The sequence below is a fragment of the Chenopodium quinoa genome, unplaced genomic scaffold (genome assembly GCF_001683475.1).
Source record: "Chenopodium quinoa cultivar QQ74 unplaced genomic scaffold, ASM168347v1, whole genome shotgun sequence".
Taxonomy (NCBI): Eukaryota; Viridiplantae; Streptophyta; class Magnoliopsida; order Caryophyllales; family Amaranthaceae; genus Chenopodium; species Chenopodium quinoa.
In genome coordinates, this window is record NW_018745281.1 from 401796 (window position 1) to 462743 (window position 60948).

At 33.2% G+C, this 60948-nt stretch overlaps 3 protein-coding genes and 1 pseudogene across 3 annotated transcripts; 3 read left to right on the top strand and 1 right to left on the bottom strand.

The window, feature by feature from the left end:
• The first annotated feature begins 4597 nt into the window (after positions 1-4597).
• LOC110711763 (probable helicase DDB_G0274399) lies at positions 4598-14405 on the top strand. The gene is made up of 8 exons (XM_021890182.1): positions 4598-4752; positions 7113-8514; positions 9126-9314; positions 10355-10450; positions 10536-10698; positions 10815-10944; positions 11385-13151; positions 13264-14405. The coding sequence occupies exons 2-8, from the start codon at positions 7134-7136 to the stop codon at positions 13546-13548; spliced, it is 4011 nt and encodes a 1336-aa protein (XP_021745874.1). The 5' UTR covers positions 4598-4752; positions 7113-7133; the 3' UTR covers positions 13549-14405.
• A 2597-nt stretch (positions 14406-17002) lies between these two features.
• Positions 17003-21644, bottom strand: LOC110711538 (probable auxin efflux carrier component 1b). Its single transcript, XM_021889951.1, has 6 exons — positions 19519-21644; positions 18651-18927; positions 18468-18553; positions 17945-18102; positions 17762-17838; positions 17003-17516 (listed from the first exon to the last, which is right to left on the bottom strand). Exons 1-6 carry the CDS (start codon positions 20717-20719, stop codon positions 17444-17446), a joined length of 1872 nt encoding a protein of 623 aa, XP_021745643.1. The 5' UTR covers positions 20720-21644; the 3' UTR covers positions 17003-17443.
• Positions 21645-42112: 20468 nt separating this feature from the next.
• On the top strand, positions 42113-45775 carry LOC110711703 (transcription factor bHLH106-like). Its single transcript, XM_021890118.1, has 2 exons — positions 42113-42834; positions 44999-45775. Exons 1-2 carry the CDS (start codon positions 42511-42513, stop codon positions 45506-45508), a joined length of 834 nt encoding a protein of 277 aa, XP_021745810.1. The 5' UTR covers positions 42113-42510; the 3' UTR covers positions 45509-45775.
• A 7043-nt stretch (positions 45776-52818) lies between these two features.
• LOC110711736 lies at positions 52819-60465 on the top strand (annotated as a pseudogene).
• The last annotated feature ends 483 nt before the right edge of the window (positions 60466-60948 follow it).

Below are 60948 nucleotides of genomic sequence, written 5' to 3' on the forward strand. Positions count from 1 at the left end.
CTGGTTGCCGATGCTTTTTCTTGTATGTTATCAAAAGCAGCAGTAGAAGGCATTATCCATGGAGCGAAAATTTGTAATGGTGCTCCTAGTATCTCTCATTTATTTTTTGCAGACGACAGCATCTTATTTACCAGGGCCAATGTTGCGGAATGTTCAGAAATTGCTCGAATATTACAGATTTATGAACGTGCTTCTGGACAAATAATCAATTTTCATAAATCGGAAGCAGTCTTTAGCAGAAATGTTTCTGGTAGCAGGAGACAGGAAATATGTAATCTGCTCGGAGTAAGAGAAGTGGATAAGCATGAGAGGTATCTTGGCATTCCAACAGTGATAGGGAAATCCAAAAAAGGCATCTTTGTAGGTTTAAAAGATCGTATCTGGAAGAAAATGCAGGGGTGGAAAGAAAAGCTTATGTCAAGAGCAGGGAAAGAAATCCTCGTCAAAGCTGTAGCACAAGAAAATTCTGGACGGACTCATTGATGAAATTCACACTATCTTGGCTCGCTTTTGGTGGGGAAATGGTACGGGGAAGAAGATGCATTGGAAGAAGTGGGAAGATTTATGCCTCCCGAAAGCTAAAGGTGGCATGGGCTTCAGGGACCTCAAAATATTCAATCAAGCTCTGTTGGCGAAACAAGGCTGGAGGCTTATTCAAGGGAAGGAAACACTGCTCTATCGAGTCTTAAAAGCCCGGTACTTCAAAAATTCGGAGTTCTTGGAGGCTCACCGTGGGTACTGCCCCAGCTACACATGGAAGAGCATTTGGGGGCCTAGAGCTTTGCTAAAAGAAGGATTGGGCTGGAGGGTGGGGGATGGCAAGAGCATTCAGGCTTGGCAGGATTGCTGGCTGCCGAGGAGTTGTGTGAAGAGATCTCTTGATTCCCCTCCAAATGGCCTCCATGATGCAGACCTGTATGTCTCTGAGCTGATTGATTTGAGTACGGGTAGTTGGGATGAGGCATCCTTGGAATTACACATGACAAAGGATGATATTGCAATTGTCAAGGAGATCCCCCTGGTTGATGTTGCTGAACCTGACTCATTGTTCTGGACGTTGACTTCTTCGGGGTGTTTCTCTGTAAAATCGGCTTATTGGATGGGGTTGTTAGGGAAAAGTAATGTGAGCAGTATGATCAATGAAAGAGTGTGGAGAGGCGTGTGGAACCTAGCTGGTCCTCTGAAATTAAAACACTTCCTCTGGCGCGCATGTACTAATACTCTGGCTGTTGGTACTGAACTTCACCGAAGGCACATCAGAGATACAAAAATCTGCCAACGCTGTAACAATGCTGATGAGTCCATAGCCCATGCATTGTTTAAATGCGAAAAAGTGAGGGAGATATGGGTTCATTCCCATATATGGGAGGAGATTTAGAGCAAGTTGAGTGAAGTGTTCCCTGAAACCTTAGCCAATATGATGGATGGCCTGTCCAGAGCTGATTTTTTCCTATTCGCTACCCTTGCGTGGGCTGCTTGGACTAGCAGAAACAAATCGCTATTTGAGGAGGAAACTCACGTACCACAACAGTTGGCTACCAGATTCATGAAGTACGTTCAAGATTACCAGGCTTACTCATTCAGAGTAACGACCTTTGGCTGTCAGAATAGAGTTGGTAGCAGCAAGTCATGGTAAAAACCAGGCGAAAGGGGTAATCAAAATCAACGTGGAAGCAGCGATAATGAATGAGGCAGAGGTGAGACTTGGGGTTGTTGCTAGAAACAATGAAGGCAGTGTCATTTTCACAGGTGTCCGGAAGTTCAGGGGAAAATGGGATGTTTTACTAGCAGAGGCAGCCGCAATGAAGTATGGTCTTGAGCTTGCAATCCGATTTGGCTATGGAAATGTCTTGGTCGAAAGCGATTCTCTTGGTCTGGTACAACGTGTAAAACAGAAGAAGCAAGGTTTCAATTGTCTTCATCTATTCATTGATCGTATTTTACGTTAGAGCTCTTTGTTACACTATTTTGTTTGTAGCCATGTAAAGAGGTGTGGGAATACCGTTGCCCATTTAGTGGCTAGATCAAATTTGCTTAACTCTATGGAAAGTGTATGCTTTGAACCATTCCCGGAAGGCATTTTATGGCTTGCGAAAATGGATGTTTCTTAATGAAGAGCTCAGTGTTTTCTTTAAAAAAAAAAAAAAAAGTTTCAGACGAGTTGGAGTTTGCAAGGAGTAAATCAAACAATCGGATTTTAAATGTACAAAAACCAATAAAGTTGACTAATAATATAAGCCTCAAAATAGTCCAGAGCTTTTGACAAACCGACTGAGTAACAAGAAATAAAGCACAATCAGTTGTTTCAGAACCAATAAAGCTCTTTATTTGCGGTGAATAACCAATTTAAATCACCAATGCATTTGCACATCATGTCAACGTGAAAGAACTTATGTAACTTTTAGCCGAAGAACACTACTAAAAATGTTATAAAAGCAATGTTTCCATTCTATCTAGCAAAGAAAACAAGAAATAAACATGATTTATCTCAGTAGAATTAAAAGCAAATAATCAAATACCTAATCATAGAGATATTCTTCCTTATTTATTTATAGCTTGAAAAATGCAAAAACTACTTTCATTCAAGATAATATACAACAAAAATAGAAAAACAATGGAATTGTTAACAAATCACCGTAGATTTTCAAAAGTATTAGGTTTATTAGCATTCACCTTGTACCAAAGATATAAAACATATATCAACAATTTCTCATAACGTTCCTAAACTAGTGATCAACAAGAACCACCATTAATTTTGAGTTTCAACACTCTACATTAAGCTAAGGGAACCAAAATATTCCAAAGGATATAACATTGATAACCAAGAAAAAAAGCTATGTGCAACTTTTGAGAGATAAAAATTGAATGTGTTTATTAGTCATTTGAAGTTTGAGACGAGTTGGAGTTTGCAAGAAGTAAATCAAACAACCGGATTTTAAATGTACAAAAACCAATGAAGTTGACTAATAATATAAGCCTCTAAAAAGTCTAGAGCTTTTGACAAACCGACTGGGTAACAAAAAAGCACAATCAGTTGTTTCGGAACCAATAAAGCTCTTAATTATTTGTGGTGAATAATCCGTTTAAATCACCAATGCATTTGCATATCATGTCAACATGAAAGAACTGATGTAACTTTCAGCCGAAGAACACTACAAATATTACAGAAGGATGTTTCCATTCTTTCCAGCAAAGAAAGCAAGAAACAAAAGTGTTTTATCTCAATAGAGTTAAAAGCAAATAATTAAATACCTAATGATAGAGATATTCTTCCTTATTTATTTATGGCTAGAAAAATGCAAAACTTACTTTTATTCAAGATAATATGCAACAAAAATTTGTAGAAAAACAATGGAATTGTTAACAAATCACCGTAGATTTCGATAGTATTAGGTTTATTAGCATTCACCTTGTACCAAAGATAAATATAAAACATGTATAAACAATTTCTCATAACGTTCCTAATCTAGTGATTAACAAGAACCTCCATTAACTTTGAGTTTTAACACTTTACATTAAGCAAAGGGGAGCAAAATATTCCAAAGGATATAACATTGATAATCAAGAAGAAAAAAAAAAAAAAAAAAAAAACTATGTGCAACTTTTGAGAGATAAAAATGAATGTGTTTATTAGTTTGTTGAAGTTTCAGAGGAGTTGGAGTTTGCAAGGAGTAAATCCTTGGACTTTAAATGTAAAAAAACCAATGAAGTTGACTTATAATATAAGCCTCTAAAAAGTCCAAAGCTTTTGCCAAAACCAACTGAGTAACAAGAGAGGACAATAAGTTGTTTCGGAACCAATAAAACTCTTAATTTGCGGTGAATAATCAGTTTAAATCATTAATGCATTTGCACATCATGTCAACATGAAATAGCTGATGTAACTTTCAGCCGAAGAACACTACAAATGTTACAGAAGCAATGCTCCATTTGGACCATTCTATCCAGCCAAGAAAGCAGGAAACAAACGTGATTTATCACAATAGAGTTAAAAGCAAATAATCAAATACGACTTACTGATAGAGATATTCTTCCTTATTTATTTATAACTAGAAAACTGCAAAAGATACTTCTACTCAAGATAATATGCAACAAAAATTTATAGAAAAACAGTAAAATTGTTAACAAATCACCGTAGATTCTCGAAAGTATTAGGTTTATTAGCATTTCACTTTTTACCAAAGATTTAAACTCAACAATTTCTCATAACGTTTCTGAACTAGTCATTAACAAGAAGCACCATCAATTTCGAGTTACAACACTTTACATCATCAACAAATTCTAACACATACTCTGTGGGTTGACACTTTGACATATATCAGCAAAAACAGAAGAGCTTAACAAAACATGAAAATACCAATACGTAGCATAATTTTATCTTAATGTATATTATTAAAGTATTAAAAAAAATTACTTTTACTAACACATCTAAGATTTTAATAGTCAAAGTTACGATAAAAGCCAAATCGTGTCAGATATTCAGGTACGGAAAGAGTATTATATTTGGTACGAGAATGAATGTTAACCGTTGAAATTATCCAGATCTGATGGATGACATTATATTCGTTTGATTAATCCCCAATTTCTTTCTTCCTTATAATTTCAATTTAATTTTTCTTCCAATTGGAGCTTTTCACTTTTACGCTGCAACTTCTCTCTCTTTCTCTCTCCTCCATTGAAGCATACTCTTCAGTTCTCCATTGAAGCGCACTTCCAAGCTTTCTCTCTCCTCCATTGAAGCCACCTTCTAAGGTAATAATACACCTTTTATTTTCTCATCTTAATTCCAATCATCGAATATTAATTTCACAATCTAGGGTTTAACTTTCACACTATCGTTAATTTAATTGTTAGTTTTAGGGTAAGGTTGATCCTCAGATCCGAAGTCAACAAGAGAATCGCTTCAGAACTAACTTTATACCTGAAGTTAGCTTTTTTCCGGGTTATCGGACTCCTCAGATCCAATTTCAGTGATAGCCGGGTTCTTTTAAGATGGATTATTGAACTATTTGGTTGTGATTATTCAAGTTATGATTGCTTATTATGAGTGATTTTGTTGCTGCAATTTTGCTATCTGCAATTTGTTTTTATGTGATTTTCTTGGAGCCTAATTTGATGATTGAGTGGTCAAATTTGGTTGTTAATGTGTTGCATAATCGAACTGAGTTTATTATATGGTATTCGAGTTGAGTTAGGCTCTAATGAACCTATGTTAAAGTTTAGTTTGCGCAGGTTGAAGTATTTGGGGTGTTATATGACATTGTCTTAAATGTGCACTATATTTTTGGTATGGTGTTGCCATTGTGCCCTGAGTTTGCTCGATGTAGTAGTTGGAGACTGATTTTGTACTTGATCAGTGTTATTTGCCAGTCCGAGCGTGTATTTTTAATCACTTCCTTGTTTTTGATGCTTTGTTGACTGTTGATTGATCATTCAGTGATATAAGATGTTCGATGATTTGGGCCTGTAGAGAGCAATATTTGATAATGAAGGTTATGTTAGACAAAACATTTAACTTGTTTATGCGGTGCGACAATGAGAACAACCTAATATCCCTTATGTCTTACCATTACTCCCTGCCCCTATCGTCGTGGTAGTGATGGATGAAACTTCTTTGCAGTTTTTATTTATTTGCTGAAACAATTATCGTGAGTTTCTTCTTGTTGTAGAAATCTGAAACACCCTTCTCTAGTAACATGAATTGTCTTTTTATCAATATACCTTACCTTGCTAAAATTTGATTAGAAGTAATGAATTATGAGGAGGTGGGTGCTCACACCTGCGGGTTTCGAGATGTAGGTTGGTGTAGTGGACAGTGTAGTAGTGAGTTGTAAAAGATTGGGAGTGAGAAACCAACCATGTATTGACCCAAATACCCCAAGCAGTTGGTCATCCTAAATTAGACCACTGTAAACAAAACTTGAGAGTTGAAATCCAAACCTGAAGTTTGCCCAGTGCTAGAGAATACGAAAACCCAATTGAAGTCAATGTGTTGTTTACTAAATTTGATTAAAACCTTAAACTCAATTGAACCCATTGAAACTGACTGTTATTATTATTGGAAGTGTTAAATCCCGGCCTAGAAATTAGTTATAGACTTATACTCATTACTTTTTCCAACTCACTTTGTTCAACTCAACTTGTTGTCAACTTGGCTTGATCTTTATTGACATGATAATGTTAGTAATAATTTGATCAAATTTCACCCGTGTGACCACATTGGCTTGACAATTGCTGTTAGTCAATAAAGCTTGAAAGTGCGATATTCGCCCTAATTATCGGAATCTGAATGAACTCAAATGGTTAAAACTGACCCAGAATAACACAAACATGACATGATCTGATGGCTATGGTTGATCACGTGGTGGCTGATTGATTTCTGTGTAGCAAGTTCTAGGTCTAAGTCTGTGATGGGATTGTGAAGATTTCTCTACTCTCTTTTTTTTATTCCCCCACTATCAAACTATAACATTTGGGGGGGGGGGGGGGCTCAGGGTCGTTGGGCTTCCTTACCTTTGCTAACTTTTTTTGCCCATTTAGATGGGGATTGGGAAGAAATGATCAAATCACATTATGTAGGATAACTTATAACTTATTTAAATGAATGTGGTATCTCCTTTTGGAGTTGGTAGTCTTTGAAAATGAGAAAGTAAAGGGCTCTTTTAGAAGTAATGTTTGTTTAAAGATGAAGTACCTGAAAGATGGAAATTAAATATTTGAACGTTTTTGAGCTATTGAAGGTAGTAAGTGTTTGGGAAACTTGCTGTTGAAATAGCTAAATTACAAATTGACAGAAAAGTAATTTATATCTATGTCTACATTTTTACCAGTCCTTTTGGCAGTAAGAGTTTGGGAAACTTGCTGTTGAAATAGCTAAATTACAAATTGACAGAAAAGTAATTTATATCTATGTCTACATTTTTACCAGTCCTTTTCTATAGTTCTTGCTAAAAATTGTGCATAAATGAAGTGTTTGTATCATCTGGGCTGTTACAGAATTCTATAACTTTTATGTCAATATGAATTGCTTCAAATCATTTCCGCCAGTTTAAGCATATTTGACAAGTTATAGTTGGAAAGAAATTGAATCTTTTCTTAAATTAATGTCACAGGTTTATGAATGTATGTGAGAAATGGGATCCCGTGGGAGGCCATTATTTGATCTTAATGAAACCCCCGCGGAAGTTGATGAAGAGATTGCTGTTTCACCTGGTGTCCAGCCTCAGAAAGTTCTCCCCTCTTTAAATTCCTGCACTTCTGATCTTCTTGTGTCATCAGTTGCCCCACCCAGCATTGTAAATAACAATGCCTTTTCTCATGCTTCTTCTGCTTCTGGTTTTCAACCTTTTGTTAGAATAAAAGAGTCCAGATTAGATAGAATTGATGATCAGAAAAGGGCTGGAGATATGGATTTTAACGCAGCCTCATTGCCCGAAGTAGGTGAAAATAGTGATAGGAAAGAGGTGACAATGGTAAATTTAGGCAATAAAAATTCTCAAGCTATCGAAAAAGAAGAAGGAGAATGGTCTGATGGGGAATTTACTGAGCCCCTTTTAAGCCAAAGTGTGGAAGAAAAGTCATCTCCCAGCAGCAACAAAGACTTAAATGAGCAAGGAGTTGCTGGTGTAGCAGTAAATAAATCTTCTTCTGGGAAGTCCTTGAAGAGAAATTCCCGTGATTCTAGTCCTGCAGATCCCAGGAAAATTCATCATGATTATTCTTCAGCTAGATCGGATGCTTTAGCAAATGATATCGCAGGTGGCACCAACCAGAATTTGAATGGAAATGTTGAACTTAATTCTTCCGTGGATAATCAGGGAGATTTAGTGCCTGTCCCTAAACAAAAGGAAGTAAAAGGAGTTGAAGCGATCCATGCTTTGAAGTGTGCTAATAGTCTAGGTAAACACAAGCTTGATGAGCATAAAGAAGCAATGCTGGGCAAAAAGCGGAGCCGGAAAACAATGTTTCTAAATATAGAAGATGCTAAGCAAGCTGGTGCAGTAAAGTCTTCAACTCCTAAAAGGCAGACTGTTCCAATACCTATCGGCACTCGTCCGGTCAAGGGAACCCGAAGTTTACGGTTATCTGCAGAGCGTAATGGAGAAAAGCAGAATGAGCAAGCGACTAAGGATCAAAATCAGGTTGATTTGCCGTGCAATGAAGAACGTAGTTCCATGGAACCTATTGATCGTAAATCTGAATCCAATAGTGATTTGAATGCAGGGCTTCTAGCTAGGCCTAGAAGATTAAATAGTTCTAATGATCTCTCGGCAGAGGGAAACATTAAGCCTAATTTGTGGAAACAACCTACTGATTCAAGGCAGTCTAAGGATCCGCAGACCCAATCAAGGAAGCTAGCTTCAAGTAGCCATGGCTCAAGCTCAGTTGATGTAAAACTGTTAAACAAAAAAAATCCTCCTAAGAGGCAACTTGTGACTAATAACCAATATCAAGATACTTCAGTGGAGCGTCTCTTGCGAGAAGTGACTAGTGAAAAGTTTTGGCATAATCCAGGTACACATTTTTAAGTATTTTGTTTATATGCACGCGTAAGAATCTGGCTGAAATCTTTTTTTTTTTTTTTTTTTTTTGTTGTTGTTGTTTATTTTACTCTATTTATCATCTTAGACACATTTTTTTGTTGTCTTAAACTTGTGGTTGTACAATTTTATTTTGCTATTCAATTTCATTTTCTAAACATTAGAGGTGATTCAATGAAGAACTTGGTATTAAATGATTTAAAATTGGTTATGCGTTCCATTATCCTTTGACAAATGGAGAAAATTATTACAATAGTTATTGCCTTGTCATTTTTTTTTGAAAAAAGGTTTATTTTCAATATCAACTTTTAGATATTTTAGAATCCCAATTCCCAAACTATCAACTGATAGTTCTTCCTAGGCCATTATATACTAGGAGTAGTTGATTGAACATGGAAAATGGAAGTGCATTCTGTAAAACTAAAAGCATGTTTGTGCACTTTTATGAAGTGACTCCGAGACAAGTTTATAATAGATATCCTTGATTCGTTTTGCAGAACAAAGCCTTTTTTTTGTTCTATGTTTAATTTATTGCTTCAATTCCTGACTCTTGATCTTTTTTTTTTTTTTTTGAACTTTTGGCAGAGGAATCTGAGCTTCAATGTGTCCCTGGTCGGTTTGAATCAGTAGAAGATTATATTAGAGTTTTTGAGCCTTTGCTTTTTGAGGAGTGTCGAGCGCAGCTATACAGCACATGGGAGGAGTTAACTGAAACATCTTCAAGAGATGCGCATGTGATGGTCCGTGTGAAATCTATCGAAAGGCGTGAAAGAGGTAACATGGATATTTCTTTTGCTATATGTGGTTTAGTAAGAGCAGCAAGTTTATACTTCTTAATGTAAAAGCAAATGTTTAAGCTGCTGGGTTGATTCTCCATTCTTTAGTGAATTAGTCAAGGATCTTAGTGCAATCTAACCAGAATAGCTACATCAGCAGTTATTGCCCAAACTTTGGCTCCTACATCATGTGTTGACATGAATCAACGCACAGCCAGGTATAAAGTATGGCTTAGACATTGGAAGCTGCACTTTGGCATGATTATTTTAGAGAAGAAAAAAACCAGGGAGAGGGAGAGTAATATGTGTAGAAATTCTACCTTGATCGTTTCTGTGTTGCCTTTTGGCTATGAGTTGTAGCAATGTTACTTGGACTCAGGTATTTGTGATGTCTGTCTAAGTGTCTGTCCGACTGCTAATTGGTGAAACTTTACTTGATTCTGGCCCAAAATGAAATGTCAAAGTGTCCTTACTCATGCTGGAGTGTTGAGGTTCCGACACGGGTACATGAAGTGAAGTGAAAAGTATGAGTAACATAGAGTGCTGGTGTCGTACTCTAGTTGATGGTAGTGGATATTTTAAAGTTTTAGAAGAAAACTTGGACCTTTATTTTAAACAGAGTATCTTATGAAGCAGTTGTTATGATATCTTTATTACATGTAGTTTGTAAATGTGGCACTTTGTATATAAATTTAGTTCTCCATAAGATTGTCTTTTTACCTGTGTTCCAAATTATGGATGGCATCCTTATATCCATTATTTCCAAAATTAATGCGTCAAACACCCAAATCTGTATCTGATACCGAATTAGCAATACTTGATTCCATGATATGTTGGTCACTTTGGTTTTTTTTTTTTTCCTTCTCTCTAGTTCTTTCTGGAGAAAATGTGTCTTTTCTCTGAAGTATAAATAATATGCTGTCGAACTGTGACGAAAAAAAAATAAAAAAATAATAATAATAATAATAATGAGGTTACTATTAGATTTCTCTGTTTATACTTAGCTCCTTACCTGTTTTTTTTTTTTTTTGGAGCTAGGATGGTATGATGTGGTGGTTCTACCTGCAAATGAGATCAAATGGAATTTTAAGGAGGGTGATGTTGCAGTTCTTTCTTCTCCAAGGCCTGGTTCAGGTTTGTCCTTATCTTATTTGCGGGTTTTTGCTTCATCTGTACATACAATATATATTTATAATTTTTTTTTTGGTGTTTGGAGCAGCCAGATCTAGGAGAAACGGTAATTCATCTGCTGAAGAACACGAAGAACCTGAAGGGAGTGCGCGTACTGTGGGTACAGTCAGAAGACACATTCCTCTTGACATTCGTGATCCTCAGGGTGCAATACTTCATTTTTTTGTTGGGGATTCTTATGATCCGAATAGGTCAGTTAAAAGACGTCAGATTTGTCTCAAGTTTATTATGCTCTGCATATTATACCATTGTATTCCATTGACCACTATTCATACACAGTCTAAAATAATCTATACTTTCTGTACAGTACTGATAATGATCATGTAGTGAAAAAGCTTCAGCCTAGAAGCATCTGGTTCTTAAGTGTACTTGGCTCCCTTGCAACAACACAACGGGAGTATGTTGCACTGCATGCCTTTCGTCGCCTAAACGTTCAGGTGAAATTTATTTTATTTTGTGTTTGGATTAGAAAGCTTTAAGGGAAAGGGAGGACAGTGAGAGTGAGATATCTATTTTTTATTTTTTGGAAATAGTAAGGGCAGAGAATAGGGAAAGGAATTGGAGGGATCCGTCCTTTCCCTTTTTATAAACCAAAGCTTTCATCTGTTTTCCTCTGATTTGGAAGGAATATAGAAGCATACTTCTTCCCTTGCTTTCTCATTTTCTCTTTCACTGTCCTGCCCTTTATCCCTTGTCCTCCTTCCTCTCCCTTTTCACTTCTCCTTCCCTTACCTCCCCTTCCCTTCCCTTCCCTTCCCTTCCTTTCATAAAATCTTAACTGAACACATTGTTATTGTTTTTGATGTGTTAAATGAAATGTGTGCTGAATGAATTCTTCAATGTTATCATAAACCAAATTTTAACTCAAATATTACAGATGCAAAATGCAATACTAAAGCCAAGTGCTGAACAATTCCCCAAATACGAAGAACAAACTCCCGCTATTCCTGAATGCTTCACTCCAAATTTTGTTGATCATCTTCATAGGACTTTTAATGGTCCTCAGCTATCAGCAATTCAGTGGGCTGCAATGCACACAGCGGCTGGTACTAGTAATGGGTTGACGAAAAGACAAGAGCCATGGCCGTTTACTTTAGTTCAAGGTCCTCCTGGAACTGGAAAGACACATACTGTGTGGGGAATGCTGAATGTGATTCATCTGGTTCAATATCAACATTATTATACAGCATTGCTGAAAAAATTGGCACCTGAAAGCTATAAGCAAAATAATGACAGAAATGCTGACAATAGTTCTTCGGGATCTATTGATGAAGTTCTCCGAAGCATGGATGAGAACCTTTTTCGCACTCTACCAAAACTTTGTCCAAAACCTAGAATGCTGGTATGTGCTCCATCTAATGCTGCTACAGATGAATTGCTTGCACGTGTTCTTGATCGTGGATTCATAGACGGAGAGATGAAGGTTTATAGACCAGATGTAGCACGTGTTGGTGTTGATACACAGTCACGAGCAGCTCAAGCTGTCTCTGTTGAGCGTAGAACTGAGCAGCTTTTGATCAAAACGCGTGATGAAATCTTTGGATGGTTACAGCAGCTGAGAGGCCGTGAAGCTCATTTGTCTCGACAGATGACTACTCTTCAGTTGCAACTGAATTCAGCTGCAGCTGCTGGCCGTTCCCAAGGTTCTGTTGGAGTAGATCCTGATGTTCTTATGGCTCGGGACCAGAATCGTGATGCTTTATTGCAAAATCTTGCTGCAGTAGTTGAAGAAAGAGATAAAGTCCTGGTTGAAATGTCTCGTCTTCTCATTTTAGAAGGAAAATTTCGTCCCGGCAGCGGTTTTAATTTGGAGGAAGCTCGTGCCAGTCTAGAAACAAGTTTTGCTAATGAGGCTGAGGTTGTGTTCACTACACTCTCAAGTAGTGGTCGCAAGTTATTTTCACGTCTTACTCATGGCTTTGATATGGTTGTGATTGATGAGGCAGCACAGGCCAGTGAAGTGGGTATCCTTCCTCCTCTCGCTCTTGGAGCAGCCCGCTGTGTTCTTGTAGGTGATCCTCAGCAGCTTCCTGCTACGGTCATTAGCAAGGCAGCTGGAACTTTACTGTATAGCAGAAGTCTTTTTGAGAGATTTCAGCAGGCTGGCTGTCCAACGATGCTATTATCTGTGCAGTATAGAATGCATCCTCAAATCAGGGACTTTCCTTCAAGGTACTTTTATCAGGGACGGCTTACAGACAGTGAAAGTGTTGCTAGCCTGCCTGATGAGAAATACTACCAAGATCCTTTACTTAGGCCATACGTGTTTTTTGATATTACTCATGGTCGTGAGTCACACAGAGGTGGATCGGTTTCGTATCAGAATGTACATGAAGCTCAATTCTGTCTTCGTATGTATGAGCATCTTCATAAAACAGCAAAATCATTGGGATTGGGTAAAGTCACCGTGGGTATAATAACACCTTATAAGCTGCAGTTAAAATGTCTGCAACGTGAGTTTGAGGATGTCCTCAATTCCGAGGAAGGAAGAGATCTGTACATAAATACTGTGGATGCTTTTCAGGGGCAGGAACGTGATGTTATTATTATGTCTTGTGTTCGTGCCTCTAATCACGGAGTTGGTTTTGTTGCTGATATACGTCGAATGAATGTTGCACTTACTCGAGCACGAAGAGCTCTTTGGGTATTGTAATAACTTTCTTTTTTAGTATTGATTTATACCGAGTCATGTATAATGGGGGTAGGATTGTTTATTCATGTTAGTATGCGCTGATGTTGTAATTCATTTTTGACAGGTCATGGGGAATGCTAATGCTCTGATGCAATCTGACGACTGGGGAGCCTTGATTACAGATGCAAAAGCTCGGAATTGTTACATGGATATGGATTCGCTTCCAAAAGAATTTTTGATAACCAAAGGACCTCCTTACAACTCTTTTTCTAGTAAGTTTTCTTCTGGTGCTAGGAGCTCACGCCCAGGTGGTCCACGACCTAGGTTATATGATATGCACGCAGAGTCCAAGGCCGGGCCAGTTTTAGATGAAGAAAAACCAAAGCATTTCTCTAATCGCAAGGACTAAGAACTTTCAATCACTGGTGACATTGATCAGGATTTCCTTGAGACATTTTTTAACCAGGAGGTCCCGGTAATTTGGCATTCAGAAGCAGCAGCCATGCTGTGGATTAAGTGGAAGCACTTGACTGGTAGTCAAGCCATTGAAAGGGTCTTGCTGTCTGTGCTGTCAGAAATAGTTGCTACTGATTTGACTACATTTTGTTCATGTACGAAACTTTGTGGAAAGAATCAAATCAGCTGAAAGATACTGATTCGTCTCTTGGCATTGTGAATTTTTAGCGGCTCTTTGCCAACATTGATGGCTAGTGCGTTACATGGCCATGAAGTTTTGCTGCATGGCAAGCACTTGCTTCAGCACAAACGGTGCATGCTTTGGTTGAACCTCTCCAATTACTTCAACATGATTTATTGGCAATGAGGGACTTCAGAGGAGACCTGTTTGTCTCGCTTTCTGGAGTAACTAATGGCAAGTATAGAGAGCTTTGATTCTGTTGGCTAGCTGCTGATGTTATTCCTCAATGGAATTTAGTGGCTTGATGACTTTGTACTCGTGCCGAGGCTGGTGGCTTCAAAGATCTGTGCTGCTGGCCTGCTGCTATACAGAGCTTGCTGCAATTGCAATTTGAGGATGCTATGCATATATTTTGAACGTGCATGGGCATTATGATCATTTTCTTAATTATCAGTTCTAGCAGGAAACTACCTTTTTTTCATATTTTTTGCATTTATCAAAAGAAATTTATAGAAAAAGTACATGATTTGTACAAGAAAATTCTACTAGTCAACAGGCAAAAAGTATGCTTGTGGAACAATTTTGTACATACACAATTCAGCAATAGATGAAGAATTCTTTCTTTGGCAGCTCTGGTGATTAGCATTTAATTAATCTTGGTTTAAAGTACTCAATCAATCAATCAAAGCCTTAATTCCATAAGTGGGGTTGGTTACATGAACCAAATTTGATTATTCCGTGTCATCCACAAAAATTTCCCTCCTCCATCCCTTACGATCCAATGTTTTATACTCATGCATTGTAGACTTGTGGCACTACTCTGTTTCTTTTTGTTCTTTCCATTTAAAATCCGGCACTACTCATGATTAAAAATAAACGTAGAGAGTTTGTTTTATGTAAAATTTAGTTTAGTTCAACAATAACAAAGTAAATTTGCATTAAATAGTTTTTCTCATCAATAATAAGTCATGTATTAAAAAAAAAAAAATCAGATTGCATTAATTAGTTGTAAAACTAGTATAGATACTAGGCTTTTGATCATGTATACTCCTACTCAGTTTCAAGTTACTTGACAATGATAAAAGGGCAAAGGGGTGTTGTCAAGCACAAAATATGAACATGTATGCATGAAAATCTGTATCGTGTTCATGTGCATGAGTTTCTATACTGATTATGCGATTCATTTTAGACACTGTAAGATACTTGGTTTTGTGAGGATATATGCAGTACATGTTAGTTTACTCTCTCTCTCCTCGACATATATAATCAAGCTGATAGTGTTTTTTAAACACGATTGAAAATAAAATTAAATCTAGAAGAAATGGATAGTTAAGTACATACGGAGTATTTTTTTTTTTTTTTTGGTTTGTTGTTTAGAGAGCCACAAGGGCGAGTGATGAGAATCGATCCCAAGATCACTTAAAATCGGGAGGAGAAATCTAACCACTTGAACTATCCCTCACTCTTAGGTTAGATAAATCTTTGTGCTATTCAAATAATAAGATAGTTTTAGAGTCATCCTAACATATGACCAATTTTATCATAACTTTTGATGAAAATCAAGCAAGAGCTCAATGCTAGATCTCTCAAAAAGTTTAGTTGTCAACAATAATCCAAAGGTCGAGATATTGGGATTGTTCCTTTCTATATTCCCAATCTTTGTTTTCATTTAAGCAGTCGAAGTTTTTTTATGAGGTGGGATACCCTTATCAATCCCTTTTTTATATAATTCGTAATCTAGGAAATGAAAAGATGAGAATAGTTACTATTTGACATAACCCAAAAGAAAAGAATAAAACCTATAGTAAAACACGAATGCTCAACCCAAAAGGACATAAACATCTTCAAAGTTTATGTTGCTTTAAAATTGAATTACACAGTATAAAAAAAATGTGATGCACAAATAAAAGCATCAAGTCACCAAGAACACACAAAAGCTAAAGGTTTTTTTTTTTTAAGAAAAAAAAATAACTTTAAAGATCTTAAATTAGTTCAAAGCATGTGTGCTGATGAGAGTGATTAAATTAGTGAAAAGTTTGAAAAAAAAAGAAAACAAGTTGACATAGGCAGGCAGGATGCAAATTGTCTGGTTTGATTAAGATGTTATGATAATTAATCACTATCATTAAAATCAATTGTGATAAGTACTGCTATAGCATAGTACTATAATTAATATTATTATAATTTTTATAATATATGCTTTTTACTATTGGTGTTTCATGAAATCCTGCATGCTTTTATAAACAGATGTTACGCCTTTTTAGGAAGAGTAATTATGATTACTACTACTGTTGTACTGTTGCAGCCTCTAATGTAGCCGACCTAAACCTAAACCTTGCCTTTTCATATTGCATTAAAGAGACTTTTTCCTCCCTCTTTTTTACCCTACTTCTAGTCTATTACAGGGTCCGATTATTTTATTTATCGACGAATTAAAGATAGTTACTACATCCATTAAAAATTAGTCGTTGAAAAGTGCTTGATTCAACATTTCATTATCAATAATTATTTTTTGATCCTCTTTTCATACAAAATCTATAATTTCAGATAGTTTTGGAAAGTAGATGAGAAATACTAAATACGTACTTCGTATGCTTTATTATATTCTATTTTATAGCCTTATTACTCACGAAGTATAAGGAGTAAATTTTTTTTTAAATCAAAGTCTTCATTTAAGAAAAATAAGTTCAAATAAAAAGCACAATATAATGATGAGAAAATCTAATGGGATTACCACATATCAATGTTGATATGATTAAATTATCACATATTTTATAGAACAACACATGCAATAACTTTCTCAAGTATAGAGTTAAAAGATTCTAATAGGAATTAGAAAAGAGATAACAAGGTTAAAATATTAGTCCGCTAAAAGATTTTTTCTCGGAGGGGATGCTTAGTTTGATCCAACTTTATTATAATGCATAATTGCATACATCAAAACTACATTATCCATTGGCTAATGACAGTAAAGACGGTTAATTGCAGCTTAAGCAATTTACAAAATACTTCGTACTCTTTTTTTTTTTTTTTTTTGAAACATACAAAATACTTGATCAATCCCTCTTATTCAAAAAATAATTTTATCTAATTTTTTTAATTATTGGACTAGCACATTTTTGTGAAAGAACACATGCAATCCATTGCCCTTGTTTTTTTTTTTTTTTTCTTTTTATTTTCATACAAAGAGATTCTGGCACCTTGATGGTGAAAGTAAATGTAACCCTTAAGTACAGACAAAGCTTTACCACTTTTTTCTTCACAAAAAAAGATCAAAAATAAAGCACCAATTTTAAAGAGGGGTTAATAATTAAAAAAAACAAACATACCACCAAATACCAAAATTAATATTCTCCCCCAAAGTCAGCTTTTTTTCATTTTTCATCAGAGATTGTCTTTCTTTTTTCTCTCTTTAATTCTCATCTACCCTTTTTTTTTCTTCTTTTTCCTACCTTGAAATTCTTCTATGATCTCCAGTTAGATAATAAATTACAAAATAACCTTCTTCTAAAAAAAAAAAAAAAAAAGAGCTGCCAAAAGTTAAGAATCTACTACTACTACTACTGTAAAGTGGCACTGCCTTAAGCCATCCTTCTGTGTTCCACCAGCTTTTTTTAATCATATCATAGCTGGCTTTGCTGCTGCTTCTTTTGCTGTTTCTTTCACCTCATCTGAATAGCCCCAGTATGATGTAATATACCAGTGTTATTGGTAGAGCTATCAGCATTCCAAATATCACCCTGCATTTTGATTTCAAGCATGTTAGTGGTTTACAAGATAGATAGTCCGGCTAATTGCCTAACAGTAGAATAGGGGCGATGGGGCAAACATTTGATAAGTACTCTTAAATCTTAATCCATTTTATTGTTTTACTACACGTTAAGGGTATCTCATGAATATGACAACTATATGTTGTTTTAGGCCAAAAAATGTAACACAATCACACATGATTATGATTTGAGGATAGGAGGGAGAGAATTAGTACGCTGTGCTGAGGATATCGGGATGGACATTGTACTCCTTAGCGAAGACAAATGGTACGATTCCTTGAGGTAGAGCAGCCTGAGGATCAAATCAAACAATATGAGCAGTGAGCTACATTACATTTATATATCCAACAATTCACCAAGGAAATGGTTGCGAGTAGTATGAATGTAATTCTAATTACCTGTACTATGGCAATGTGTAAGAGGGTTCCTCTTAGCCCAACTGCAATGGACGCAGCTGCCATGACAGCCGGTCCAGTGATGAACCTCACTGCCGCTGCAAACGTAGCCACAGAATTCCCACAAGCTATTATCTTCGGTTGCAACGCCATGAACAATCCTACAATTCAACTTATTCAGTGAAATTCCACCACTTTTACAGACACTTCATTATAGATCAAACGATGTATTCGTAGTCCATAAAAAATTCATAATATAGCCTTGAAAGACTTCGTTCTTATCACCTAAATGAAACTTGCTTGATATTACTTCTCCTTGTAAAATAAACTCGAATAGCCTTTATCTACTCGTAACATTTTAAACTAATCAACCTCAGCTAAATGACCCATATTAATATTAACTTTTCCTCATCGAAATAATTTTTCTGGATCCCATATATAAATTGCAAGTAAAGAGTTATAAAGAGGCCGAATGATCAAATCACGCTTAGAAGCTAAAGAGTGGAAAGGACCAAGCAGTGTTTACCGAGACTGAACATGGCCATTCCTAGCCCAGCATCCGACAGAATTTTAATCGAACTCGCAACAATCGCAGGCATTTCAACATGCCACCTACAAATTATACCAAAAATCAGCCACATACATTCATAATTTTGACATTATGATGGTTACCATAGATTATGAAATCCGGTTTTCCAGAGTTACACACCTAAAACAGACCAAGGACCAACAAAGACCAATAAGACTTGAATAAGTGTTAGGGTTCCTGATAAGTTTCCTCCAAACCATGATCAATATGAGCCTTGTCATCACACTAGCCGGAGGCATACTAGTTGCCTTAGCTTCACCCTGAGCAGCGGCTTTGGGCCGTAGCTCAGTCGTTGAACTCGAACCCAGCTTCGACAGTGTGGGACCATCGACTTCAGGTCCATTTCCACCATTTTTATTCCCAAAGCTAAACTCATCCCTTCCGTAATCATCATAATCTACAATATGGTAGAAATTAACCCAATATTAATGTAATGTAAAACCCATTAATTAATGAAGCATTCATTTATACCAACCAACAATATATTGCTAAAAAAACACCAAATAAGGCCAAAATCTTGAACAATCATAGAATCATGCTTCCTAATACCTCAACATTTTGAACAAGAAAGAGCCAAATTACTACATTATCCCCAACATAACTCACCAAAACTCCCGTAGATTATGGAGAGATTTAAACAAATTATATCAATCCAAAAACACATGAATAAACTCCCAATAAATTGAATCATTTAAAATAAGGAAAACAACATAACATAAATAACAACATCAACAACTATAATATACTTCCCTAATAACTATAAAAATTAAAAATTACAACACCAAAATCACATGAAACCAAAAACACCCAATTAAAAAATTTAAAACAATCAATCAATATACATAAAACAAGCAACATTGAAATACCAACAAACAAACAAACAATCCAATTAATACTCCATACAAGTACCATATCATAAAACATTAAGGAAAGTAAAATAAAAAGATGCACTAATTTAATCTAATAAATAAAAAGTTTGAAAGTTAACCTTTAGTATTAGGAAGCGCTCCATGATCATGATTAATAGCATTATTGTTAGTAATAGTATTATTATTGTACCCACCATTGGCACCTCTAAAAACATGTAGTCCTCCTTCAGAAACGGGCGAAGCACTTGAACTCCATACAAACATATGAAGATCTTTCCCACCACCAGCACCGTCCGCGACAGTAGCACCACCACCACTTTTCTTCTTTACACCACCGGCAGCACCCGACACCGCATTTGGCCCGGCTGCCGGAGAAAATATCCCAGCCGTAGGCGGTGCCGGGTAACCGGAACCACCAGTACCACCTCTAGCCCCGAATGCAGGAACCCCGCTACCAATTTCCTCATCGAATGCAACATTTCCGTAATTAGAAGTCCTAGGACTAAAAGTAGTCAAACCCTTTCCATTCACAAAAGAGTAGAAATCAGTATGATTAAAACTAGACCCTCTTGGAGTCTGATTCCTTGAAGATTGCAACGAATAAATCTCGGCATTTGTCAAATTAGATGGTCTTGGTGTCATGGAATTAAGTCCATGAGAATGTCTAGAAAACACTTCGGATCTTGAACTAGTCGATTTCCGAACTTTAACATGAATCTTCCCATCCTCTCCAATGGCCGCCTCGGTTTCGAGGGGCTCCTTCCCATCAAGGGATAAGATGTCGGAATCAACCTTGAATGAAATAATCGAACCAGCAGAATCAGGGAATTGCTCTGCAATCAGAAGCTTAGCACCTCTGTATTCAAACAAGAACAACATTAATGTGTACCAAATTATACACTGTAGTACCACAATTTGCACCATTAATGTTCCTGAATCATCTCCATACATACCCTTTAACAGGGGAATCCCCATTACAAGAGTGTTTGGTAAAGTCGAGAGAGAAAACAGGGTAATTGACCATTCTAATGAGCCTCTTGAGCTGAGCTTAGACCAGAGGAAGAGGATGAATAAAACGATGAGTTTTTGCAGAGTATCTGCTGCAATGAATCTGTAATTCATGGCATAAGGGTCGTTTGTTGAGATGAAATGAAATGAAAGAAGTGGAACAGCAAAAAGTGCAACAAATCTGTTGATTCCAGAACATTGATCTGGTGAAAATATTTTCCACCATTTTACAGAGCCATAAGCTAAGATCATTGCAACATACAGTGGAACTACTGCTGTTAAAACATGGTATAAATCTATCCATTTTATCATTTTTGTTGCTCTGTTTTTTGGGTTTTTTTGTGGGTTTTTCTGGGGTTTTTGAGGTGAAAAAGATGAGATTTTTGGTGTTTTTGAGAAAATGGGATTAACCCATTTGAGGTGGGGGATGTAAGGATGAAGAAAATGTGCCGGAAATTCGCCGGAAAGTTGATTTTCCGGCGAAAGATTGGAGCTTTAAAAGAGGGAGAGAACACAGGGCTCAAAAAAGAGGAGAGAGAGAAAAATGGTGTTGGTGTGAGATGGTGGAAGCAAAGGAAAGTGAAGGTGTGAGTATATTTATGGAGGGATTGGTTGTATGGCAGACAAAGAAATTAAAGTTGGGTCTTTGTGTCTTTTGCCAATGCCATGCGTTTTTTATTTACCAAAAAAATTAATAAAAAAAAATGAAAATTTTAAATTCTGGGATTGGGAAAATAACAAAATATCTAATGGTGTTGAAGATTGTAAATTTGTTTGGATTTGGATATTAAAAACTCTATTCAAATGAATACCAAAAATAGTGATTTGCAATTTGCATGGTGTGATGGAGTATGGAATTTTTGTCTTGGGGGCATGGAATGTGGGATCTTGTACGAAATGGAAAAGAAAGGAAGGTTTTTTGTTTTTTTTGTTTTTTTTTTTTTTTTTTAGAAAAGGAAATTTAATTTTGGAATATACTCCTACATATTTGCAATTTTGGTGTTAAATAGAGATAGGAAAAATAAATCACAAATTCTTATACGTGGCTAAATGTTTTTTTTTTTTTATATAAAGTGAATTAATCAAATTAAATACTCTGGAGTATGTATATCATGAAATTTGAAAAAAAATTATAAATTGAAAGTGGATTAGCAAATTTTAGAGTTCTATGTAAATTATTTAGGTAATGTTCGTTTAAGAAAACTGAAGTGAAGTAAATAATGAATTACGAGTACTAAAATACAAAGTAATTTTAAATGACTGAAAGGAAAATAAGTTCAAAAAAACAGAGTCTTAGTGAGTCATTTAAGTTTGGGTTCAATTTAAATTCAACTTTTTGCTGTAAGAAGTCTAAACTCTAAGTTATGGAGTATACCATTCAATTTTTTAAAAAAAAACATGTAATATAATACTATGATTAATTTATTTTATATATTTTTTTTTATAAAATTTAATATTCTTTAGCAATTATTATTTCTATCGGTTTGTCACGTACTGCCAAACATATCAAATATAAGTTACTTCGTATAAACATTCTAAAAAGAAAATAATTTTAAGATTTTCCATTGAAGCCAATTGATTAGATTATTGGTTTAAGTTTGTTTCTCTTCTCCATTATTAGCTTTGCAATTATGGTAAGCATGCCTTATCATTAAAGAAAATTTTTAAGCAAAATGTAGTTAATTAGACCTAAAAAAAATAAAGAATTTCAAACTTACATTAGATGTTTATAAGGTTTGGACTCAATATTTCCTAGAACTGGACCTGGCAAAGTACTGTCACAACTCACTTTGTATTAATTTAGCTATTATGGCTAGTTATTGAAGGCTTTCAAGACGCACATTTATTATACAATATATCTTTATTTTACCCAATAAAAAAAAAATTTGGATTTTTGATCGATAATTTATATTACTTCCTTCATTCTATTCCTTTACTAATATTGAACAAAAAAGGTTATCACTAATTAATAGCAACATTTTGACTTTCACAATTGTAAATGCATAATTTCAACCCTTTATATTTTAATAATATAAATCAACAAATGAGGTCAAATAAGTAAGCAAAGTTGCAACTAAAAGAGAACCAATGAGGTATTAATTAAAAGCGGGAGTTACTAAGAGGAGAGCAAACTCCAAATGTTCCACTCTTAGAGTGTCATTTCACTTAGCTTGCATTGGTGACGTACACAAGACAATTTGCATTAGTTGTATAAACTAGAACAGCAAAATCACTCTATAATATATATATATATAAGAGTCACATTATACCTAAATATTACGAAGAGTATAATCGTTCGGATCATGCAGTTCCCTCATTGAACAAATTATTTGTCCTTATTTCAATTTTTTTCTTCTTCTTTTTTTTACAGATAAGCAAAAGATACATAATGGACTGCAATCTCATACAACTATACAAAGCAATTTGATCCGAGTTAGGCCTTGTTTAGTTCAATTTATTTTTACTAATTTCAGAAAAAATAAGTCCAGATCAGATTATCATTTTATGTGCAATTTTTTTATCGTTAAATATCTTTAATTTCGTCATGAAAAAAATTATGAAAATTACATATTAATAAAATTTGCATTATTACGAATTTAACAAGATCCCACTTAATATATTTTCATATTAATAAAATTCACATTATTACGAATCTAACAACATCTCAATTGATAAATTTTTTCCTTACAGATTATTGTACAGTTAAGGTCAAAGTTTGGTCAAATTAGACAATAAGATCAGACCAAATCAGATAAACAAAAATAAGGTGAACTAAACAGGACCTTAGTGGACAATACCCTTCAATTACAACTCACCCTCAAAATATCACTCATGGAGATTGATCCTACGATTCCCGTATTTCAAAATGAGTACTCGTTATCGGGGTCTATACGTATCGGGACGATGGGGATTTAAGGGGAGAAAAGTGTGACTTTCTGCGATTGGGAAAAGACGAAAGGAAGCCTTCTTTAAGCACATTGCATGGAAAATAGAGAGAAGGGAAAAAAAAAAAAGAAAAAAAAAAGTGTGTCTTTCAAAAAAAAAATACGAGTAAATAAATAAAAAATAAAAAAAATAAGTTGCGTTTGTAAAAAAGTGACAATGAAATCCCGGTGAACTTCAAAAGAGATTCTCTACTTTCTGCAAATGTAAACCCACCTTTTTTTACACTTTATAGGAGACATTTTTTAAACATAATCTGATTTGTTTTTCTGCTTCTTTCTTTTTTCTTGTCACTTAATTCCTTTGACTCAGAATTCACTGTCTTTGATTAATTTTATTATTATTTTTTTTAATAAACACAAACATATTTTTTTTTTTTTAGATTGTTCTTATTTTCTCCCACTTTACATGCTTGAAAACAATAGCAAAATTTGAATTTATATAATTGATGCAAAGCACGTAGTGTTTAAATTTAATTTTATACAAGTATAGGAGTAATTAACACATAAAATAGGACTAATATAACTATTAAAAAGTTACACTTTTTTATAGATCGCTTATTGACCAATAAAAGAATAGTTCTATTAAGAAAAAGGGAGATAGAAAAATTTATAGTTGGAATAACAGCTCTTTATGATTGCTTAAACAAAGTTTATTTTCTTTCTTCTTTTGTTTATTCCGTGTGATTATGAAAAGTGTAGGCATGACTCCATGAGAGGGATGTTTACAAACTTGTTTGAAGCTTGCTCTTTCATCTAATTTTTTTTTTTTTTTTTTTTGCCCCATTTTACTTTTCATGGTTTTCAAGACGTATTTTAAAACATATATAACTTCATTTTTATACATGTAAAATTTATAAAAACTTCATATTAATAAAATATACAATAAAACAAATCTAACAAGACCCTAATTAACTATACTATTTCTTGTTAATTAATGAAAATTTATGGTCAAAATTTTTAAAATTTGACCAGTTTATTTCCAATGTTGCAAAAAAATAAAGAAAGAAGGAGTATACACATATACTTACAGAATTCAATTGTAGGTAATTGTCACTTCATCGAGTAAGGGACTAGTACGTGTTGATCATAGATAGTCATGTTAGATGCATGGTATTTCTTGGCTTTTTCATTGATTTTTGCCTTTTTTTTTCCACTTTAATGGAGAAAACAAAAGGAATATTAAAGAGTCTTTAAAATGGCTTACTTAACCTATTCACCCAATGATTCTTTTTACAACATTAAGAAATCCTCATAACCTTTCAATATTTCTCAAGCAATATGTTATTAGTCGTCATAAACAAATATAATACAAGTACTTCGTATGTTACAAGCTTAATCCAAGGGCTAAGATGAAACCCCATCATAAAAGCATAAAATTTAGGGCACTAGAGTGCTCAAGCGACCATGTTGATGTTTAAGTGAGCATTGCGTGGCAGTAATTCAAAGAGGATTCGAGACACATGACAATACATCCTAAACAGTAAGTTAAAGACAAACATAATTCCAATCAACCATATTTAAATAATTGGGCACCTAAGTAACCACATAGCTAGTCGCACCTATAATTTGGGTTCTTACCCGGTTTTTTTGGCTGAACTTATCACTCTTTGTAATGGTCTTATTTTAGCAAGAGACCATAACATCTCTCATATTTTCATTGAAGGAGATAATCTAACTGTTATTAATATTTTACAGGGAAAATCCAGCTGTCCTTTGAAGCTGCATCTGCTCATGGATGACATTAAAGGGATTCCGGAGTCTTTCTCAGCTTTTGATTCTCAGCATATCTATCGTGAAGGAAATCGAGCAACAGATTATGTTGTCTCTCTAAGCTATTCTACCCCGACGCATCAAGATATCGACCCCTTCATAGATAGCAACTTTTCTTATTTTTTACTTTTTGATAAATTAGGTTACAATCTTGCGAGAAGACGTTTCTCATTTTCCTATATCTTACTTTTCAAAAAAAAAAAAATCAAAAATTAAATTGTGTTTAGTCTATCATAAATCATGTTAATTTAATGACTTAGATATAGGTATGAAAGGTTAGGACTTAAGGGTTTTTTTATTTTATTTTATGGTAAGATACGGGAGGGGTGGGGGTGAGGATCGAACCTTGGTCACACCGGGGGGAGATGGAGGGACTAACCATCCCTCCATTAATTGATCCTCGGTTAGGACTTAAGATTAGCTACATTTGTTTTTCATACTTTTTTAAATAAAATATACTTTGTAGAAAGATATTTGAAAATGTTTTTTGTTTTTTTTTTAAAATTTTTAATTTTTATTTTTATAAATGTTCTTATATTAGAGGTGTCAAAACCGAACCGATCCGAAAAAAATCATTCGTTTCAAACTATAATCGATTCAATTTTCCCGAGAAATTCAGGACCCAAATTCGATCTGTAACCGACCTGAACTTAATCCGAATCCGAATTTAACCCGATCTAAACTTAACCCGGCACCGATTTGACCTGAATCGAACTCAACCCGAACCCGATATGACCCGACTTGAATTCAACCCTATCCGAAAATGACCCAACAAATAACCGATTTAATCCAATCTGTTTTAACCTGAACTGATATTAACCCGACCCGATTTTAACCGATCCGATTTTAATTTGGCCATAATTTTAAACCTAACCTATTATTGTCCTTTTTTTCAAGTTCTTATACTATTATATATTTACAAATTTACTAATTATTAATAAGTTAGAAAGTCTAAAACTCCAACAAATATCTTATACAAATTGAGTTAGTAATAAAGCAAATTAATAGTACTTGTAGCCTCATGAGATCAAACAATTGAAGAGTAGTACTTTATAAAAAAGACATTTTTTTTTATTTTTTTTTTGTATACCACCATATGTGACTATCATCTATCAATCTATCACTAATTCATTACTAATCATCTCAGTTATGTATGTAAGTATGATAAGTAATCGATAATTATTCAATTTAAATTTGGCTCCGAGATAAATATTATATTACACAAGAATTGATTGAATGAAAAAACTAATTCTTCGCATTTCGTAATAATTAACCATGCAATATGAGAAATGACACATGAATGACTTGATATCGACCCAATAATAAGGTAAAAATTCAATAATTACTCTAATTTGAAAATGGCTTATTTGGATAATGAATTTGGTCAACACGACCAAAATCTAGACAAATACGGAAAGGAATTGAATCGAAATTGACCAAATATTGAATCAACCTTATCTTAATAAACCGAACTTGACCAAACCAAAATCATCCGAACCGAAATCAACTCGACCCAAATTCATCTGACCCGAAATTAACCCGGTCAAACTCGTTTTGAACCTGATTTGAATTTATCCGAACCGAACATGAACCGATCTGAAGTTGACTCGACCCATATTCGACCCGGACTCGATAGACCATGACCCGAATTTGACCCGATCCAAGTTAAAAGAATATTTTAATCCGAACATATCCAACCCGAACAGAACCGACCCGAATAAACCTAACCCAAATTCCATCCGATTATCCGAATTAACACCTTTACTCATATATACAAGTAATTTTATAAAGCTTTTCAACTAGCTTGTTTTATTTCACCTCAAATACTCTAAAGGAGTATATACTTATCATTTCATGATTCCAAATAGATTCTTTAATTTGTCTTCAATTGCTTTGAAAATTTTCTAGATTGTAATATTCTTTGAAGAAATTGTGAAAAAGAGGGAAAATAGTAGGGCAAAAGCTGGGTAAAGCACTGGAGTGCTTGCGCACCACTATCTCCAATCTCCATCATCACAACATATGACCACCATTTGATGTGGGACCCATCAGCTTCCCCATCTTCCATGCCTAATTTGCACCATCCCCATGCAATCGACTCTAAAAAAAACTATGTTATTTGATCTTATTTTTGGTTATTTGATTTGATTTGACTTATTTTTTATAATCTATTCTAATTGTTTGATTTGACTAAACTTTGAACTACTAATATGTTAAATTATAAGGAAAAAAATATATCGAATGGAGTCTTGTTAGATTCGTAGTATTGTGTATTTTATTAATATTTAATTTTCATAATTTTTTTCATTATGAAATTAAAACATTTAGCAATAATAAACTATACATAAAGCGATAAAGTATGATATTATTGATATGGACTAAAATTAAATTTATTTTTTAACTTTTTTTCTAATTTAAAATAAGTAAAAAGAAGGTTAACTAAAGTGTATATTTGCTAATGCAAGAAATTTACTAAAGGTTAACTAAAGTGCATAGCTTGAAATTTGAAAGAACTAAGAGATGCAAGAAATTCACTAAATTATACTCGTAATACTTGAACAACAAAATAATGACGAATGTTATTGGAAGTTATTATGAGAATTTATCATTACCTTTTGATTTTATTTAAAAAATAAAATTTTGAATTAATAATTTAAACGTTTGTGGTGAAAAGTACAAAAGCCTTATTATTATATATTGATTTTATTATTTTTTTATTCGATAAATTATTTTTATAAACTTTGGTAAAAACTTTAGTTCAACATCAAACATCACTAATAACACTTGAAGCATACATATTAAAAAAGGTTGGTTTTTTTTCAAAAAATAGATTAAGGACAAGAGAGAATCTAAAAAGTAGTGATGAAGCTCAATGATTACCGTGGATTGTTAAAGAAAAACAACTCGTGGATTTGGACATCAAATGTTATGTTGGGTGCATATGTTAATTTGACACGACTATTACTCAATAATTTTACTCTCTTTTTTATTAGATCAACTTTTACAATTTCATGTGGGGAACTTGGCATGGCTATATAATAGTTGATGTGTACATTTGAAATGTTGGAGAAATTTATTAGAAAAACAAAACAATCAATAGATAGGCGTGTACGATAAACACTTTCCCCTCTGTGTTATCAAGGCTAATTAAACATGTTTTTGGGATAAAAAGATTCATACACTCTCGAGCGTTTAGCACTAATGATCAAGAGTTCCTAGAATAATTTTGGAGAGAAAACAGAACAAGAAAATTTTTACTAGGCTAAAAGTGTTAAGTTTTTGTTTATAAATATGTATAGAAACCAATATATATATATATAACACTTAACCCACTAGACCAAAATCACACTCAAGCCCATTTCACAACTCATAATAAAGCCTTTAATATATAAACCACTCACTTCCTCCTTATTCTTTCCATGTGGGAGAATTCATCCACATATAATATTAATGTTAGAAATATATTCCAACATAAGTCCGTTTTATTTTGGCTAAGCTTAATAAATAAGTTGTGATATTAATCTTGACAAGGTAGGATCGATTTAGGACGTTGTAAATGTATCCAATGTTATCTTTTAATGGATGAAACCTATTATTAAAGTGGAGTATTGAAAAAGTGTTCTTAGAGGATGGTGTGAAAATAATTTCATAAAAGCAACATAGTAGTATGAAATCTGCATGTTCATTGCTCATGCAAATTCTACTTTGAATTAAAAATCTTACTTCGAGTTTAAACTTCATATTTCACGTTAAATAAATATTATTTCACATGTTCTTTTTTACTTGACTTATTTCTTTTATCATGTTTGTCAATATAAAACTTTAACGATCAATAACATTAACTCTTCATAAGTAAAAATTATAAAAATATATTATGATAATACTTACTGAGACGAATTCAAAAAGATCTCACATGAATATGTTTTTCCTTACATATTATTCACAAAAGACGATCAAAGGAGGGGTGGTGAATAATGTAAAAGTCAAAGCGGATCAAGCAAAAAAAACGGAGGACAAAAGCTAACGAGCGTTCCCGGGGCGTTAGATAAGAGAACTAAAAGTGAAAATATTAAAATAAAATTAATATTAATTACATCGAACGACGCGTGAGTTTGTCATGCATTCATAACTTAATAGCATTTTTAGCAATATGTTCATTAGTTATGTTAGCAAAATCCAAATATCAATGCTGTGTACATTAATGATTTAGAAATTTGTGTGCAATAGATCGACAAGTTCAAATTTTTATGGAAAATTTGTCAGAAACAACTTTTTAAAGTGTCCACTTTATTTAAAACAACCTTTTAAATTTTTTTTTGTAACTTCAGACCACATTATAAAGTTTTTTTGTCAAAGACAACCTAATGCTACTTTTCCCTATTTTTTCCGGTGTTGACTTTATTTAGTTTTATAGGAATTTACCCAAGAAATTTTCCTATTGATCGAAAAAGAGGAATGAGAGAAAAGTAGAGGTTTTAATTAGAGTTAATTGGAGGAAAAAGGGGTGTATTAAGCAATATAAGAGGTCACGTGCCTTGCACACTCATGGTCACCACCAGAAAAAATAGAGTCAACGCCGGAAAGTAGCATTAGGTTGTCTTTGGCAAAAAAAAAACAAAATAATGTGATCTGAAGTTACAAAAAAAAATCAAAAGGTTGGTTTAAATAAAGTAGACACTTTAAAAGGTTGATTCTGACAAATTTTCCATTTTTTATTGATTGTATTCTTAAGGTCTAAAATTAAGTAATTTTTTCTTAGCTTAGTGTATGATTTAAATATGTGATAATGACCATTTGGCACATTTTCATGCTTGTCTTTCATACTAATTAACTAAATAGGTGACAATGACCATTTGACATAATTTCATGCATGTCCTTCATACAAACCAATAGAGTATGTATTCAATCATTCGTTTATATAATCACTTGATTAGCCATTGACGTCATAATTTGTTTGTGGTTTAAAAGTGAATATGGAACATGTTTAATCACAAATGTTACGAAGTAAACAAGATAAGATAATATAAGATAAGAGGTGTCCTCTATTCAATCGAAGTGAAAATTACTATACGTTATTTCGAAGAATTATCCATGAAAATCAAGTGTTATTATAGTAAACTAACTAATTAGGTTGATTCCATTTTTAAAAAATTCAAGATATCTCCTACTCTAATAATAGGGTTTTGAAAAATAAAATCACCTTTTTCAAGTATTGCAAGTAAATACAGTATAAAGCTCTAAGTGCAATTGATCAACTTCACATTTTTTTTAAAGCATATTTGTACTCTTAGCTTAGAGCATGATTAGTATATGTGACAATGACTGGACAGTGGACATGTATGTTGATTGATGCAGAATTTTGATCAATAATATCATTAATTATCAATAAGTATAAATTTTAATAATTGAATATTAATTATCTATTTATTAAGACGTTTCTAGCAAACACTCACAATACTACGGATTATGTTTTTTCTTATGGATGAATCATAAACATTATTGGTCAAGTAAATAGTGCAAAAAGACTCAATAAAATATTTTTAAAAAAGGTGATTAAAAATAAAATAAAATAAAAATAAAAATAAAGGATAAATGGTACTTCCTTTGTCTCTTTTTCTAAAGTTACGTTTGAGATTTTACGCGAGTATTTTAAAAAAAAGGTTTGGGAGTAGGTAAAATGAGAATATTTGTGTTTGGGATTATGTAAATATTTTGGTTTAATGAAAAATTTGCTTTAATATTTGTTTTGGGAGATCGAATAATAATAGTTGCATTGAAAGTATGTATATACAAGGGCAAGCGTATACAAGTACTCCATAAAATATATTAATAATGAATAAGTCTTTTGTTAGGCGGGTGTACGTTAATTTTATCGTAAGACGGTTAGTTTGAGGGTAATTTTAACTATTTTTATGGAAACTTTAACCCCTTAAAGGATAACTTTTAATTTGTCGTTAGTGTGAATTTTATTTTAATGTGTAATTTCTTATAAATTCACGATTACATATTATAAAGTAGACCTGACAATCATGACCTGACCCGACCCAAACGACCCGATCCATGACCTGAAATTGACTAGAAAACGTAAACTCGAAATTGATCCGAACACGAAACCGACCCGACCCGAAGTGGAGTTAACCCGAATTTTGACCCGACCTGAAGTTAACCCGATACCCGAATTGACCCGACCCGATACCCGAAGCGACCCGAACTATACCCAAAATGACTCGACCCAAAATTAACTAATACTCAAAATGACCTAGCTGATTTAAGGCTTAATTACTTTACCCGAATAAACGCTTATCGAAATAACCTAAACATTATATTTTTGTGTGTATAGTGTTGTTGGAATGTACGTGTAATTTAGTACTCGTAATTCATTCAGAGTTCCATTTGATTAGGAACACTTGTAATCGTTTTTATTACTATTACTCTGAGCTTCTTCTTTTAAGTGTTACTCCCTCCGTCCTAGAATACTTGACACGTTTTCCATTTTCGTCCGTCCCAAAATACTTGACACATTACTAAATAAGGAATAGAACCACTAATAGAAAAATATTTTCCTATACTCTCTTTGGGACCACAAACCCCAAGACCCAATTAAATCCTACATTTTCTCTCTCCTTACTACCCCCACCTCCCCCATTTTTTGTTTTCTTACAATGTAAAAATAAAAAAGAGAATTTTTTATATAATAAACAAATGTTTTAAATGAATCAACTTATAGTTTTCTTAAACTACGTGTCTACCCCAACGTCCCAAATATTTTGGGACGGAGGGAGTACATTGAATTTTTTTTCTACTATTCATTTTATCTAATTTGAATTTTTGACCAATTAATCAATGATAGTGATTATACAAATGAAACAATACAATCTTGTGTGTATAGTACTGTTGAAATTGTCTAATGAATATTTTACCATTATTCAATTGTTATACTTTATACTTATTGATAATGATAATATATTACTGGTCAAATTTCTACAGCGACCTAGACGAAGATTGACCTGACCTGAATTGACCAGACCCGAATTCGACCCGATTCAAATTTGACCCAAAAATTGACGCGACCCGAATTGACCTAACCCGAAATGACCCGACCTAAACTCAACCCGATCCGAACTCGACCCAAAATGTTGAACCAGTACCCGATCCGACCTGAATTACCATTGACCCGGAACTGACCTGAAACTCGACCCGAATCCGACCCGACTTGTACCCAACCCGAACGACCCGTTTGCTAGGTCTATTATAAAGGCTAATATGATTAGTCTAATACATTATAAGTTTTTTGTAAGATAAAATTTATTATTAGAAAAAATAATAACTTTTGTAGTATAAAGGGTAACTTTAAATATTTTTAAAATAATTTTAATCCGTCTTATAATAAATTAACGTACACCCGCTTATTTAGAGAATTTGTGATTAATAATAATATGAAAGTACAAACATAACCATAAAAGAAACCGTTCAAAATTAAAAAAGAGACAGACTCCAGATCATAATGATTTTGGATAATCTTTTTAAATACAAACTACTAGCAACTATCGAGAAGTCAAATTCATTTTACTTGAGGGCCTCATGTTTTGGATATTTATACTTGAGATCTACAAATCGAGATGAATGAACCAAGATTATCTTATCTTAATTAAACCACCAAGACATTGAACATGTAAAGTGCTACATTTTCTGGTTTTACTCGCTTGAAAATCCACCCACTAGAAGTCTAGAAACAAAGAATAAAAAATTTAATTTGTACTCATTTATGTACATTATTAAGGGTGATTTTTTTTATTTTTTTTTAATTACTCCCTCCTTTAGAGCATCTCTAATGGTATACAAAAAGGACCTGCTTGCAAATTAAATTAAATTAAATTGTAAGCATGTAGCTTACCATTGGAGTGACAATATTGATGTAGCTAGATTAAGCAATGTTGCTCAAACAAGCTACGTTGCTTGATTTTCTATAGAAAACTTCATCCTCTTATATTATGACATGTGTATGATAGAAACGATTTTTTATTTATTTATTTTTCCAAGCTACAATATTCTATTGCTCACCATTGGAGCACTTTATAGCTTAAACAAAATAAGCTTGAAATTTTGTTGTATCAAGGTAAGCTACAAGTCTTGGTAACTTACCATTGGAGATGCTCTTGGTCAAAAAATAAAAAATTAATTTGTAAACGCATTTGTTAATTTTTAATTATGTAAATGAATCCTTGAAAAAAAAAACTCACCTTAATATATTACATAATTGACTTTAATATACTTTAATATTCTGAATTTTCAAATTTGATCAAAATTTCTTACCACTAGATAAATAGATTACTTCACACAATAATATGTACGTATAATTTTACAAGAATAATCTCGATGCATAAATTCTACTCCCTCCGTCCTCGAAACTTCGACCCTTTTGGGTTAATTTCGCGGGTATTAAGAAGTTAAATTGGAAGTGTAAGAGTGTATGGGGAAACTAAGAAAAGTACATTGAAAAGGGAAATTTACATTGGAATTGCAAAAAAGTAGAGAGATAAAGTAATAAAAGTATATTGAAAAAGCAAAATTTGCATGGGGAAGCTAATTTTGCACAAATATTATTGCAAATTAAAGGGTATTAAAATGCAAATGGGATGAACATTTTGGGACTAAAATTAGGCCATAAGGGTCGAAATTTCGGGGACGGAGGGAGTATTATATTTTCTTTTTATGATAAATAATACAGTAATTCGCAAATTTTAAGCTATATTAATTATTATGATTATGCGTTGAAAAATATGAAAGAATTTTTTTGCGATTAATTATTTAATATGGAGGCAGTTCATATAATTCCACGAGTTAGTAATAATTATTAAAGTCATGAAAAGAAGAATTTGGACAAAAGATTAGGATTAAGGGAACAAATTTGTTTTCCCCAAGATAAATAGGTTTAGAATTAGGAGAGGAAATGACAAAAATAGATGAAGAAGAAATGAGAATTTAAAACTTGGGGGAAAGAGAATGAAAAAACGGCCAACAAAAACAGAGGAAAAGGCGTTATTGAAACCCCCATTTGCCGGAATGAAAGCGGCCATTTCACTGGGAATCTCATTATCTTGCTTATTTTGACCTATCATTATGGGCCCTTGTCCCTTACAATGGCCCACATCATAGGCTTTCTTAGGTAGGCCCAAGTCTACATTATTTGACCCGTTTTATTTTATCTGGATCCATATCATTACTTGAAAATGTTGGATAGATCCATGTTTTGGGGTTAAAGGTTGGTTGGTTTGATGGTTTGACCCTTTCATTTTTACCCTTGTGAGTTGTGTCATGAGATCGTGTGAAACATTAATGTAAGTAACTAGAGATTTACATCTCTACTAGTCCTAACTAGAGATTTACACCTCTATACTAGACTGCTAGTCCTATTTATTTACAGAGTACGGAGTGTTAAAGTATCGGCTATTACTAGTTAACTCATTGCCTCATTCACATACTTTATTTTTATCAGGGAATTAGGGATAATATTAGGCTATGTTTAGTTCACTTGATCTGATCTAGCATAATTTGAAGATTTTTTTTAATGGATAGAAAGTTGACTTTTTTACCTCATGAAAGATCAAAAGTCATTAAAATTTCAAATCAGATAAATAGGCAAATATACATTGCAACGTATGTACTCCGTAATACTTTGTGTTTTTCTCATTCAGAGTATAAAATTCTTGGGCTCTATTATTACGAAGAAATACTAATAATTTGTTTAAAGACTTTTAAACTAACTCATACGATATGTAAAGTATAGATCATACAGTAATAAACTACATAAAACTCAATTAAACTTGCACGAATCATTTTTACTTAAAAAATTGAAACAAAAAGGTAAATTAGGCCTAAAATTGTAATGCGAAAAATAGGAAAGAAATGATGCAAGTAACCAATATAGCCTAGTCCTAGAACATTAAAGTCTTACCAAATTACCACAAGTTCATAACATAAACTTGTACTCGTATGAAATACATAGAGGTTTTTTGAAAGAGATGATGTTTGAGACACTGCGACAAGCAAAGGATCAATTGTCAAGAGAGAGAGAAATAGCAAAATCAATGTTTGTCATAAATTCCTTGAACAAATCATTCCCCACCAAACCCCCCTATTTATAGCTATTAGCTGATAGCGTTTTAGTGTAAAAAACACATCATTTATTTATGTGGGATATAGGTCACAGAATAGTCTCTTTTCATCAGATGTAGAGTAAGTCATAATAATGGTAATACCGTCCTTACCAATACCTTTCATTAAATTGGCTAAAGTTATTGAATTTAATGCATTTTCTCCCCCTATTTCTATGCCACGATATATTGGACACGATCACACAAGTATAACCAATTGATTTTATAATGTAGTTTATTTGACTTGTTTGACCAGCTAGTGATCTCGATGTTTTGTGAGTTAAGAATTTTACAAAAATATTTGGTAAATTATTGATTTATCATATGGAGTATGTAACGCTTTATATGCAATACAAATCATTTTATGGCAAGTTAACCAATTGCGGGGAGGTAAAGTTGCTCAAGCTAGATTTTGTAAATTTAATTGAAAATGTTGCTCCTTTCTATTTATTGGTTACGTTTTGACTGTGTACATTTGTCAATACACTTATTTGACCATTAATATTTTTCATTGCATATTTGCATAAATTTTAACGATTAAATACAAATAAAGTACTTGTTGAGACGAATCAAACAAGACCCCACATGACTATATTATGTCTTATACATTAGGATTAAATGAGAAAATTCTCTTAGCTTATGAATAGTGTCAAAAATAAAAATGTAGCCAATAAAAAGGAACAAAGAAAGTAGCTTTTAAGCCTATAAATTATAAAGTCTTTATACCAAAAATCATGTGAATGATGTGATATAATAAAATGAATGAATGACATTAGGGAAGTATGCCAATTCTATTTATGAAGTCTAACTAGACAAACTTCATAGGTTATTTGGTTGACACAAATTTATCCGTAATTATCTTGTTGAACTAATATTATAAATAAAGTTTCACTCTTTATGAAATGTAAGAAGTCACTTATCCGACTCTCTTATGTAAATACAAAGTAGAATTTTTCACAAAAAGAATACTTCTTATATTTAACCAAAAAAAATACTTATTTGTAAAAAAAGATACAAATGTATAGGTTGTATTGATTAAATTAGGAGAAGCTCATAAGGCTATGATGATCTCCTAGTTTATCTTTGGTAATTGATTAAACTTATTCTTGCTTAATAATTTGACTAGGTTTTGCCAAATAGTATATAAAAAAGCATAATTTATAAGCCTAGTTTTCCTTGACACCCTCCGCCTCTAAATATTTCTTATTTTTGAATGGTAATTGTCTCAAAGAAAAAAAAAATCAAAATATGAAAAACTTATAAAGATAGTGGAAGTAATATGATAATTCAAGTGATACATAGGTATTACTAACCTGAAATTAATTTTGCTTAAACATAAAAGTATGTAAATAAATTGAGGAGAACAAAACGTAATAATACTTCATGCAACATTGTTATTATGTTATAAACTTAGGGCATTTAACATACGAAGTATTATATATTGTTTCATTTGTCTGAAATTAATTTTGCTTAAATATGAAAGTATTTATATAAATGAGGAGAACAAAATGTAATGATACTTGATGCAATATTGTTATCATATCATATCATATCACTAATAAATAAAGCCGGTCTCGCAACCAGACCACGAGACAACGACACTTGGCATTCCAGTTTTTCGCCAAATGTCGCGTCACACAAGCGAGAAATAGGTATTATTGTAACACATATGATAGTATGTAAGCGATTTTTGGATAGATTTTTTAAAGATAAAATTGTTGTATAGAGTTTTATTTTCAATAGAATTCTAATATTTCATATATACAAAATTTATCATAACTTTTAATAAATATCCTATAATTCTATTATTTTTCTATCATCAAATTCGTTTTAAAAAGTTCTTTAAAATAAGATCCATTTACAATATATTTAATCACAAACTTTTATACTTTGCTAGCCAAACCGTGTCACCAACTATTAAGAGTTACTTCGTTAGTGCTATAAGGGTTACTTGGTCAGTGTTATAGCGATTACTCAATCAGTGTTTTAGATAGGGGTTACTTAGTCAGTGTTAGAGGTTACTTAATTAGTATTACAGGGGTTACTCGGTCAGTTCTATAGGTATTACTTTGTCCGGCTAAATGGTGTGGCTAGTCGCATACAAAATGCATTGTTATTTAATTTATTTAAGAATTTTAGTTTGGTGAAAATAATTTAAGTTCAATAAATATAATTTCAATAAGTTAATAATAACATAAATATCTATTTATAAACAAAACTACAAAAAGTATAGACAACGTCACTTGGCATTTCAGTTTTTCGCCAAGTGTCACGCCACGTAGGAGATAAATAGGTATTATTGTGACACATATGATGATAAACAAGCTATTTTTTGATAGATTATAAGATAAAATTGTTGTATAGAGTTTTGTTATCGATAAAATTCTAATATTTCATATAAACAAAATTAATCATAACTTTTAATAAATATCCTATAACTCAATTCTATTTCCATTATCAAATTTATTTTAAAAAGTTCTTTAAAACCGAATCCATTTATAATGTATTTAATCACAAACTTTTGTACGTAGTTAGCCAAACCGTATCACCAATTAATACAAGAGTTACTTCGTTAGTGCTATAGGGGTTACTTGATTAGTGTTATAGTGGTTACTCAATTAGTGTTATAGACAGGGGTTACTTAGTCAGGGTTAGAGGTTATCAATTAGTATTACAGGGGTTACCCGATCAATTTAATAGGGGTTACTTTGTCCGGCCAGATGGTGTGGCTAGCCGCATACAAAATGCATTGTTAATAATAATTTTAGTTTAATCAATAAAAATAAGTTTTAATCCGTAAAAATAATTTTAGTTTGGTAAAAATAATTTCAGTTCAGTGAAAATAATTTAAGTTCAATAAAAATAATTTCAATTCAATGATAACATATACATCTATTTACAAACAAACTACACAAAATACACTCCATATGATATCATATGTCTAAATATCCTACATTATCAGAATGAATTATTTGACCGTATTTAACATTGAAGTAAAAATGTTATCTTAAAATTTTATCAACCATCTGGGCATCGCCCGGGCACATAACTAGTCACTAATAAATAAAACTGGTCTCGCAGCCGGGTCACGAGACATATGATGCTAAGTAAGGGATAAATTTTTAAAGATAAAAATGTTGTATAAAGTTTTATTATCGATATACTTCTAATATTTCATATATACAAATTAATCATAACTTTTAATAAATATCTTATAATTCGGAACTATTTTCATCATAAAATTCATTTTAAAAAGTTCTAAAAAATAAGATTCATTTATAATATATTTAATTTATTTACAAAAATAATAGAGAATCAGTGAATATAAGTTTTAATCATGAAATATAATTTTTGTTTTGGCAAAAATACTTTTGGTTCAATAAAAATATATTTCAGTTCAGTATGTCTAAATATCCTGCATTATCAAAAGGGATTATATTATCGTATTGAACATTCAATCCAAACAAGTTTATCCCAAACTTTTATCAACCATCTGGGCATCGCCCGGACACAAAACTAGTTATGTTATAAACTTAGCGCAATTAACATACGAAGTATTATTGTTTCATTTATCTGCAAAACTAATGTTGAGGTTTTTCTTTGACACTCACATTTAATTTTCAATAACAAGTAGTCCACTATTTCAATGGTCCACAAGCCCACCACATTATGGGCTTTTACGTACCTGTTCTATTTGTTTTGATAAACAATATAGCCCAGCCCACATTCCAAGGCCTATACATCTCTATATATACGTTTCTCGTGATGAAGGCATCATTTCTTCATGTTGTCTTAATATGTTATGCTTACCTTATCATGTTTACCTGATTTCCTAATGAGGATTTATTTATTTATTTATTTATTTTGACATCATTTCCTAATGAGGAATTGAGGATAAATAAACGCATTCAATTTACAATAAAACCGAAAATCATTTTAGTTAAGATAAATTAATTAATTAAGTGAACGAAAGACTTAGCCTAGACAGGGTACTCTAGAGCAGTAGAGCACTATAACAGGATGAAATAGGTAGACCGACAAAAGTAGATACATCTATAATTCTAGACATATGCTACGAGTACATACTATAATACACATTAATAACATTGATTTTCATAAGTTACCACACTTATATTTTTTGGGAAAAAAAAATTGATGATTATTATCTGGGTAAAACTTTATCAACATTATATACATCGTACAAAGATTTATGAAGTACTTGTATATGTTATGAGACTTGTCAAATATAATAAAATTAATGAATTTACAATCAAATTAAAGTTAATATGTTTTGATCATTAAAGTCGAACACTTTCCCTTAAGGAGATCTAGCTAATTTGTAATCTGTACTCATAACTTGCGAAGTTGCAAGGGAGACTTGGTTGGACATTGTTGTATTAACTAACACTATTGTCATGTGTTTCAGAATTTTGTGTGGTTAGGGAGCTAGGAAATTAAAGAATCCTATCAAGGAATCATAAAAACATATAATAAATCATTCATAGAATGTAGGAGTAACAACTAACAAGGGGCAATGCATGGAACTTTGGAAGTGGATTTTTTTTTGAAGAAATTCGATCTCATGATTCTCAATACTAAACTATCTCCGGCCTAAAAGAGTAAAAGCTCAATCGGCACTTGCTAATTGTATTGGCCAATAATTTGGTGTGAATGGAATAAATTGACCCTTGAAATTTTATTTAACTATCAAATTAAAAGTTGCATGATGGAAAGCAATATATCATTTTATGATAACAACAATACTACAAAAACTAAGATTGTCTTTTCACAATATAAAATCCTAATCGGGGTATTTAATAATGATATAAATCTTTTTTTGTGTGTGTGACAATGGAATGATATATGTAATTTGTAAGGATTGCATATAATATAATTATTTTAAACGTTTTTGATGAATTTGGTATTAAATTTGAAATATATGACAAAATTACACATTAATCACTGTGACTATCGATTGCTTTAGCGTTATTCATCCGTCATTTTTAAGTGCAAAAGTTTTGAAGAATATTACTTCGTATTATAATTACGAAGTATTACTCTTACCTTAGGTAAAATTGCGAAGGTGATAAAGGTATAGGGAGTAGACTAAAATGATCATCATTTCTATGAGAGTAGTGGTGTGACCGTCTGAGCCGCATGATCCCATGATCACCTCCATGTAAAAATAAAAACATCATCATATTCAAAAACCCATTTTAATTTCACCGCATAATGACGTGGCCACTACGCCAAGCTCACGTATATAAAGCTAGCAACTTCTTCTATAGGGCACTACACCACCAAAAGGGAAAAACACTATAGTGGGAATGTGGTAGACCCCACCCTAAATACAAAAATAAATTAGTAGTGTTACTGATTTTATTAATAACTAGGTTGGAACCCGTGCGATGCAAGGTTTATATAAAATCTATTTTTATAATTTGTACTTTTTTTTTAAGAAAATTGATAAATATAAATAAGAATTATGCACCTCATACAAAAATATTTGTAATTTTATTGTTTTAGATTTTCATCAAAATTATGATATAATACCTATTTAACGTCGTCTAATACATATTTCAATATAGTAGTCCATTTATTAATTAGTGTGCTATTTACAATTGTTTCATTTTTTAAAGATAAGTTGATAGGTTTTAGTTGTAATGTAGAAGTTTCTAATATTCAAATTTCAAAATTGTTACATATAATAGCTCCAAAAAAAAAAAATGACATCATCTTTGCATTTGGGAGGGAAAAAATTTATTATATGAGTAACATGTGGACAGTGATGACGTCAGCAACGTTTTGTTTTAGTAATAATTAATACGTAGTAAAAGATTTTTATAGATCTATATTTAATTATTTTTCTACTCATATAACGTTAAGGAGAAGTGTCTTACTGTATTACGAAACCTTATACAAGTCAAATCGATTAGTTCAGTAGGCTAGACAACCTACAAATCTACAATAATTGGGGAATAAAAAGGACTTAAATTACAATAACTTATTTCCTCCGTTCTTTTTTATTTAACCCGCTTTGACTTTTACACTATTCACCAAATTTTCTTTGACCATTTTTTTTATTTTTCTTTTTTGAATTATACATAAGAAAATACATATTCATATGGGTTCTTGTTAGAAATGTCTCAAAAAGTATAATTATTATTATAACTTTAATAATTTTTACTTATGAAAAATTAGAGTTATTTATAGTTAAAGATTTACAATGACAAATGTCGTAAATGAGACAAGTCAAATAAAAAAGAAGTAGTATGTGAGAAATATACTAAGTAAACAAAAAATAATAAATTAATAACTAATGTTTAATATATTGAGTTTTTTAATTACATCGATCGCTTCCTATATATATTTAACCTTCATAACTTCTTTATTTACCTATTCTACTAACTTGATTTTCATTTATTACTTATTTTAGTTGTAATTTGAACCTTTTTTAAAAAAGAAATAATAATTAGATCTTGGATAACTCTTATTAAAATTTATTTTTGTAAAACTAACTTAACTGAACTTATTTGAATTAAAGTAAGTGAATATAAGGTGAACAGAACAAACCTTCAATATCTATAATCTATAAATTAAATAGTCTACATTTCATTTATCTTTCCATTATTTTTGTTTATCCCATTTGGAATCTTCAATTTGAAGGTAGAAAATTTAATATATTACAAAGTATACTCGATATTTCTTCATGTGGAATCTTATTAGATTTTGTCTTATTCAACTTATAATTCGTGGTTGAAAATGTATTTCTTCAAATATGTACGTACTCCGTAAATTGGAATGAGACAAACAAAAAAAATATGTATGAAGAAATTTCTAATTTTCCAACAAAATCCACTTGTATAATACAAGTATTTTACTAAAAATCAATTTTAACTCTTATAAAGTACGGAGTAAATTTTTTAACAACAGTACCTAAAAGAACGGAGAGAGTAATATACAATTAAAAATAATTTAAAGAGAACATACTGAAGAGAACAAATTGATCAAAAATCCTCATCATCAAGACAACCAAAAAGACAGTCATCTTCCAACCCCAAAATTCCTTCACTCCTAAAAAGCCCCAAAAATTAACAAACAAACAGACAAACCCTAGAAAATTTAAATTTTAAAAAATAAAAAAGCCATTTTCCTACCTCATTATATAAATAACCCAAACTTACCAATTTCAAAATCTACTTCTTCTTCAATTCATTCTACCACAAATTAAAATATGCAGCAATTTTCAGATGAATTTCCAAATAATACAACTTCATCGGAAATGGAGATTTACCGGTATTTAACCGGCGCCGGAGTAAACGACGTCGTTAATTGGCCGGCGAAGTATAATAATAATAATAATAATACTAATAATAATAATTACAGCAGTAGTGGAAGCTGCAGCGCGTCGTTTTATACAGGGTTACTGAATGAAACGACGGAAGCAAAAGCGTTAGCTGCTTCAAGGATTCATCATAAAGAAGCTGAGAAAAGGAGGAGAGAGAGAATTAATTCTCACCTTGATCGTCTTCGTTCTATTCTTCCCTGCACTTCTAAAGTATATTTTCTCTCCTTTTAATCTTACTTTATTCATCTTAATAATCTTTATTTACGGTAATTATCGGTTAACCGACCTGGGTTGACCTGTGCGAGGTTCTGGTATGATAGAGAGCATCTTGTTTATTTACCGGTTCATAAAATAAAAAATAGGTTAGGGTTTTATGAGTATTGTATGAATTTTGGGGGAAAATATATCTTTTTTTTTTGGGGAAGTAAAATTAATTCATTGTTTGAAAAGTCACTCGATTATTCTATCACCGACCTTATATGATGTGGTCATTTGAATTTAAAGAGTGTGTGATTGGGTTGGTGTATGTCATGTATGTTTGATTAATTTGTGTAACTAATAAATTTTGCAAAATTGGTAAAATAAAATAAATAATTTGATATTTTATGTGATTAGTAATAAGAGTTTGGCTAAAACATCAAATAAGAAAATTAAAGATAGCCAAGTGAATATACAATAGGGAGTTATGGAGTGGAATGAGGATTATATATTTCTTTATAAATCACGGTGAACAAGTGACAAGCTATAATAACCGGTCAATGTTATTACATTCTAGTTTCTACATCAACTAATTAAAAATGATTGTTATTTTAAACCAAATCTATTTCAATTGCATTTGTAATAATGTAAGATACTGGTTTTAATCAATATTTTGTATAATTGTATTGCATTGATATAATAAATTGTGATATGGTAACTAATAATAGTGAAAATTGGCTATAACAATTAGTATTACATTGATATTGATCGTATATTGTATTATAAGTTGAGTGACAAAGAAAATATAGATTTTAGATGAAAAGGCTTAGCATAAGAGATTATAAGTTTGAAACTTTTTACATTGTAAAACGTTATTTATTTTTTGTTTTAACATATTTATAGTTTTAAAAATATAGAATACTTATCAAGTTATTGGTTAAATCATTATTTGCTACTAGAAAGTTAGATTTGGTGATTATAACCATAAAAATCCAACATTTTTAATTATCTTAGAACGAATATTAATATTAAGGAGTATATAATAAAAGCATGTAAATAATGCTTTAAAATCATGAACTTTTTCAAGAATGGAGTAGTAATTGTTTTCATTAATTTTATTACACATGAATTAGAACAGCAGTTCGAGTAAATGAGATTAAGTATGTTTTTAATCAATTAATGTATATTTTTGATTGAGTAAAAAAAAAATCACAGAATCTTATCAAAGCATTATGCCATCATATATGATGAAGTTTAAATGTAATTATAATAGTTTGGACATTCTAATCTTAGATTTACAATATGTTAATTATGTTCTATTTAGTTATATCTTACTTAATCTGAATTCGATTTATAGGCCCATAACCTAAATTATTTGAACTTAGCGACTCTTATTTAGTTTGAGTATGAGCTTATTACAATACGGAATCATCCTTATTTTAGTTGTGGATTGAACTTAAGTAAACCATAACTTGATATCGGTGAAATTACCTCGAGTAGAGTTGTAGAAGAGACCTCTAACCTCATTCCTCTTGAAAAGCTTTAAACAAAACTTTATATGGAGTAATCCTTAATACAGGTCCTAAGTTTATGATAACTTTGAAAATTGTTGTATGATTTTTCCCTTTTCTCCTTTTGTGCTTACATTAAAGGTTCAGTTAATGGAAAATCTTTTTACCATTATAAGCTTCTATAATTTGCAGAGATTCTTCTGTTTCTGATCATCTCAGTATTGCATTCCCATTCAAAAAATTAAAACAATTGTCCCACTTTTTATTTACAAAAATATAAATATTTTCTACTACCCTTTTTGAAAAAAATAAAATTAAAGTACCAACATCATCATCACGGCGTGAAGAAAAAGAAATGAGAACATATTATTATTTATTACTATTATTATTATTAATATTATTGGGTTTTGAGTATTTTAGTGAGTCAGTCAAAAAAAACATGCACACTTTATTTTTATTTATTTTTTTGCTTTTTCTAAAATTTCAACCATGCTCATCTTACCTTAGGGTTCAGACTTTGAACAAAGTTGTTCACCTTTTTTAGTACCCTTTTCTTGAATATGCTTCATTATTCATTAACGATTCTCTTTTTTATTTAACTAATTTATACATTCATTTCATATTTATTGAATTTTTATGTGTTTTTTTTTGTTTTTGGAAAACAGACAGACAAAGCAACGCTCCTTTCCAAGGTGGTTCAGCGAGTGTTGGAGCTAAAACGGCAAACCTCGGAGCTTAATGAGCTAGACAACTTAATGATACCGTCTGAAAACGACGAGTTTGCCGTTTATATTCATAATAATAACAATAACAATAACAACAATGACGATGATAATCAATGCGATACTGAAGATGGTGACAGTAATAATAATAATAATAGTAATAGTAATAAGCTTATTTTGAAAGCCTCATTGTGTTGTGAAGATAGGCCTGATCTATTTGCTGATCTTAATGGGGTGTTGAGCTCTTTAAATTTAAAGACTCTTCGGGCCGAGGTTTCGTCCCTTGGTGGTAGGATTCAAAGTGTGTTCATTGTTAGCGCGGATAGTAGTGTGCAAAGCGATGAATGTGCTGTGTTTCTGAGGGATGCGTTGAAGGGAGTTGTTCAACGATCGGGGTCTGATGAACGGTTGAAGCGGAGGCGTAGGGTGTTTGATACGGCTGCTGAATGCTAACTGCAAGGATATGTTTTTTTTATGATATGCTTGGTTGGTTGGCTATAGTAGTATGTGTGGGGTGTATATGTGCATGTATTTTCTTAACTTGTGTGGGAGTTTGGGTTATTTGGATTTGTAGTGCTAATGTAAGTGTTAAATTTGTATCCATTTTATGTGGTTTTCTTGTTATTTGGGTTTAAGGGGGTATAAGATGGAGTATAAGATTGTTGTAATTTGTAAACAGTTTTGAATGCAAGAATTATTCTGTTCCGAGCGCTTCGTTTACTGTACTATCAACTTCAATTATAGTATCATATCGTGTTGAAGGCTATTCTAGCTACGTCATAACATCATCCATTGATGTCGTTTCATACTCCCTTTGTTCATATTTGTCTGATTGTCTCAATGAGATTAATTTTTCTTTATTTGTCCCAATAGTATTATGATTTCTTTAGTTTTACAAGGTTTTAACCCCAAACCATTAAGCACATAAATAGAGATCCATCCATGCTTGGTCAAAGATTAGCGCAAGCTAGGGATGTTAATGCAACGGATTTGGTGATTCCTCACACTTATATCTGTACTCCGTAATAGAAATGACCCAATTTTCGTTTTAGAATAATGTTGCAAAACCAAAAAAAAATAGGGTGAATAGTACTGTTTATGTATGAAAACTTTGCTAGGGACAGGAATGGTGGTAATCACTGACCCCAGTAAAGATAAATTAACGGTAATCACAAGAAGAATGTTACCCTTGTGCTTGACATGCGGTTGATCTCAATGTCCTCACGGCATTTTTTATTTTTTGTCTAGGTTTTATTACTATTCCTTGAATTGATGTGTGATTCTTTCAACTTGTATTACCATATTATATTAAAGCTACTGTATCTCAGTTTAATTTTTGGTTAAACAATTCATTTTTCTACAATTCACATGTTTCTCCATAGGTAAAACATATGAATGTGGACCCTTTTTTTAGATTCGTCTCCTTATAATTCATGCAATCTTGCTAGCGAGGTACGAAGTATATGTTTTATGAAGTTGATATTCGTTTTTGAAATTATGCTACTTCCTTTTTTTTTTTTTTTTTTTTTTTTGTGTCGCTAGGACTCGCGACTTATGTCACTCTCTTCCATTGGACCATATATAAATATGCACGTCCTAACTAAACAAATCTCATATTCTCAATGCATACCAGCAAAAAATAAATACAATGTATGCTTTGTATCCATTTTTCAATTCATATATACCCGACTACCCGTATATTGCACTTGACAACAATACAGAGTACTTATAATCTACATCTCTCTAAACAAACACTCCAATCTATATAATTAGTGTAGTTAATGAATATTTCATGTAAAAAAAAAAAAAAAGTGGTGGGGGCCTTGGGGGAGGTGGGAAAAGAAAGGAAGGGGAATAGAAGAAACGCAGAAAAAGGACAAGTGTGGGAAAGAAAAGGAAGAGGGCGTGAAATAAGGGGAGGCAATGGGATTATATATTGATGATGAAAGGAGCCGACAAAGACTGATAGATTGGGGCTAAGTGAGTCTCGTTTTTGTTGGGTGCGACTCAGACGTGAACACCATACCCAATCGCCTTTAGCGTTTGGCATTTATGCACAATGCACCCCCCTATGCTATTTGCTTAGTCTTATTATTGATGTGATGTGAAATCATATTCATAATCTTTGTGACACTTAATTATGTTTGATTCAACTAACCAACCGATAATGCAATAACGTGCGCCTTTTTAATTGCAATATTTTGATCCTTAACATAAATCAATCAAAATTTTAATCTCATAAGTGGAGTCGACTATATTTTGATCCTTAATATATTGTAATTATTTATTAAATTGAATATGAACTAAATTTTTTTTTTAAAAAAAATAGAGAAAGTAAGAAAAATATGTGTAAAAAAAAAATTGAACAAGTAAAATAATACTCTGTACATGTACTTTAGTTGAATGACTCACTATAACTCACTGATTTACCTTTTTTTATTTGAAAAAAACTCATCCTCAACCCCAATCTCACTATATCCCATTTGTTTAATTTATATTGTATTATATATGTAATATTATACCAAGTAGGCCCTGTTCTTTATGAAAATTTTACAGTAGTCCTTTGAAAAGTGACTACTATAAGCCTTATTATGTGGCATAATTTAATTGGATGTACTTTGCCGTGTAATGTTTGACTTTTCAAAGTATATTTTAATTAAAATTCATTTTTGTAATTTCTGATTTTTTTTTTTTTTGAAAATTATATTTTATAGTTTCTGAAATTCGTTTTTTAATTTCTTAATTAATATCATAAAATCAAAATTAAATTAAAAATCAAAATAAAAAAAACGGTCATTTCACCAAATGCTACTGAGTACCGTACTTAAAAAATTCACCAAATGCCACTGAGGTTTAGTACAACATCACCAAATGTCATTTCCATTAGTTAACCGTTAGTTGACCCCACCACTTGCCACATGTCACCTTCTGATTTGTCCGTTTTAAAAAAAAAAAATATTTTTAAAAAAAATAAAAAAACCAAAAAAAAATAAAAAAAGAAAAAAAAGAAAACCCTTGAAACCACCCCAGCCACCACCCCTTCCACCACCTGCTCCCTGTCGCTGAACCCTGAAACCCTGCCGCCGACGACCTGGACCCTCACCGGCAGGCACGCCAGCGGCCGCCGAAGCAACCCCTCCCCCTCCCCTCCTCTTTCCCGTCGCGAAACCACGACCACCATGCGAAATCCCTCCCCTCCTCTTTCCTATCGTGATTCCGTCGAAACCCAGAAAAAACCTCACCACCTCCCTCGAAAATAACTGATTGAAAGACAGGGGATGGTCGTTGTATGAGAGAAGAAAAGGACGGTTTCGTTGGGGGACTAAGGGTTGGCAACTGTGGCGGGAAGGGAAGGAATCACGACTACTGTGGTCGGGGTATGGTCGTTGAGGGCATGAGAGGAATGGGGTGGTGGTGGTGGTACAAAGAAGTGGAATGGTGGTGTTGGATGAGAGGAGAGAGAAGATGCGTGGATTGGCCTGCCGGTGAGGGTCCAGGTCACCGGTAGTAGGGAGCGGGTGGTGGAAGGGGTGGTGGAAGGGTTTTCTGTTTTTTTATTTTTTTTTATATATTTTTTTAAATTTTTTTTTTTTTAAAAAAACGAACCAATCAGAAGGTGACACGTGACAAGTGGTAGGGTCAACTAATGGGCACTGACGGTCAACTAACAGAAATGACATTTGTTGATATTGTACTAAATCTTAATGGCATTTGGTGAATTTTGAAAAACGCGATGACATTTAGTGAATTTTTTAAGTATTGAGTGGCATTTGGTGAAATGATCGTAAAAAAAATTTATAAAGTTCTTCTATCTGATGAAGTTTTTGACCTCTCAAGACCCAAGCAGAAGAAAAATACCTCCATGGATGAAACCCAGAAAGCTGATAGGTCACTTACTGAGAAAATTAGTGGAAGGAAAGGTAAGAAGGTGGCTAAGAAAATTGTTTACAAGATTGAGAGGCTCCAACCTAGCAATGATTTGGTTGATACCCAGAGAAAAATTGGGATAATTCCATGAGAATTTGGGATGATACCCAGAAAAATTTGGATGATACCCGCCACCACCATAACAACCCATCTCGCCATCTCCCATAACGCCGCGACGAAGAAATCGAAGCTTGTAAACGTGAGGCTGAGAAGGAGCGTGCTCGCCGCGATCGGCTTTACCGTAACAACCATCTTATTGGTGGTGGACAACATCAACGCCGCAAAGCCGCTGTGTTCAAATCATCAATTGAAATTCAGAACAATGAAGAACAGTTTTTTAAATTTTAATTTTTCTACTTTGAATTTGTAAGAGCTCTTTCTCTAAATAATGTTGTCTTTTTATCTATTTCCCAAAATACAGTCACTCTTTTAAACACTCCCACAATACTGTCCACGTAAGAAAACGTATAAAAATCGGGTATTTTTTTACGGTTCAAATGAAAACCGCTACCTGAAGAGGCGGTTTTCATCTAATTTTTTTTTTTTTTAAAAAAAAAAAAAAAAACCACATCCAAGCTTGAATATCGAAATTCACCTTTTGCATTTCTCAACTCCATTATCCTCTTCATCCAAAGTAAATCTTCCAAATAAATCCAATCAAAATTTGAAATCCAACATTTGAATCCTAAGTAATCATTGAAAATTTCCCAATTTCAATTTCATCCATTAAAATTACAATCACCAAAATTATTATTTGACAAATTTAATAATTGAATTGAAATGATAAAGTAATTAGGCATAATATTGTGGCGGTGGAGGTTCGTCGGCGTCGGACGCATCTCCTAGCAATGGCAGTTGTTGAGGTGTTCTCTTCGAAAATCTTGAAGTTTGTTCTATGTGGATCAAGATTAAGAGAAAGAAGAGAGGAACGCTTTTTTTTTTTTTAATTTTTATTTATTTATCAGTACAAACCGCTATTTGAAGTAGCGGTTTATTAAATGATAAACCACACTAAACCGATGACGTAGACTGTATTGTAGGAAATTATAAATAATTGACTGTATTTTTGGGAATTGCATAAAAAGATAACATTATTTAGGGAAATGGCTCAATTTTTAATTTTGATTTTTTGAAATTAATTAAGAAATTAAAAAAAATAATCAGAAATTATAAAATATAATTTTCGAAAAAAAAATAAAATTCAGAAATTACAAAAATAATTTTTAATTAAAATATGTTTTAAAAAGTCAAAGATTACAATATCAAATTACATCACATCAAATCATGCCATATAATAGGAATTATGGTAGTCATTTTTCAAAAGACTACTGTAAAATTATCCCTTTTGTGTCAATCTGTTGAAATCTGCTTCTATGCTCTGTTGAAATGTTCTGCTCTGCTGACTCAATCTGCTCCAATCTGCTGAAATCTGCTCTGCTTTATCCATAAGCTCAAAAAAACAGAGCCTAACATAAACGCTTTAATAAAATCAATCCACTACACTTTTTCTTAAACTTTATGTCATAAACATTGTCTTAGAGCACTCCCAGCAGTGAGGAGAAAAGCCCTCACGAGTAAAAATAAGGGTGTAAAAAAAAATTCGAACACTACATCAGTGAGTGAAAAAAACACTCACCGATGAGTGAAAATAAAAACCCTCAAGAGTTGAGGGCTTTTGGTGATGAACAGTAACATGTGGCCCCCACTGCTTTTGTTGTTTTTTTTACAACGGTTATATTTTGTATTTGAAATATAACCGTTGTAATTATTTTAAAAAAAAAAAAAATTCACCAACGACCATAAAATTTTTTTCTCTATAAATAGACATGCATTTTGATATACTTTCAAAAAAACCCATAAATTAGAGAAATTAACATATTTTCCCAATTTCTTCTTGTTATTATTATTATTATAATTATTTCTTATAAAAAAAATTTCTAGTTAGTATTATTAATATTTTTAAACGTAATTATAAATTTTTATTAAATTATTTTTAAACGTAATTAAAAAATAGTGGAGGAGAAAGTGATGAGAGGTTTTTTTTCTCCTCATTGCTGTGGTGAAAAAAACATTTGATGAGAGAAATTGTATGGGAGGAGTGAGAAAGTGGGTAGAGAGAGATTGAGAGGTTTTTTTTTTTCCTCACTGCTGAGAATGGTCTTAAATATCATAGAACAAAGGGAGTAATCCGCAGTAATAATATGAAGGTGAGTCATGAGGAGGATGATGTAACGGGGAAGGGGAGGTGTCAGCAATAGCATAGAGAGATGTGCATGTCCCCCAGAGTTGTAGGCTAAGCAAGAAGGTGTACGCCGTAGTTGCATACTTGTAATGAAAATAAATAAAAATGGTCGAATTCGAATAGCATAGCGTGCAGTTTGCAGCTTATACTTGTTCCCCACGCCAATCATTCTTTTTGACTCCTACCACTTCTTTTACTGTACTTGTTTTTTTCATCAAATTAAACATTCTACGACTACGACTACGACTACTACTACACGACTACATTATTGCATGGTTGAATTTTTATTACGATGTACTTGAAGCTCCATTTTTTTTGTTTCTACTGATGATCATGACCATGGACCCACAGCTAGTAGTCAAATTAGTCATGGGAAAGTTAGTTCAACCCAATATGTGTTCCATGGCATGTCATGACCTACATGTTGAATGGGCTAGGATCGTAAAAGTGCTAGCAGTGTTACCATGCGGGTCGCCTGTGGTGCCTCGGGTCATGTCATGTGATAGGTGGTCGTACATCTAACGAAAATAATACTTATGAGTAAAAATCTAACCAATCCTTTTAATCAGTTGTATGCGGTGGATATGTCAGGGTTGATCCTCAGTAATATCAATATTAGATTAGATTCCTATGGATTATAATTAGCCGAGCAATCAAAAACATGGTTGAATTATTAAACTACAAAAGAAAGAAAATTATTTAATAATAATAACATTTTAACTTAAGTATCACCACTAGCATAAATCTCTTCCATACATTCAATGGCCTCCCTAATTGACAAGCAAACTTACTTTTGTGGAATAATGATATAAATCAAAGACATTAAGTTCGGTACCCTAGCTCCCTAACAATTCATTCTACCTAGTTACATGGAGAATTTCATGTCCCTAATTATTATTATTATTATTATTATTATTATTATTATTATTATTATTATTATTATTATTATTATTATTATTATTATTATTATTATTCGGTTTAGCCCAACTCAATTCCACTCATTTTAGCTCAAAAGAAGAAGGCCTTACCATATGGCCAACTTCATATTTGATTTACAATCAATCCTCAAAATTTACATTTTCGTTTGAAACAACTACATCCCTACCTTTTTAAAAGTTCAATCAAACTCTTATGAATAGTATACGTACATTATTTATACCCTTAAAAATGTTTGTTTACTTATTTGCTCTCTTTAATGTTAATTGCGTATCTTTTCAAATAATTAAGAATAGTGTGCGGACATTTATATCTCTAAAAATATTAGTTACATATTTTCCCAAATTAATGTTGGATGTAAGGCAAAATCAAAAGGGGTTTTCTAACATAGCTAGCTATGGTGCGCGCATCGCATCCACTAGGCGCCCTAGTTATGTAAAAGTTTACACCTACATTTGCGTCGCTAAGCCAATCAACTATGGCTCAATCGATCTTGATTTTGTCCAATTCTGGGCAAAAATTTTCAACCCGTCCTTAAATCCGAATCAATTTACACACTTTGGGTAGAATTCTTGCCCAAAACACAAATGTTGGATTCAAAAACGTTGGTTACTTTCACCTTAGGTAACCGGCTCGGTTTTACCAAGTTTGGACAAAAAAACTGGTGAGACTTGATCCCTGGCCTTTAAAAGACAAATTTATAGTTAATTATAGGTAACCATTTATCTTTGCAATTGGGCTTTTATGCTGCAAATCCTTTTGTTATAGTCCACACTTCTCAACAGTAGATTTACAAAAAGCCCACCCAATTTCTTCTTCTTCATCGAGGGAAAGTTTTCAGATTTGCAGAAAAGAATTACTGTGCAAAAAAAAAAAAAAAAAGTGTTGATAGTTGAACGGCATAGATATGGGAAGATTAGTTGTGGGTTTGATTGTGAGTTTGTGGGTCATCCCCATTTCTATTCTTGTTAATTCAATTGTTCCTGATGCTTACATGGTAGTTCAATCTTCCCTTTTGTTTTGCACTTAATTTTTGAAAAATAATTTTTTTTTTTTGAATTATTATTTGGTGAAAATGATTTGGCATTGAATTTGACAGGATGAAATATTTCACATTCCACAAGTTCAACAATATTGTAAAGGCAATTTCAAGAGCTGGGATCCCATGATTACTACTCCTCCTGGCCTGTATGTCAACTATTTGTTCACTTTTAAATTTTAATTTAGTTTCTTATACATGTACTCGTAGATGACAACTAGCTTAATTAGTTAAATTCTTAGGGTGTTAGGACTTAGGAGACTAACATGGTTCATACTTAAGACTTGAGATCAAATCCCGTCTTACATTATTGTGATTAGTGGCTCTTATACCCTAAAACAATTGTTGCTGCCTTAATGTTGGTTGCTTTGATCTTGTTGATTTATTTAGAGCCTGGAAGTGAAGTTGATTAGCTGTAGTAGGTGCTTGTTGATTTACCAAGCTATTGCTTTACTTTTGAAATGCTATGATATGAAGGTATTATTGTGTGTGAAAATTTGAATTGGGAATTAAGGAAAAAGGTTAAGTATCATTCATTGTGATTTCAGGACATGTTTCAGTGCCTGTAGAAGAGTAAAAGGGGATATGTTAGGGTTTGCTTCATTTCTTATCTAGGTGTTAATCCAAAACATTCGAATCAAACCAAAAATTGTAAAGAGTTTTGCTAAAAAAGTTCCTGAATCTCAGTAATGGAAGAGAAAACTTACTTAATTGTGATTTTTCCCACTAGATGAGCTCTACTCTGGAGTCTTTCTGAATGATTCTGCCTTGCTCGATAACTATGCCTTTTGCCATGGTAAACCTATCTTTAATCTGTACACCCTGAAATTTTATGTTATTTCTACATTGTTTGTTAACTAATTCAAACTAAGACGAGACAATTCCTTAATATGGATTGCGAAACTTAATTTATCAAATGAAATTAGTTATCTAGAGCCCTAGTGTACGATAGAATGGAAGTTAGAGTTGACTTTGTAATTGAAAACCTTTGCAGGTACTATCTTTCACTTGCCCATATTGCTTCTTTGTTTCCAGGCATGCTATTGCTGCAGTGGATCTCATCCTTTACAGATCTATGTTCTACTGCGATCCTTCGATCCGTCAATGGTGCATTGGCTGTTATATGCAGCATTCTTATATATGAGATCATAATACAGTTAAGACCGGCACTTGACAGAAGAAAAGCAACAGTTTACGCCATTGTTCTTTCATTATACCCTCTTCATTGGTTCTTCACTTATCTTTATTACACTGATGTGGCTTCACTAGTCGTTTTCCTTGCTATGTACCTGGCATCCCTGAAAAAGAATTATGTTTTGAGTGCTTTGGTAAGGACCTAGTCCAAATATACTTCAAGATAAGTACTATTTTTTTTTTTTCATGCACGAAAGTATACTAATGACATTTTCTTACGCTCTTTCACGAAGCTAGGGGCATTGGCTGTATGCATTCGACAAACCAACATCATATGGATGCTTTTTGTTCCATGTGGTGGTGTAATTGATATGCTGCTGGTCAATAGACTAAGTGTAGGTATTCAGAAATCTAACTTGTCTATTGGTGAAAAGGACCAAATAACTCCTAAAGATGGTTTTGTAGCAAAACCAGGAATAAGAAGGCGAAAGATGAAGAGCTCACTACATGTTCCCTGCCCTACATCTACTGGTGACGATGAGTCTGCTTTTTCAAGGTCTCATCTTTCAGGTGACCACTGCATCATTCTCATTTTCCAATTTTTGTCCATGATCTCTAAAGTGTCTAAATTTAATTAGAGCCCAAAGGCCAATAGTAAAGTCCAAATTGATGCAGAAATTGCTGGCCCTGTTCAGCCTCTAGCAAATTTGTTGGACTGTATATTCATAGACTTTTAGAGAAGATTAAGTTTATCATTTGCCTTATGTTGCTTCGATTCATTCTATTCCCTAAAAACATCTATGCTTGGCTTAATGAGAATAGTGTTTTGCTTTGGTGCTAAAAAAAGCTGAAGTATGAGAGAAGGCCAAGACACAATGCCCAAGTAAAGGCATGCCATAGGCTAGGCAAGGGGCATGGGAGAAGGAAAAAGGCATGAAAACACTTCATCCTTTAAATAAAAAACCTTATTTTTTGCAATTGATGGTAGTATCTTGGCTTGGTTGTGGGCCTAGAAAAGGCAAGAAAATCATTGTACACAAGGTAAGGCACCTTAAGACATAATAACGAAGGGTGTGCCAAGGTAATGAGATGGTTCCGAACACCAAGTAGGGCTCCCGGGTCCCTTTTGGGACCCTGGGATTATGGGAATCAACTAGATCCATAATCTTGTCGGGTCAAAAATGTTCTCTAGAGTACGTGAGAGATTTTGGAACCCGGTGTTGAAAACTCTTGGTATTGTAGAGGATGCACCTCGGGGGTTATATAGTATTGTTTGGAACAATGTATGACCACTTATCGGTCACATAAAGGCTCGTGGTGGCTTTGAATTATTGAAGGGAGGCGCATACGTAAACGGCTAAATTGACAGTTTAGAGGCAACGCCAATTGTTCCAATTACCCAAATGGCCTCCCGGAATGTCGTGGGATCCGTGGAAAGCACTCCAACCTATTTCCTTTTTGGGTTCGGAGAAATCGAAAATTAGTCAATGATGAGGCTATAATTCATGCTTTCAGACCAATTTTCCCAAAATTATAACGAATGCATGGGGTGTTCCTTGGGAGCATATTAGTTGGTTTGGAACCATAAGAGAATTACCAATATGTCTATAAAGTCCCAAAATTGAGTTTGGTTCAATTATGTGGCTATTTTGCAATTATGTTGCATTGTGCTGAAACCTATTATAGCCCACTTGTGAGTGTCCCACATTAGAGAAAGAGGAGAGATGGTTCCACTTTATAAAGTAGAGGAGTTCCTCCCATAATCACTAATTGGTTTTAGTATGGAACCTTCTTTGGCATTATTTGTGGACCAAACTCTCTTTGTTTGGGTTGTCAGGCCGTTACGTTTTAGCTTAAAACTAATCATTGAATGGGACTTTAATCGCTACTAGATAAGGAATTACCTCGACAAGATTTCTAGCCCGTAAGAGGATTATTAATCTGATTACCTTTCTAGTTAGCTTTGAATTTCTAAGGACACTCACAAGTGAGGGGGAGTGTTGAAACCCCTTATAGCCCACTTGTGAGTGCCCCACATCGGAGAAAGAGGAAAGATGATTCCACTTTATAAGGTAGAGGAATTACTCCTACTATCACCAATTGATTTTATTATTGAACCTCCTTGGCAGTGAAAAGGTGCAAGAGATGTTTATTTATATGAATAATGACTATGGATGAGCTGCTAAATTGTTATGCTTGATGTTATCAATTGGTGGTTCTTCTATTTCCTATTGCTATGTGATGAAGTCTGATAATAATCATTTATGTTTTTATGTTTGCTGCTAAATTGGATTACACTACAGTACATATGTTGGAGCAATTAGAATGTATCCTGCCATAGATAAGCCTTTCCCTTCTTTCGCTGCTGGTCTCAACATAATTCAATCTTTTGACAATTCCCATTCCCTTGTTTTCTGCCTCCCATCTCAACTCCAGTACTCAGGCTCACTAGTAACTTTTTCCAGTGACCTAATCGTTGATTGCCATCTGCTTATCAGCTTTTTCTTTAAGTTTCAACTGGAAAGTAATATTCCTTGAGATCTCATCTTCTTCGCTTATAAGAAATTTCCAGATTCTCCTATAGCCCTGTAAGATAATAGTAGAACTCTAGACTGACTGATGTCTCATTGAGGGTTGCTTGACTTGCTTCCATCTAATAGCTTTTCCTCTATATCTCTCTTTTGTTCTGTTTGAGCTCCACTAGTCTTATTATTAAGATTTGACCTTTCTTTACAAACAAGATGGTTCATACTGGGAAGGGGTAGGTAAGGATACTGGTTTATGAGGATAATTGACCTGGCAGGCTGGCACGAATCATTTGTTGCCATTGTGGTCCATTACTTTGCTTTTCTTTTCAAATGCAATCACTTGCTACACCAAAGTGTTGGAGCTGTCATCCTGTTTGGAATGTGTGAATGCCGTAGGTTATTGATAATTCCCAGGGCAGAAGGACAAGTGTACAAGGATACTGTTGATTTTTGGAGATATTTTCATCTGGTAGGCATGTGGTTACAGCATGGGTTGTAGGGATGACTGTGGGGGTAAGAAGGGGGATGGGGGGGGATTGTTTCATTTAGGTAGGAATTAAACAGAAGAGGTTTCCAAGGATGAGAAGATGGTTATGAGGAATTTATTGGATCAGGTGCAACTGCCAAGTAGGTTACACCGTTACAGCTTGCTACTTAAGGAGTTGGGTGATGGAATTCTAATATAAATTTGTAATTGCTTATCAATCATTCAATCAAAGCCTTAATCCTATAAGTGGGGTCGACTACATGAACCAAATTTGATGATTCTGTGTAATTATCGACAAAGATCTTCCTCCTCCATCCCTTACGATCCAATGCCTCCTCCTCATGCAAATCCATATACTTCATATCCTTCCTAACTCTTTCCAACCAAGTCATTTTCGGTCTCCCTCTCCCTCGTTTAACCCCTCCACGATCCCACTCCTCCACTTACATGCCAGACGATTCTCCCTTAGTTTGTCTGCAATGCCTGCCACACCTACCTTCTTACGAATAACCTCATTTCTGATTTTATCTTTTAAAGTGTTCCCGCACATCCACCTTAACATTCGCATTTCCGTAACCTCCATCTTTTTAATGTGCTCTTTCTTAGAAGCCCAACATTCTATACCATAGAGCAACACTGGTCTTATGGCAGTCCTGTAGAATTTTCTCTTTAACTATAAGGAAAAACTTCGGTCACATAACACTCCCGTGGCCGCTCTCCACTTAAGCCACCCTGACTTAATCCTGTGGGCCACATCTTGATCAATGTCACCATTTTTTTGGATGATCGACCCAAGGTATTTAAAACATTAATTACTTATCCATGATCAAATTATAATGAGTCCAAATTGTAGTATTGTCTTTGTAGATGGAGTCAGGAACTCTAGATGCTAAATGGTTTCACCCTTACACTTAGGCTGCACATAGCGGTATAAAGACTCCCTACTGTGAAAGGCTTAACCAATTATTTTACCCTATCTTTCAAATTGGTTTTTGTTCCGAGGGGGGGGGGGGATCATAGTATAAGTACACTACTAAATCAATGATCTAAGAGAAGGTATGATCTCAGCTTCCACCTCAAGGTGGATTGTTATGGTTTATTGAGTAATCATTAGAAAAACTCCTACATGCATTTGTGTTACTTGGGTTCATGAATGTTTGAGCAGTGGGCGTTCTCACCAGCTCGCAGTGCATTTGTCAATGTAACAAAATCTTTTGGTTCATCTGACTAACTTTCTGACAAAATATGATATAAATATAAGATACAAGTGCTTGGCAATTGCTAACTTCTCTTGTGCTAATTTGTTTGCAGGATTGCTTGATGAGATCCAATACATTCTTGTACAAGCGTGGCATTCAAAATGGGAGCTTGTGGTTTCTTTTAGCCCCTTTGTTTTGGTTCTGGTAGCCTTTGTTGCTTTTGTTTACTGGAATGGAAGTGTTGTTCTCGGTAATACTATCTTGCTCAGCTTTCTTTGCCTTAAATTCTGACTTCTGTTTTCCTCGTCTTTGTGTGCTGCCCCTCTGCCTTCTACTTTACTGTTGCATATGTATTTTATTCTCCAATCCTTGTGTTGCAGGTGCAAAAGAAGCTCATGCTGTGTCCCTCATTTTTCTCAAATACTGTATTTTGCAATGGTTTCTGCATTATTTAGTGTTCCTTTCCACTTCACTTTGGGTCATGCTTCCGTTCTGCTGCTATCATTTTGGAAGTCTAGGCCGCTTAGTTTTGTCCTGGGATTTGTGATCTTTGCTGCTGGTCTACTTTCTGTGCATTTTTTCAGGTAAGCAAAGAATCCTATCTGTATATGTTTACGAAATGCTATGGATAAAGGCTTCTTTTATAATGAGTATATGTTTCCTTGCTTTCAGACAGTTTCAGACTGTTGTTATGTCAGTAAAGATTCAACATTTATTTATAAGGTTAATTATCTGTAAGGACAAAATAATAAACAATATCTACTCACAAGGCCAAAAAACATTAAACATTCTGTGGCTACTTACAAGGGTAAATTATACTTCTTATAAAACACTCAAAGTTCGTAATGTTTTCTCCCTGCAAAACTGTTCGTGTTCTCCTATGGTTTTCTGACTGTAGTCTAATTACTGACAAGCTCTTGATATTTGTAGATGATTGATATGTATATCATTGAACTATGTTTCCAGTTTCCTTAAACTGATTAATTTTGTTTTATTACTGCAGTATAGCACACCCCTACCTTCTGGCAGACAATCGACACTATACATTTTATATTTGGCGCAAGGTCATCAACGTTCATCAGTTGATGAAATACTTTCTAGTTCCATTTTACATTTACTCATGGCTATCAATCTTGCACATATTAGGTCAGTAATATACAGAGTATCAACCATTTATAGCTTAAATTTGGTAATCCTTCTTTCAAAGTCTAAATATATTGAAGCCCTCCCTACCAATGTGGATTCCTAGTTTCCTAGCTCGTGACCTTGAGGCCTCAGGACTCAGGTTCGAATCCTGCTGAGGGTTTTGGCTCAGCAGGCTCATCTGTCTTACCTTCCAAACAATCAACTGAACTCCTCTTTGCATTTCTGTCAACAGGAAAGTCTCGGAGCAGAATCTGGGTGTTGGCCTATTTCTTGGCTTGTGCAGCAGTTCTTGTGCCTACCCCGCTAATTGAGTTTAGATATTACACGATACCACTCTTTATTTTTATGCTTAATTGTGGGATTGACGATACTAATAAGTAGCTTCTCATGGCGATTCTATATATTGTCATTAACAGCTTCACCATGTACATGTTTTTGTTTCGGCCATTCGAGTGGAGCCATGAATCTGGTGTTCAAAGATTTATATGGTAGAAAAACAGCTTAGCATTGTATAAACTGTTAATTAATTTAGTTACCATTGGATTCTCATAACAGTTCTTTGTCAAAATTATGGGGATCATAAGAATTCCTATCCATTGGATTCTTACTGTGCAAGTAATAATTAACAATTATAGGACATCTTGACGAGGGGAAAGAGACAGGGACTTTTGGGTAGGGGCGCAAGAAGCACAAGAATCGGATGCTTCTTTTCTTCTATTTTAGGGGGATTCTAAATTTATCTTTTCAAGTAAAATACTTGTATTACTATAAATTAATTAATTATTGAGTTTTATATGTAGGCAAAAGCTAACAAGCGCCCCCGGGGTGCTAGATAAGAGAATTAAATGTGGAAATATTATAGTAAAACCAATATTAATTACACCGATCAACGCGTGATTTTGTCATGCATTCCGAACTTAATAATATTTTAAGTAATATATTAATCCCTAATCTAACGACCCGGGACGCTTGTTAGCAAGATCCTTATATGAATAATCAACTGATTATCTTTGAATATCCACATTATCCAATCTGAAGGAGAAATTTGTGTGGAGTAGTGAACCTATTCATCTAGCACCCGTATCGTACTATTTGGTAATCTAACTAATTCGAATTAACTTATGTCATTCAAAATGTACGTGGTAATTTGCTTAATTCTTTATTGGTGTTGTTGCATCCTATGTTATTTGAACTCTTCATTTTAGCTCTATGCTAGATCTAAACTCTCAAACATGGGTAGGATACTAAGATACTT

Excerpts from the sequence above, each read along its gene's own strand:
- LOC110711763 (XM_021890182.1), top strand. The coding sequence starts at position 7,134 with ATGGGATCCCGTGGGAGGCCATTATTTGATCTTAATGAAACCCCCGCG. Across the intron at positions 10,699-10,814 it reads GATTCTTATGATCCGAATAG|TACTGATAATGATCATGTAG; the intron begins GTCAGTTAAAAG and ends CTTTCTGTACAG. Across the intron at positions 13,152-13,263 it reads GAGCACGAAGAGCTCTTTGG|GTCATGGGGAATGCTAATGC; the intron begins GTATTGTAATAA and ends CATTTTTGACAG.
- LOC110711538 (XM_021889951.1), bottom strand. The coding sequence starts at position 20,719 with ATGATAAAATGGATAGATTTATACCATGTTTTAACAGCAGTAGTTCCA. Across the intron at positions 18,928-19,518 it reads AGCGCTTCCTAATACTAAAG|ATTATGATGATTACGGAAGG; the intron begins GTTAACTTTCAA and ends ACCATATTGTAG. Across the intron at positions 18,554-18,650 it reads TGGTCCTTGGTCTGTTTTAG|GTGGCATGTTGAAATGCCTG; the intron begins GTGTGTAACTCT and ends TATAATTTGTAG.
- LOC110711703 (XM_021890118.1), top strand. The coding sequence starts at position 42,511 with ATGCAGCAATTTTCAGATGAATTTCCAAATAATACAACTTCATCGGAA. Across the intron at positions 42,835-44,998 it reads TTCTTCCCTGCACTTCTAAA|ACAGACAAAGCAACGCTCCT; the intron begins GTATATTTTCTC and ends TTTGGAAAACAG.